Raw genomic sequence first — 72089 nt, 5'->3', positions numbered from 1 at the left:
GCTGATGCGCAGGACGTCTCTGTCGGTGGCAGTGAAGGTGACGGTGGCTCTCAACTTCTATGCCACCGTCTCCTTCCAATCCGCTGCTGGGGACATCGCTAACATCTCCCAGTTCGCCATGCATTGCTGCATCCTCCAGGTGACCGAAGCCCTTTTCAGAAGGAGACATCAATTCATCTCCTTCCCCATGACCCTGGACAAGCATCAGCAGCGTGCAGTGGGATTTGCAAGAATAGCGGGCTTCCCCATGGTGCAGGGCGCCATTGACTGCACGCATGTGGCTTTGCGGGCACCTCTGGAGCATGCCGAGGATTACCGCAACCGGAAGGGCTACCATTCCCTCAACGTACAGCTGGTGTGTGACCACAGGCAGCGCATCCTAGCTGTCAATGCCCGCTTTCTAGGCAGCAGCCACGATGCCTTTATCCTGCGACAGACAACTGTGGCTGACATGTTCCAGGTGCAGCCTCCCCCAAGAGGATGGCTTATCGGGGACAAAGGCTATCCTTTGTGTACCTAGCTCATGACCCCGCTCCGCGCGCCCACGACCCCTGCTGAAGAGGCATACAACGAGAGCCATCAAGCGACTAGGAACATCATAGAACAAACAATCGGCATCCTCAAGCAACGGTTCCGCTGTCTCGATCGCTCCGGGGGAGCCCTCCAGTATTCGCAGGACCGAGTCTCCCAATTCGTCGTCGTTTGCTGCATGCTGCACAACCTGGCTATCCGCAGGACTCAGGCACTGCCACCTCACGTTGGACCACCACCTCAGGAGGAGGAGCAGGAGGAGCATGAGGAGGAGGAGGACGAGGAGTACCAGCCCAGGAGGGAGGCACAAGGTCCAAGGGCCGCCCGTCGGCGGCTTATTGAACGTCACTTCTAGGCCCCCTGTCAGGGAATGGCTTGTGCCAATGAAAGAACATGATTGCAGCCGCTCCGCAAGCCCTCAGCCGGTTAAGGCAACAAACACTTCAAAGATCAAACATGGACAATGTTAATAAATAAAATGCTTTATTGTACAAACTCAGGGCCCTTCCCACATGAAAACCAAAAACAGACGGAACCCCCAAAAAACACTCAAACACATTACTCGCTCCCACAACCTGGAGAGGATTAACAAAACAGTGCAACTAAAATGGCCGTCATCCTCGGCCTTCGTAAAAAACAAACATCACATCCTCGGCCTTCAAAAAACAAACATCCAATTCTCGGCCTCAAAAAACAAACACAACTGGCCACACATTCGACTTTTTGGCCCGCTAGGGCGATGCCTTGGCCATCTTTGTGTGGCCCCTGCCCGCCCTGCTGCTCCTCCTCAAAGTAAGGCCATTGGCTGCTGCAAGGCTGGGGGCAGGCTCCAGAGGGGCACATGTCGTGACGGCAGATGCCCTTGGGGGTCGGCCTAGTCGAGGTCTGGCCGTCGAGCGGGCGGCTGTTGAATGCTGCAGCTGTGGCTGGCCAGCATCAGTCGCTGCAGCAGCTCCTGGCAGCTCCACTGGGGGAGTGGCAGTGGCGGCTGGAGGAATGGGGGCAAGCTGGCGGATGGCAGGCGCTCGCTGGTCGCCTGAGACACTGGCACTTGCCCGGGCCAGCACTGCAGCATGCGCACCAATCTGCCGAGGGACAGGGCTGCAGCGCGCCGGGTGCCCTGGCGATGCCTGGCTGACACAGCGAGTGTGGCAGCAGTGAGTGCCCGTGTTGACCTGTTCAGTGACCTCATCAGAGCACCCAGTGGCTGCACGGCACTACTGATCAGCTGCCCACTCGCTGCCTGAGCCGCCCCGAATGCCGCCCGACTCGCTGCCTGATCTGCCCCGAATGCCGCCCGACTCGCTGCCTGCTCTGCCCCGAATTCCGCCAAACTGATGGCCTGTGAGGCCCCGACATCGGTCACACTCCGATAGAGGGACTCGATGGCCTCAGGCAACCGTGCCACTACCCCCATGAGCTCCGTGTGCCGGCGCTCCGAGTCCGCGGACAAGTCCTCGAGGCGTTCCATCTCCTCGGCGAAGACCATCTCCGGACTGGAGGCCGGACTCTCCCTCTGGGGAGAAGGCCGCCGAGCTGGCCGACCCTTCCTGCGTTGCTGGACGCCGCTGGGCCCAGCAATTGGACTCCCCTCTGACCCTTCCCCCCTCTGGGGAGAAGGCCGCCGAGCTGGCACCCCCCTCCCGCATTTCTGCAGGCCGCAGGTCCCATGAGCTCCCCTCCCCTCCGACACTTCCGCGACGCTCCCCTCCAGGGAAGACATGTCCCCTACATTGGCATGGGTTGCCACGGCTGAGGGTTCCCCTGATGGGCCGCCTTCCTCTTGCTCCTCCTCCTCCTCCTCCTCTGAGGGGCTGTCATTGGCAAGTTCAGGGACCTCCTCCTCACCATCTGAAAGCAGGAAGGCACAAGAGTAGCTTTAGAGTGAGGAGAGGGCGTCAGCGAGGGATGCATGAGTGGTGGCATTCAGCGCATTGGTCGGGCAGTGGCAAAGGATGTAGATCTGATGCGCAAGTGGGACGAGAGAGGTCCAAACGTTGATGTCCTTACCATTGGTGCCCAGAACAGGGTCAGCATCTCCACATGCAACGGGGCCAATCACCCGGGCACCCATGATGCGCTCCACGCGATGTTGAAGCTCGGTGAGCGGCTGGATCTGGGGTCGGCGTCCCCCGGTCGCAGTCCGGCTCTTCCTATTATTAGCCAGCTTGGCCTGCAAGAGAAAGGACGGCCTCTAAGTACAGTGTGTCGCCCTGATCTTGTGTGCACTGCTTCCCATGGTGGAATAGCCTGGCCAGTGTGTCGCCCTGATCTTGTGTGCACTGCCTCCCATGGTGGAATAGCCTGGCCAGTGTGTCGCCCTGATCTTGTGTGCACTGCCTCCCATGGTGGAATAGCTTGGCCAGTGTGTTAAGTGCAGAATGTGCAATTGATGTTCATGCCTGTCCCATAGCTGCTGGCTGAGGGCTGGCCATTAGGGCTTTCAGGTCCCTTTGCCCATAATGTGAGGTGCACATGCAAGGATGAGGAGGTCACTGGAAAGGGTACTCACCCTGACAATCCACGTGAGGTCATTAAACTTTTTGCGGCATTGGACACCGGTCCTGGGGACCTCGCTGTTGGCTGACACCTTGCTGGCGACATGCCTCCAGGCTCTCCGGTAGGCGCGGACCGGCGCCTTCCTGCCATTGTCCGGGTACAAAATATGGTGCCTCTTCTCCACACCACCAACCAGCACACTCAGATCATGCTCTGAGAAGCGCTGCGCTCATTCACGGGCCCTCTGCATGGCTTCAGGCGCTATTTGGGTCCAGCAGCAGTGTTCAGGCCTAGCTGGAGGGCTCCACTATCCAGGGCGTGGCAGCAGACAAAGTCGACCCTTCCCCCTTAAGAGCTGGCCGGCGCCAGGGTGTCTGCTGTCAATCACGAGATGGCCGCACCTGCGCTGCGCCCGGCCTGGGCGCTCTCGCTCAGCACCTCCGGCTTAGCGCCTAAAGAGAGGCGTCCAGCACCTGTTTTAGCGCTCGAGCAAACTCTTAGGGCGAAGCTAATGAATATCGCAGTGGCCTCGATTTGGCAGCGGGCGCAAACTTTAGCGGCCGCCCGACTTTAACGCCCCAAAAGTGGCTACAATGAATTTCTAGGCCATAGAGTACAAAAGCAAGGAAGTTATGATGAACTTTTATAAAACACTGGTTCGGCCTCAACTGGAATATTGTGTCCAATTCTGGGCACCACACTTTAGGAAGGATGTGAAGGCCTTAGAGAGGGTGCAGAAAAGATTTGCAAGAATGGTTCCAGGGATGAGGAACTTCAGTTACGTGGATAGACTGGAAAAGCTGGGCTTGTTCTCCTTAGAGCAGAGAAGGTTGAGAGGAGATTTGATAGAGGTGTTCAAAATCATGAGGGATCTAGCCAGTAGATAGAGAGAAACTGTTCCCATTGGCAGAAGGGTCGAGAACCAGAGGACACAGATTTAAGGTGATTGGCAGAAGATCCAAAGGCGACATGAGGAAAAACTTTTTTACGCAGCGAGTGGTTATGATCTGGAACGCACTGCCTGAAAGGGTGGTGGAGGCAGATTCAATTGTGGCTTTCAAAAGGGAATTAGATAAGTTTCTGAAGGAAAACAAATTGCAGGGCTACAGGGAAAGGGTGGGGCAATGGGACTAGCTGAAGTGCTCTTGCAGAGAGCAGGCACAGGCTCGATGGGCTGAATGGCTTCCTTCTGTGCTGTAACCATTCTATGATTCTATGTTAGAAATATGGGGCTGCTAATATGCATTTTAAAAAATGTTTTCTGTTCCTTGTGTGTTCCTTCCCTGTCAGTCTTGAAAAATGCATGTTTTCTGGCTGAGGGAATGCAGTAAAACTTCATTTCCCTGATCGCTGAAAGGCATAATTAATCTCCCAAGTGTTGATAATGATGTTCCGCTCTAGTAATTTTTGTAATTATCTATACAACGGTGTTAATGAAATATGCATTCCAAATGCAACCCATGCAAAAGTTTTGCCATTTTGTATGTTAAAAGGACAAGGCCAAGTAGAGGAAAGACTGGATAGATTTCAACTCTCAATAGGTTAATATTAAACCATTACTGTCCACTTTAATTACATCAATGTAAACATCAGGTTGGTTGAGAGTTATTAATAACTGAAAACAATTATGATTAAAAAGTATTGTTGGCTGGAAGTATGCATTGCTAAACTAATGTTATTCACCCAACCTACACACTCAGAAGGTTGTGGGTTCAAGTCCTACCCCAGAGACTTGAGCACAAAATCTAGGTTGACACCCCAATGCAGTACTAAGGGAGCACTCCACTGTCGGAGGTACAGTCTTTCAAATGAGATATCAAACCAAAGCTCCTTCTGCCGTCTCAGGTGGATGCAAAAGATCCCATGGCACTCCTTCGAAGAAGAGCAAGGGAGTTCTCCCCAGTGTCCTGGCCAATATTTATCCCTCAACTAACATTACTAAAACATACTATTTGGTCATTATCTCATTGCTGTTTGTGGGAGCTTGCTGTGCGCAAATTGGCTGCCGCTTTTCCTGCGTTACAACAGTGGCTGTAAAGCACTTTGGGACATCCCGTGCTTGTGAAAGGTCTTATATAAATACACGTTTATTTATTCATTCAAAGTACATAATAGGCTGCAATTATACTGCTATCCATGGAGTGTGATGTGCAGCCGGCAGACCTAAGTTATATCATTGACTCGGAGAAGCCAGCCATGGAGGGTGCTGCACTAGACGTATGCAGAGTTCCATGTTACAAGTGGTTGATATTAGGGGATTGAGGGTGGGAGAGTCAGATTCCTCCTGTTATTGAAAATCTTGTCAGGTGCCCAGGAGCTCTAATGGATTTGCACTACACTGGAATTATACTGCACCTGTTGCTAACTCATAGCAGTGTGAGACAGCTTTCTGCAAGCACCTTGCATAACCCAATGCTACAGTGGCAAACACCAACACAGATATATCCACTGTGGGGAGATCTACTGGTGATTTGGAAAGAGCACTTGGTGAAGCACACAGCAAATGTGAGGAGGTGCAAATGCAGGTGGAAATGCAGGAGATGTAACCAGCTGAGTAGAGGGGCAAATCGCAGCCTTCTTCAGTTGTGAGCCTAGGAATTTGGATCTTTTGGATGTGATGTCTGTCTGTCTGTTCATGTGGATGTAAAGATCACATGGCACTATTCAAAGTGGTGTCCTGGCCAACATTTATCTTTTAACCAACACAATAAAACAACATATAAACTCAACACTTATCTTATTGTTGTTTGTACTCCACAATGCTGTTAGGGAGGGAGTTCCAGGATTTTGACTCAGCGACAATGAAGGAACAGGATGGCAAGGGGATATATGTACTTGATGTTGTCGAGTGTCTTAAGTATTGTTGCAGCTGCACCCATCCAAGCAAGTGGCGAGTATTCCATCACACTCCTGACTTGTGCCTTGTTGGCTTTAGGAAATCAGGAGGTGAGCCACTCACTGCATAATACCCAGCGTCTACTTTAGGAGTCATGGCATTTATATGGCTATTGCTGTTTGAGTTTCTGGTCAATGGCAATGCCTAGAATGTTGATGGTGGTGGATTCGGCGATTGCAATGCCACTAAATGTAAAGAGGAGGTGGTTAGACTCTCTCTTGTTGGATATGGTCATTGTCTGGCATTTGTGTGGCACGAATGTTATTTGCCACTTATCAGCCCAATTCTGAGGAATTGCGAATGGTTAGTCAGTACAGGAGGTATTTGGCACCCTCCCACTGTCACCATCCTCCCAAGATATACAGACCAAGATTCTCTTACTTCCACCTGACACAGAAGCAATGTTTGTGGAGACTGTGGTTCACAAGCCCATCATTGCGTTGTGTCATATGTTGGGTTAGGGTTAGGGTTATTAGGATCTGCAGACCATTGCAGTCCTCATACATTAACCCTGTTAGACCTGGTATCATTCTGAAGCCATACTTCACAAGGCTGGAGTAGTTGGAGCGAGCTCTACATGTCGAGGATTGTAGTGGTGTGCTGCATACTTTATAAGGCTGGAGCAGTTGGAGCGAGCTCTACATGCCAAGGATTGTAGTGGTGTGCTGCATACTTCACAAGGCTGGAGCAGTTGGAGCGAGCTCTACATGTCGAGGATTGTAGCGGTGTGCCGCATACTTTATAAGGCTGGAGCAGTTGGAGCGAGCTCTACATGTCGAGGATTGTAGTGGTGTGCTGAATACTTCACAAGGCTCGAGTAGTTGGAGCGAGCTCTACATGTCGAGGATTGTAGTGGTGTGCTGCATACTTCACAAGGCTGGAGCAGTTGGAGCAAGCTCTACATGTCGAGGATTGTAGTGGTGTGCTGCATGCTTCATAAGGCTGGAGTAGTTGGAGCGAGCTCTACATGTCGAGGATTGTAGTGGTGTGCTGAATACTTCACAAGGCTCGAGTAGTTGGAGCGAGCTCTACATGTCGAGGATTGTAGTGGTGTGCTGCATACTTCACAAGGCTGGAGCAGTTGGAGCAAGCTCTACATGTCGAGGATTGTAGTGGTGTGCTGCATACTTCACAAGGCTGGAGTAGTTGGAGCGAGCTCTACATGTCGAGGATTGTAGTGGTGTGCTGCATACTTCACAAGGCTGGAGCAGTTGGAGCGAGCTCTACATGCCAAGGATTGTAGCGGTGTGCTGCATGCTTCATAAGGCTGGAGTAGTTGGAGCGAGCTCTACATGCCAAGGATTGTAGTGGTGTGCTGCATACTTCACAAGGCTGGAGCAGTTGGAGCGAGCTCTACATGCCAAGGATTGTAGCGGTGTGCTGCATGCTTCATAAGGCTGGAGTAGTTGGAGCGAGCTCTACATGCCAAGGATTGTAGCGGTGTGCTGCATACTTCACAAGGCTGGAGTAGTTGGAGCGAGCTCTACATGTCAAGGATTGTAGTGGTGTGCTGCATGCTTCATAAGGCTGGAGTAGTTGGAGCGAGCTCTACATGCCAAGGATTGTAGTGGTGTGCTGCATACTTCACAAGGCTGGAGTAGTTGGAGCGAGCTCTACATGTCAAGGATTGTAGTGGTGTGCTGCATACTTCATAAGGCTGGAGTAGTTGGAGCGAGCTCTACATGTCAAGGATTGTAGTGGTGTGCTGCATGCTTCATAAGGCTGGAGTAGTTGGAGCGAGCTCTACATGTCAAGGATTGTAGCGGTGTGCTGCATACTTCATAAGGCTGGAGTAGTTGGAGCGAGCTCTACATGTCAAGGATTGTAGCGGTGTGCTGCATGCTTCATAAGGCTGGAGTAGTTGGAGCGAGCTCTACATGTCAAGGATTGTAGCGGTGTGCTGCATGCTTCATAAGGCTGGAGTAGTTGGAGCGAGCTCTACATGTCAAGGACTGTAGTGGTGTGCTGCATGCTTCATAAGGCTGGAGCAGTTGGAGCGAGCTCTACATGTCAAGGATTGTAGTGGTGTGCTGCATGCTTCACAAGGCTGGAGCAGTTGGAGCGAGCTCTACATGCCAAGGATTGTAGTGGTGTGCTGCATGCTTCATAAGGCTGGAGCAGTTGGAGCGAGCTCTACATGTCAAGGATTGTAGCGGTGTGCTGCATACTTCACAAGGCTGGAGCAGTTGGAGCGAGCTCTACATGTCGAGGATTGTAGTGGTGTGCTGCATACTTCACAAGGCTGGAGCAGTTGGAGCGAGCTCTACATGCCAAGGATTGTAGCGGTGTGCTGCATACTTCACAAGGCTGGAGCAGTTGGAGCGAGCTCTACATGCCAAGGATTGTAGCGGTGTGCTGCATGCTTCATAAGGCTGGAGTAGTTGGAGCGAGCTCTACATGCCAAGGATTGTAGTGGTGTGCTGCATACTTCACAAGGCTGGAGTAGTTGGAGCGAGCTCTACATGCCAAGGATTGTAGCGGTGTGCTGCATGCTTCATAAGGCTGGAGTAGTTGGAGCGAGCTCTCCATGTCGAGGATTGTAGTGGTGTGCTGCATACTTCACAAGGCTGGAGCAGTTGGAGCGAGCTCTACATGCCAAGGATTGTAGCGGTGTGCTGCATGCTTCATAAGGCTGGAGTAGTTGGAGCGAGCTCTACATGTCGAGGATTGTAGTGGTGTGCTGCATACTTCATAAGGCTGGAGTAGTTGGAGCAAGCTCTACATGTCAAGGATTGTAGTGGTGTGCTGCATACTTCATAAGGCTGGAGTAGTTGGAGCGAGCTCTACATGTCAAGGATTGTAGCGGTGTGCTGCATACTTCATAAGGCTGGAGTAGTTGGAGCGAGCTCTACATGTCAAGGATTGTAGCGGTGTGCTGCATGCTTCATAAGGCTGGAGTAGTTGGAGCGAGCTCTACATGTCAAGGACTGTAGTGGTGTGCTGCATGCTTCATAAGGCTGGAGCAGTTGGAGCGAGCTCTACATGTCAAGGATTGTAGTGGTGTGCTGCATACTTCATAAGGCTGGAGTAGTTGGAGCGAGCTCTACATGTCAAGGATTGTAGCGGTGTGCTGCATGCTTCACAAGGCTGGAGCAGTTGGAGCGAGCTCTACATGCCAAGGATTGTAGTGGTGTGCTGCATGCTTCATAAGGCTGGAGCAGTTGGAGCGAGCTCTACATGTCAAGGATTGTAGCGGTGTGCTGCATACTTCACAAGGCTGGAGCAGTTGGAGCGAGCTCTACATGCCAAGGATTGTAGTGGTGTGCTGCATACTTCACAAGGCTGGAGCAGTTGGAGCGAGCTCTACATGTCAAGGATTGTAGTGGTGTGCTGCATACTTCACAAGGCTGGAGCAGTTGGAGCGAGCTCTACATGTCAAGGATTGTAGTGGTGTGCTGCATACGTCACAAGGCTGGAGCAGTTGGAGCGAGCTCTACATGTCAAGGATTGTAGTGGTGTGCTGCATACTTCATAAGGCTGGAGCAGTTGGAGCGAGCTCTACATGTCAAGGATTGTAGTGGTGTGCTGCATACTTCACAAGGCTGGAGTAGTTGGAACGAGCTCTACATGCCAAGGATTGTAGTGGTGTGCTGCATACTTCACAAGGCTGGAGTAGTTGGAACGAGCTCTACATGCCAAGGATTGTAGTGGTGTGCTGCATGCTTCATAAGGCTGGAGTAGTTGGAGCGAGCTCTACATGTCAAGGATTGTAGTGGTGTGCTGCATACTTCACAAGGCTGGAGTAGTTGGAACGAGCTCTACATGCCAAGGATTGTAGTGGTGTGCTGCATACTTCACAAGGCTGGAGCAGTTGGAGCGAGCTCTACATGTCGAGGATTGTAGTGGTGTGCTGCATACTTCACAAGGCTGGAGCAGTTGGAGCAAGCTCTACATGTCGAGGATTGTAGTGGTGTGCTGCATACTTCACAAGGCTGGAGCAGTTGGAGCGAGCTCTACATGTCGAGGATTGTAGTGGTGTGCTGCATACTTCACAAGGCTGGAGTAGTTGGAGCGAGCTCTACATGTCAAGGATTGTAGTGGTGTGCTGCATACTTCACAAGGCTGGAGTAGTTGGAACGAGCTCTACATGCCAAGGATTGTAGTGGTGTGCTGCATACTTCACAAGGCTGGAGCAGTTGGAGCGAGCTCTACATGTCGAGGATTGTAGTGGTGTGCTGCATACTTCACAAGGCTGGAGCAGTTGGAGCGAGCTCTACATGTCAAGGATTGTAGTGGTGTGCTGCATACTTCACAAGGCTGGAGCAGTTGGAGCGAGCTCTACATGTCGAGGATTGTAGTGGTGTGCTGCATACTTCACAAGGCTGGAGCAGTTGGAGCGAGCTCTACATGTCGAGGATTGTAGTGGTGTGCTGCATACTTCACAAGGCTGGAGCAGTTGGAGCGAGCTCTACATGTCGAGGATTGTAGTGGTGTGCTGCATACTTCACAAGGCTGGAGCAGTTGGAGCGAGCTCTACATGCCAAGGATTGTAGTGGTGTGCTGCATACTTCACAAGGCTGGAGCAGTTGGAGCGAGCTCTACATGTCGAGGATTGTAGTGGTGTGCTGCATACTTCACAAGGCTGGAGCAGTTGGAGCGAGCTCTACATGTCGAGGATTGTAGTGGTGTGCTGCATGCTTCACAAGGCTGGAGTAGTTGGAGCGAGCTCTACATGTCGAGGATTGTAGCGGTGTGCTGCATACTTCACAAGGCTGGAGCATTTGGAGCGAGCTCTACATGCCAAGGATTGTAGTGGTGTGCTGCATACTTCACAAGGCTGGAGCAGTTGGAGCGAGCTCTACATGTCGAGGATTGTAGTGGTGTGCTGCATGCTTCATAAGGCTGGAGCAGTTGGAGCGAGCTCTACATGTCGAGGATTGTAGTGGTGTGCTGCATACTTCACAAGGCTGGAGCAGTTGGAGCGAGCTCTACATGTCGAGGATTGTAGTGGTGTGCTGCATACTTTACAATTTGCATTTCAAAGAGGCCTTCCCCTTGCCATCCTGCAGGCTGTCACCAACAAGGTAACTAATTTTTTTTTAGTTACCAGAATGTGGAGTCAGGAGGAGTAGGAGTGTTCCTCTTGGCACCACATTGAAATTGTGGGCCACAGCCAGCCAAGGCTCCCCCCCTCCCCCCACAACCCCCACAATCTGTCCCACTCCTCCTCCTTTCCAGACTTGCAGTAGGCCTGGTGCCAACGTCCCCACTGGCTGACATTTATCTTCTTTGTGACCAATACACTGCCTCTGCGCACCTCCAGAAAACTCATCGTGTCCTGCTGACCCAAAAGAAACAATTTTACGCGGCCCTCTTTCAGCATGGTGGTCATTGTTCCCACTGGTTTCAGGTCCACCAAAACGGTCCCACCCAGCCTCCAGTCCATGTCAGTCCTATTCCATGCTCTTTACCTGGAACTCTGTCCAAGACCCTGAAGAAATTTGGGTCCAACTTTTTCAGGGATAAACATTAAATAAACACCTCTGTAATTGAAACTCTCAGAAACCATCAGCTCATCTGAAGACATTTCTGCATTGAGCTCATCCGCAACTAACATCTAACTGATCACTTCTAATTGCTTTTTGCCTGACTCTCCAGCAAACAAACCAATTGGTTGATATTGACCATTTCTAATTCCAAATTGCAAATTTCTCTTATGAAAAGCTATCAAGCTGATACATGGGTTAACATGCTAATGTCAGCTCAAAAAGCTGATGTTTGGCATGTATGCAGACTGCCAGGGAGTATGGGCCATCACTACACTGCTAAAAATGAGTATTTTTCTACTAAGTTACAATGCATTAGATGGCCTGTTTGACTGGCTGCTGGGAATATGGACTTACATTTATGGGAAATGGGATTGAGAGACTTAATGGCCTTTTCTCATTCCATACTTTTCTTATGTTCCAACTACCTTCTGGCCCTACAAAAGTCTGCTGGTCTACTACTAGCCCATCCATGCCCCTGCCCATGATTGCTCCCCCTTTCCCCACCGCCCCCCACCCCCACCCCCAGTACCAACATGGCACATGCGGCTTGGCTTTGCAGATGCATCACTCAACTCCACCCCCTTGCACCCCCCCAACCAGCCTGTGAGCGCTTTTCCAGTGCTCACCATTTACCAGCATTATCCAAATGAGGCCGGCCATCAAAATGGTTTGGCCCTCTCAATAATATTAGGTGGGTGGCACAATTGCAGCACCTGCTGCATGCCCAGTGTCTGCCCTGAAGTCAAAATCGACCTCCAAACTTTTAGATTAAATACAAACTCCAGATTTATAGCTACTCAGCAGTGATGTGGTAATTTTTTTTTTAATTCTGAAATATATCATTAAGCCCAACCATTATTAACCAGCATTATAAAACAGTAAATAACAACCTGTAGGATAAAGTAGTACAATTAGGGGCTTTGGTGGACTAGTAAGATGCCATTAATCTAGTTGTATTGCTTTACATTAACCACATGGGTCTCCTTTTGTATCTGTTGTCAATATCAAATAATTGTGGTTGTAAAATATTGGCATAAGTGATATATAAATAAATATTTTGTTAATTTCCATCTGTTGTTCATTCTGAAGTTCTGCTGTGACAGCTGTTTTGGACTTGGTTGCAAAATTGTGAAGGTTACAATCTTTATCCGTTTTACTTCATCAGGCTGAATTCTGAATAAAGGGCCAACTTTGGGAAGACATGTTTTAACAGGAAAGAGACATGGCCGATCATGCAGTAGACCATAGGCATAACAGTTAATGTAGCTATTAGGATGCTACAACAGCCAAGGGAAGAGAGTGTACTAATTCAAAATTTGGGAGAAATTAAAGCTACGAGCTATTATTAAATCTGTAAAATAGTATAGTGGCTGCCAATATAAATGTGAATGCACTAAAGGCTATGAGAAGTGTGGGAGAAGAATCTTCTTGTTATACTGCCACCAGTGCGGTGCATCATAACAGCACGTCACATGCACTGGGCACGTTATCCAGCCTTACCGTAAATAAAGCCACCAGAAGAGAAATTAGTTGAAATAATTTAAATGTTCTCCTCTAACAACCAAAATTGAGACACTGACCTACGCAAATGATTGTAGCTTGCAGTGTCAGTGTGAGTTGATAAAGGACTTCCAATGACACTGAAATTAAAGCTACAGCACAACGCACATTTCACTGATTGTTTCTGGCAGTCTTCAGCAGGTGGGCATTGGACATGCGCCTGAAGGGGCGATTTCGTCCACCTGGCACATGCCAATGAGTTTCCACTGACACTGCAAATTTCAGCAGGGTCAGTGCTGAAGGCACAATTGGGCACAATCTGGAATAACCCTAGGAATTTTGAGGCCTCATTCTTTCATATTGTCGTATAAAATTTTCCATATTCTTTATGTACACAATCAGCATTTCAGAGATTGAAAAAAGGTGAATATAATAATGGCTGAATAATTTAAGCCATTAAAAATGACTGTTTAAGTAGACAGTCTGGTTTTGCCCAGACGTACAATCACATGACAATATTGCATTACTTGACTTGACTCAATAGGTAGATTACATTGGTTATATATTTAATTTGCTCACTATACTTGAAATAATTCTCCGAGCGGCTGCAGAACATCTTGGAAGGGGAGGGTGAACAGTCAGTTGTCGTGGTGCATATAGGCACCAACGATGTAGGTAAAAAGCTGGATGAGGTCCTAAAAGCGGAATATAGGGAGTTAGGAGGTAAATTAAAAAACAGGACCTCAAAGGTAGTAATCTCAGGATTGCTACCAGTGCCACGTGCTAGTCAGAGTAGAAATAGAAGGATACTTCAGATGAACACGTGGCTAGAGGAATGGTGCCACGGGGACGGATTCAAGTTCCTGGGACATTGGAAGCGGTTCTGGGGGAGGTGGGACCAGTTCAAACCGGACGGTCTGCACCTGGGCAGGGCTGGAACCGATGTCCCGGGGGTTTGTTTGCTAATGCTGTGGGGGAGGGTTTAAACTAAAATGGAAGGGGGTTGGGAACCTGAGCAGGGAGACAGAGGAAAGGGAAACAAGGATAAAAGCAAAAGATAGGAAGGAGAAAAACAAAAGTGGCAGCCAGAGAAATCAATGGTTTAAATCAAACGCGGCCACAGTAAATAATAATTCTAATAGGTCTAAGAGCGTTAAAAAAACAAGCCTGAAGGCTTTGGCCTAGAAATTGGGTTGGGGCGCCAAAGTGGCGCAAAAGTCACCTGAGCGCAGGATTTAGCGCAGCGTTCGAGTCTTCAGCGATCGTCCGATATTCAGTTTCATTGCCCCTCGAGGGAGACGGGGCACGGCTCAAGGCGCTCCGCGTCCCTCTTAGGGCGCTGAAACTGAATATCGCAGTGCAACGTGCCGCAGCGCCACACGCTGTGGCACGGCATGCTGCGGTACTGCAGGCCTTCCTCCCACTGTTAAGGGGGAGGTGCCTGCAACAGCACAATCCCCGCTCGCGAGTGCCGGCAAACGAGCCCGGCACCAAGGAGAAGTGCCGGGCTCTCGGGAAACAGCCGGCAATGCCGCGGGGGGGTGGGGGTTAGGAGGCCGGGGACGGAGGTGCTGGCAGGTGGCCACCGAAAAAGGCGATGCCCCGCACCTCCACCTTAACTTGCGCCGCTGCCGGCACAGTAAGGCCCTGTGAACCGGGCGCGGGTAGCGAACGGCGCAACTGCGCCGTTCGCTACCAAATATCGCGAACGGGGCACAAACGGGGCGCGAACCGGGCACGAACGGGTCGCGAATGGGGCGCTGCGCACACCGATGATGTCATCGGTGGTGGCGCAGCGCAAAAGGCTAGCGCCACCATTATCGCCCCAACTCAATATTGCGGGAGGCACAGCCAGTGGTGCTACAGCCACTGCCTGCCTCTTTAGGTGCTAACAAGTGGTGCTACTCACCCAATTTCTCCCCCTTTGTGTCTTAATGCGAGGAGCATTTGTAATAAGGTGGATGAATTGGCTGCGCAAATAGAGGTAAACGAATATGATTTGGTTGGGATTACGCAAACGTGGCTCAAGGATGGCCAAGACTGGGAACTCAACATCCAGGGGTATTCGATATTCAGGAAAGATGGGCAAAAAGGAAAGAGAGGTGGGGTAGCATTACTGGTTAAAGAAGGGATTAACACAATTGTAATGAAGGATATTAGCTCTGATGAGGTGGAATCTGTATGGGTAGAATTGAGAAATACTAAGGGGAAAAAAACATTAGAGGGAGTGGTATATAGACCTCCAAACAGTAAGGCGGAGGTTGGGGATGGCATTAAAAGGGAAATTAAAGAAGCGTGCAATAAGGGCACAGCAGTCATCATCTGAGTGTTGGTTACTTCCCTGATATCTGGAACAAATGACTCATAACGCCCATATACAAAAGTGGGGACAAAGTTGACCCAAATAACTATCGAGGCATCTGTGTAAACAGTAACCTGGGGAAGGTATTCTGTAGTATCATAAACAAAAGACTTATAAACTTCCTTGAGGAGCACAATGTCTTGAGTAAAAGCCAAATTGGATTCCTACCAAACTATAGAACATCAGATCATATCTTCACCCTACAGACCCTAATCGACAAACATGTTCATCAAAACAAAAGCAACATTTTTGCCTGCTTTATAGATTTCCAGAAGGCTTTTGATTCCATCTGGCATGACGGTCTATTCTTGAAACTTATTGAAAGTGGTGTAGGGGGAAAAACATATGATGTAATTAAATCAATGTATACAAACAATAAATGTGCAGTTAAAATTGGAGACAAACAAACAAAATACTTCCCACAGGGGCGTGGTGTGACGCAGGGCTCGCCCATCTCACCGACACTCTTTAATATTTACATAAATGAATTGGCAAAACTACTTGAACAATCTACAGCACCCGGCCTCACCCTATATGAATCCAAGGTTAAATTCCTCCTCTATGCAGATGACCTGGTTATACTGTCACCAACTAAGGAGAGTCTGCAGCAGAACCTGGATCTGCTACAGTCATTCTGTCAGACCTGGGCCCTGACAATAAACCCCCAAAATACCAAAGTCCTTGTGTTCCAGCAAAGATCCAGACATCAGGGACCCAAAATAAATTTCACACTAGGAACAACTAAAATTGAATAAACCACTAACTACACATACTTGGGCTTAAAAATCAGTTCTATGGGAAATTTTCATCTGGCTGTGAATGAACTGAAAGAGAAAGCAAGAAGGGCTTTCTATGCCATTAAAAAATCAATCCAAATAGAAATCCCATTTAGCATTTGGCTCAAAATTTTTAAATCAGTAATTGAACCAATTGCACTCTATGGCAGTGAGGTGTGGGGACCGCTAACACAACAAGAATTTGCAAAATGGGACAAACACCCAATTGAGATCCTACATGCAGAATTCTGTAAAAGTATCCTCCGGGCTCAAAGGAAAACCATAAACAATGCATGCAGGGCAGAACTAGGCCAATATCCATTAATAATTACGATCCAAAAAAGAGCCACCAAATTTTGGAAACACCTAAAAATGAGCAACCCCCACTGCTATCATTACAAAGCCCTGAAATGCCAAGAGAGGACCATAAAGAAGAATACCCTCAGTCAACTAGTCCTGGGACTCAGTGAAGTTACTACTAACACTACTAACAATAACCAGCCCCAGGACAGTGACATCGTAACACAGAGAATTCGACCCAACACAATCGTCACTAAGCAAAAGGAAAAATATCTGTCATATTGGGCAGAAACAACAAAAACCCAAAACAAACTCAATTGCTACTTGGCCCTAAACAGACAATACAACATGGCTGATTACCTGACCATGGTAAAGGATAGCAAACTGAGAAAAACCTTGACAATGTACAGACTTAGTGAACATAGCCTGGCCATCGAAAAAGGCAGACACAGGCAGACCTGGTTACCAAGAGAGGACAGGATATGCTCTCACTGCAGTCAGGGAGTGGTGGAGACAGAGATGCACTTCCTCACAGCTTGTAGAAAATATCAGGGCATAAGGGAGAATTTCTACCCAAAATTCACAAAAATATGCCCTGAATTCAGAAATTTGAATGATGACCAAAAACTCCCATACCTACTAGGGGAACAGAGAAATTGTGTAACCTTAGCGGCACACTATGTTACAGCTTGCCATAAACAGAGGGAGAACCATTACATCTAAGAAAAGAGTATATACAAATTTATATGAATGTATATTTATACACTCAGGGATATATCTGTTTATACACTGTATGGATAGACCTGCATTTATGTGTTCAACCATGATTGTTTTTCAATGCTTTGGCAACATAATATGTACCTTGTCATGCCAAAAAAGCGATTTGAATTGAATTGAATTGAATTGACTTTAATCTACATATAGATTGGGCTAACCAAATTAGTAATAATACTGTGGAGGAGCAATTTCTGGAGTGTTTACGGGATGGTTTTCTGGACCAATATGTCGAGGAACCAACCAGAGGTCAGGCCATCTTAGACTGGGTATTATGTAACGAGAAAGGATTAATTAGCAACCTTGTTGTACGAGGCCCCTTGGGTCGGAGCGATCATAATATGATCGAATTCTTCATTAAGATGGAGAATGAAGTAGTTGACTCAGAAACTGGGGTCCTCAATTTAAATAAAGGAAACTACAATGGTCTGAGGAGCGAGTTGGGTAGGATTGATTGGGGAATGGCACTCAAAGGGTTGACGGTGGATAGGCAATGGCAAACATTCAAAGACCAAATGGATGAACTACAGAAGTTGTTCATCCCAGTTTGGCATAAAAATAAAACAAAAAAGGTGACTCAACCATGGCTAACAAGGGAAATTAGGGATAGCATAAGATCCAAGGAGAGGACATACAAATTGGCCAGAAAAAGCAATAATCCTGAGGATTGGGAGCAGTTCAGGATTCAACAAAGGAGGACAAAGGGATTAATTAAGAAAGGGAAAATAGAATATGAGAGTAAGCTTGCAGGGAACATAAAAACTGACTGTAAAGGCTTTTATAGATATGTGAAGAGAAAAAGATTGGTGAAGTCAAGCATAGGTCCCTTGCAGTCAGAATCAGGGGAATTTATAATGGGGAACAAAGAAATGGCCGACCAACTAAATACATACTTTGGTTCTGTCTTCACAAAGGAGGACACAAATAACCTCCCAGAAATACCGGGGAACATAGGGTCTGATGAAAGGGTGGAACTGAAAGAAATCAGTATTTGTAGGGAAATGGTGTTAGGAAAATTGATGGGACTGAAGGCTGATAAATCCCCAGGGCCTGATAATCTACATCCCAGGGTACTTAAGGAAGTGGCCCTAGAAATAGTAGATGCATTGCTGGTCATCTTCCAGAACTCAATAGACTCTGGAACAGTACCCATGGATTGGAGGGTAGCTAATGTTACCCCACTATTCAAAAAAGGTGGCAGAGAAAAAGTGGGGAATTACAGACCGGTAAGCCTGACATCGGTAGTGGGGAAAATGCTAGAGTCCATTATAAAAGATGTAATAGCAGAGCACTTGGAAAACAGTGACAGGATCGGACAAAGTCAACATGGATTTACAAAAGGTAAATCATGCTTGACTAACCTACTGGAATTTTTTGAGGAGGTAACTGGTAAAATAGATAAGGGAGAACCAGTGGATGTGGTGTATTTGGACTTTCAGAAGGCTTTCGATAAGGTCCCGCATAAGAGATTAGCGTGCAAAATTAAGGCACATGGGATTGGGGCAAGGTATTGACTTGGATAGAGAACTGGTTGGTGGACCGAAAGCAAAGAGTTGGAATAAACGGGTTGTTTTCCGAGTGGCAGGCAGTGACTAGTGGGGTACCGCAAGGATCGGTCCCAGGGCCCCAGCTGTTCACAGGGTAAGCTGTGAGGAGGATGTCGTGAAACTCCAGTACGATTTGGACAGATTGGGTGATTGGGCAGAAACATGGCAAATGCACTATAATGTGGATAAATGTGAGGTTATCCACTTTGGTGGCAAAAACAGGAAGGCAGATTATTATTTGAATGGCAATAGATTGGGAGAAGGGGAAGTGCAAAGAGACCTGGGTGTTCTTGTGCACCAGTCGCTGAAGGTAAGCATGCAGGTGCAGCAGGCGGTTAAGAAGGCAAATGGTATGTTGGCCTTCGTAGCAAGAGGGTTCAAGTACAGGAACAAGGATGTCTTGCTACAGTTGTACAGGGCCTTGGTGAGACCGCACCTTGAGTATTGTGTGCAGTTTTGGTCGCCTTACCTGAGGAAGGACGTTCTTGCCATGGAAGGAGTGCAGCGAAGATTCACCAGGCTGATACCTGGGATGGCAGGAATGACGTATGAGGAGAGATTGTGTCGATTGGGCTTATACTCACTGGAGTTTAGAAGATTGAGAGGGGATCTCATCGAAACCTATAAAATTCTGTCAGGCCTGGACAGACTAGATGCAGGAAGGATGTTTATGATGGCCGGGGAGTCCAGAACCAGGGGTCATAGTCTAAGGATAAGGGGTAAGTCATTTAGGACTGAAATGAGGAGGAATTTCTTCACCCAGAGAGTGGTGAACCTGTGGAATTCTCTGCCACAGACGGCGGTGGAGGCCAGTTCATTAAATATATTCAAGAAAGAGTTGGATATATTTCTTAAGGCTAAAGGGATCAAGGGATATGGGGAGAAAGCAGGGACAGGGTACTGAATTTGGATGATCAGCCATGATCTCATTGAATGGCGGAGCAGGCTCGAAGGGCCGAATGGCCTACTCCTGCTCCTATCTTCTATGTTTCTATGTTTCTATGTTTCTATGTTATTTTAACACGCCTGATTTTTCTTACGCCTGAGTCAGGTAGGAGCCTCATACATTTTTGCAAATTGGGATCCTGTTGGGGTCAAAAAGATCCCAATGCCATTTCAACAGTTAGCAGAGCACTTGCTGTGGCCACCCCGACAGCTAAAACCTGACCAGAAGACCGAAGTGGCCTTTTCAAATAAGTTTAAAACTTTCCACTGTGGGGCCCGGAGGAGCAGGAGTGCTCCCCTGCCCAGACTTCTTTGCAAACCACTGACCGCTCCTGGAACCCCTGTCTCCCTGTCCACCTATCCCAGCCCCCTTACCCAGCCTATCCGTGCACTGATCTGAAGCCCGACGGGCAGCCTCCGAGCCTGAATTTCCGCCACTTCAACCAACTTGCCAGATGTTTGGGAAGTTGGCCAGCAGCATGTTAATGAGGTCCGGCATTAAAACTGGACGGACTGGATGCTCGCTGGGCTGCCTTGACATCCAAGGGTTAAAATACCCATTAGGAGAGAGGCCAACAAGAGACTGGAGAGAGGAGAGAGGAACTGGAGTGTTCAGCATGGGCAGGAGTGCGAGACTGAGTGAGGAGCAGGTGAGTGAGCTAGAGCGCCATCAATTGCAATGGCTTTCATATTAGACAGAGGTTCGGGGGCAGTCAGCGGTTTGCGAAAGAGTCCGGGCAGGGGAGGCCTACACTTTCCTTGTGAGGCCTGGAGGATACTCCTGCTCCTCCAGGCCCCATAAAGAAAAGTTTTAAAGTTACCTGGAAAGTACTTCCACCCCCACATGCAATAACCCAAGATTCTCATTCTGTACTCAAGTACAAATGTTAGATGGTGTTCCACTCTGGAAACTGAATATTCCCTTGCAGGACCTACTCTGAACACAAGAACTAGGATGAAAACCTCCTCACTTGCAAGACAGTTAAGAGTCATAAGCAAAATGACTCTCAATCCCAATTTAATAGACACAAGTCAAGGGGACAAATATAACCTATGGGGGGATTGTTTCAGCACTCCCAGAATAGGCTTGGGTGCATTTTGGGAAATTGGGCACTCCCTGCCTATGACTTTCTGTCCACCATTATTGGACAGAACATCACGAGCTGGGGTTGCACCATTTCCTGTTCTGCATTCCTGGTTAGGGTTGCCAACCCTGGTTGGACGTATTCCTGGAGCTTTCATCACATGACCTTCTGCCTCCTACCACCCTGTCCAGTCAAAACAGCCTTTTTTTAAATCTCCATATTTTAATTAAAATAGTAAATGAAAGTGTTCAAAGAAAATTTTTTTGAAACCTTTTTTTTAATGCCCCCATAATTTTTCTCGTGACTTGCTCGCAGCAGGTTCCAGGAGATTAATCTTTAATTCCTGGAGGCTCCTGGACAATCCTGGAGGGTTGGCAACCTTGTTACTGGCAGGCAGCAGAAGCACCAAAGTCCAGCAATATGACAGATTGACACTAGAGGTCGAAAGTGAAGCTGAATGAATTTTGAATGAACTGGCCTCAGCTTGACCTTTTAGTGCAATCTGCACCAACACATAGCCATGAAATTCAGTGCCTAAATTGAGCTGCCAAAATTTATATTCAATTTTAGGAAAAAGAATTGATGCTATTGTATCAACTGGTTAAAATAGCAAAGTATCATCGTTAGTTATACATGATACAACTTTGTAAGCAACTCTAGTGTATCCAAAATAACAACAGAAAACGCTGGAAAAACTCAGCAGGCCAGGGCAGCTTCCGTGGAGAGAGAAACAGAGTTAACGTTTCAGGTCGAAGACCTTTCGTCAGACCTTCGGATTATTCGGATTTCCAGCATCCGCAGTATTTTGCTATCGTCTAGTGTATCCTCTCTCATTTTCATCAGATTTCGACTGATGTATTTTAGGTGCCCTATTTCTGTCAGTTCAAAGCAATTTTTTCCCTTCTGCCTTATTTCTTAGTGGGGGCAAAAATGCTGGAATTGAATTGTAGCATTGTGGTGGCCTCTGCCAGTACATAAAGCTACAAGGTGCAGGCAGTTTGATCCCCTGCCTTTCCAATCTTAGCCATGATACTGTAGTAAGACACTGAATAAAGCTAAACGACTTCCCACACAGGCAGGGGGAGAAAAACGTCATCAGTGGAGTTGTAACCTGGGCCTTTTTTGCACATCTCCTGGTGGTGTTAGTAAAGGAGGCCTGGGAGGAAGTTTGGGCCAGAAATTAGGATCGGGTGCTTGTCGCGCGTGCAAGCCCCCGATGTGCACTCACCCTGCACGCCGACATCTGAAGCCTGGGCCTGCTTGCATTTCCTGTCACTGGCCCGGTTCAGCTGTCGGCGCGATGTGCTTGCCTGATCCAGCGGCGTAGTTAGTGCGATGTGCCGGCTGGGATCAGGTGAGCACTCTGCAGCCAATCAGGGGAGGGGAAACTCATTCATGAGTTTGATAGTAAAGACTGTCAAACTCATGAAAAGTACGGGCGCCCAAAAGACTAGTTTAACTTTAATTAAAATTAAAAAAAAATCCCAATAATTAAATAAACTATAAATAACTTAAAAAAACTATTTAAAACAATTAATAAAATTTTTGAAAAAATTTATTTTTTACGAATTCGGGTCTAAAAATAAACTTACCTTACTGTACAGTCCTTAAAAACAATGAAGCTGTGGAAAAAATGTAATAATTTTAAATAATAGGCCACTTACCTTCAAGAATCCACTCCTTACGTCTCCTTTTTACATTTCTAAAAAGTTCAGGCCCTTGCACACGTGCAAACCTGTCAAAAAGAAGGAAGTTCAACGCGTGCGCTCAGAGTCCTGCGCGCACGCGTTGGACCTCTTAACCCCTTGGTTCGATGGAGAGGAAATGCCGGTTTCCCGCGCATGCGCTGTGCATGCTGAAATCCGGCACTTCCAACGGGCCCACGTGTGAGTACACCGTCCGTACTCACGCGTTGGGACCGGAATTACTGGCCCATTATCTTGGCCAGAGGCAATGCATGACCTGAGGGAAAGTGAAGGGAACAAAACTTGGGAGAAAGAATACGGGAAATACATTAAAAAGAAAAAAAAAAGAATTCATTTGGCAGGGAATCCAAACACTCTGCATGATGATGTGGGAGGGTTTGTGTTTGTTACTAACATCCTTTATTCATTGAATCCCCATCTGAACTCTGCCACTGTGGGGAGGCCCCCAGCAGAATCCATGAAATTCCTCACTGGGAGGAAGAGAGAATCAAAGAAAGAGCCATGCATACTTTTGAATAGTGGCTCTCAGACTGACATTGGAGGAAATCTGTGATCTGCCCACACTGCTGGCACCAGATGGCACATGGGAGACAAGATCCAAGAAAGCAGAAAAGGAGATTTATTTTAAAGTAAATTCTGCACCTTAGAGGCTGCATGAAAATTCTCATTACAGAAACTATTATCAGCAGTGACAGTAATAAGTGTGGTATTTTCATTTTTATTGTGGGACTATGGGACTTTTAACTTTAGGGCAATCAACAATTAAAGTGCTTTTCCGTAGCAGGATATAACTGCTGGAGAGTTTTCAGAAAACATGATGCTGGGATTTCTTTTTCAAAAGCTCGCAATAAATAAATCTACTAAGTATAATCCGAAAAATCTGTACATCACGTCGCCCTGAGGCAAAGCCCTAGTTTTGTAGTTTGAAGTCCAAACAGTTAAATTTTTTCACTGAGTTAACTTATTGAGGTAGTGGTATCAGGTCATAATAAAATTAATTTCTTACAATATGCTCCAAGGCCTAGAAATTCGGTGGGCTGCGCCACCAGTTAGCACCTAAAGAGGGCACTCAGTGGCTTTAGCGCCACTGGCCATGCCTCCCGCGATATTTAGCTGGGGCGCTAATGGCAGCGTTAGCCTGTTGCGCTGCGCCACCACCGATGACGTCATCGGTGTGCACAGCGCCCCGCTACCGCCCCGATCTCGATATTCGGTAGTGCCCGCCTCTGTAGCGCCGTTCGCAACTCATGCCCGGTTCACGGGGCCTACCTGTAGCGGCAGTGGCGCAAATTAAGGTGGAGGTGCGGGGCGGCCATTTTTTTCGGCGGCCGCCTGCCAGCACCTCCGTCCCCGGCCTCCTGATCTCCCCCCGCGGCAGTGCCGGCTGTTTTCCGAGAGCCCGGCACTTCTCCTCGGTGCCGGGCTCTTTTGCCGGCACTCGCGATCTCCGATCGTGCTGGTGCAGGCCCCTCCCCCTTAAGAATGGGAGGAAGGCCTGCAGTACTGCGGCACGTTGTGCTGCGATATTCAGTTTCAGCGCCCTAAGAAGGACGCGGAGCGCCTCGAGCCTCGCCCCGTGTCCCTCTTGGGGCGTTCAAGCTGAATTTCCGGCGGTCGCAACTGCTCCGATCGCTGCGCTAATTCCGGCGCCCAGGCGAGTTTGCCGCCCTGTTTGCAGCTCCACCGAATTTCTCCCCCTTACAGTAAAGTTAAAGTAAGAAAGGCTTGCATTTACATGGCGCCTTTCATGACCTCAGGACGTTCAAAAGTGCCCTTGCCTCTGAGTCAGAAGGTTGTGTGTTCAAGCCCCACTCCAGAGTCATACTGAGTGCTGCACTGTTGGAGGTGCTGTCCTTCGGATGAGATGTTAAACCAGACATCTGCTCTGTTAGGTGGGCGTAAAAGAACCCATGGCACTATTTTGAAGAAGAGCAGGGGAGTTTGCTCCAGTGTCCTGGCCAATATTTCTTCTTCTTCTTTGGCAGTCCCTCGGAACCGAGGAGGACTTCCTTCCACACTAAAAATGAGTTCTCAGGTGACTGATGAGTCCAATGCGGGACCTACAGTCTCTGTCACAGGTGGGGCAGATGGTGGTTGAAGGGGTGGTTGGGTGGGATGCTTGGGCTGACGTGCGCTCCTTCCGCTGTTTGCGCTTGGCTTCCGCTTGCTCCCGGCGAAGATACTTGAGGTGTTCGGCTCCTTTCCGGATGCTTCTCCTCCACTTTCTGCGGTCTTGGGCCAGGGATTCCCAGGTGTCGGTGGGGATGTTGCACTTTTTCAAAGAGGCTTTGAGGGTGTCCTTGAAGCGTTTCCTCTGCCCACCTGGGGCTCTCTTGCCATGTCGGAGCTCCGAGTAGAGCGCTTGCATTGGGAGTCTCGTATTGGGTATGCGGATGATGTGGCCCATCCATCGGAGCTGATCTAGCATGGTCAAAGCTTCGATGCTGGGGATGTTGGCCTGAACGAGAACACTGACGTTGGTGCACCTATCCTGCCAATGGATTTGCAGGATCTTGCAGAGACAGCATTAGTGGTACCTCTCCAGTGCTTTGAAGTGACTGCTGTACATGGTCCATGCCTTTGAAGCATATATGAGGGCAGGTATCACTACTGCTCTGTAGGCCATGAGCTTGGTGCTGGATTTGAGGTCCTGGTCTTCAAACACTCTCTCTTCCTCAGGCGACCGAAGGCTGCATTGGCACACTGAAGGCAGTGTTGGACTTCGTCATCGACGTCTGCCCTTGTTAACAGTAAGCTCCCGAGGTATGGAAAGTGGTCCACGTTGTCCAAAGCCTCGTCATGGATTTTCATAATCGGGGAGCAGTACTGTGTGGCGGGGGCAGGTTGGTAGAGGACCTTTGTCTTACAGATGTTTAGTGTAAGGCCCATGCTCTCGTATGCTTCAGTGAAGGTGTTGATGATGGTTTGGAGTTCGACCTGAGAGTGTGCGCAGACGCAAGTGTCATCTGCGTACTGCAATTCGATGACAGAGGATGGGACGACCTTGGATCTGGACTGGAGGCGACGGAGGTTGAACAGTTTCCCGTTTGTTCTGTAGATTAGCTCCACTCCAGCAGGGAGCTTAATGAGGGTGAGATGGAGCATTGCAGCCAGGAAGATTGAGAAGAGCGTTGGTGCGATGACACAGCCTTGCTTGACCCCGGTCCATACGTGAATTGGGCCTGTGGTGGATCCGTTGGTCAGGATCATGGCTTGCATGTCGTCGTGAAGCAGGTGGAGGATGGTGACAAACTTTTTAGGGCAGCCGAATTTGAGGAGGACACTCCATAATCCCTCATGGTTGACAGTGTCGAAGGCCTTTGTGAGGTCAAAGAAGGCATTCTATTCGCCTTGAAACAGATCAGGTTAGAATGGGCCTCAATCAAGGCCAACGGGTTTCTGCATATTTAATCGGTAACAGCTCACAGAAGCCATCAAGTCAGGAAAACCCGATTAAGTTTCATACATAACCAACAGCCAGAACATTGAAACCATTAAAATATAGAGACAACCATTTCAGGAGTCGTTAAAGTAAATGGCTGTAATCAGTTTAAACGAGCCCGCCAAAAGTTAGACAAAGGACTGACCTGATTTGGCGCGCAGATAAGGAATGAAGAATCGGGTATAATTGTAGGCCCATCGGTAGTGATCTGCCTCTTAGCTCTCTTATCGTGCTTGCTCTTGGCTCTTAGCTCTTGCTCTTAGTTTTCTCATGCCCTGGCCTCGTGGCGGGCTCTCTTCTCGCTCCCCGCGCCGCTCAACACCAAGGACACCCATTACTACACCGAGGGCCCAACGCGGGAGGAGAATGAGACCCGAGTTCGAAACCACACAGGACACACAGGCCACAAATGGGCAGATGAGACGAAGAATACGGTAAACCGATAAGAGCAGAGAAGGGCAGCGAAAGACGTGTTGGGGAACAAACGCCTAGTTATAAGCTGGCGTTTGGTGAATAAGTTGGCGTTACATGCATGGACAGTAAAACCCCAATTTAAGAATATGCTGGTGTTCAAAGAATGGGTAGCAAAATCTAGACAAACGGCCTAGTTATAAGCTGGCGTTTGTCACATGGACAGTAATAGCCCAGTGGAAGAATAAGCTGGTGTTCGAAGCATGGATAGCAAAATCACTAGACGATAAAGACCGCCAACCGACCCCCGACCACAACAATACTGTCGGCGACCGCACGAAGGAGAAGAAGGCCTATCGCGACGAAGTACTCGACGAAGACGTTAATGGAGGAAAAGGGAGGGTGCCTCGCACAAACAACTTCAGCGCCGCGCCCTGTGACCACGTGGTGTCGGGATACCCCAAAGGACAGAAAAAGCGGACCTCAAACCCCACCATCTAAAGCAACAGATTTTGAATTGGTGAGCATGAATTCCTGGCCCCTCATAGCTTAATCTAGTTAGGTATAGGGGGTGGGATTAGGATAAGGGGATTTTTAATGTATTTGTTTCCCTCGATGTGCCGTGTGTTCCCCATTCCCATGTAAGCGTATTAACTGTTTTATGTCTGTAACCATACCAGTAATTCCCAGTAGTAGTGTGTTTTATTCAGCCTTTTTTTTAACAAAAATTTGGTTTTCTTGCACCAAACCACTTGTCTACTCGATTTTCCGTATCGCTGCCTGTACCTAAGTCCGGTGTCTAGAACCCAGGGGGTGTGCAGCGATTCAAACTGCTCAGAGGCAGTCAGGGGCAGAGCTGACTGGGCACACATGCCAAAACCCTCTACACTTTCCTGTGGCAGACAGCAAGGAGACTCCTCTGTAATTACTGAAATCGGACTTGTCACCTTTCTTGAAGATGGTCATGATTACGGCATCTCTGAGATCCCCTGGCATGCTCTCCTCCTTCCAAACAAGAAAAATCAGTTAATGTATTCGCGCCTAATAGTGCTTCTCCACCACGTTTTAGCGCCTTGGCGGGGATTCCATCTGCTCCTGAGGCCTTGTTGTTCTTCATTTGTCGGATAGCCTTTTCAGCCTCATGCCGGGCTGGGGTTGTGCTGAGGTGGTGGCGGGTAGCATGCTGTGGGATGGAGTTGAGGACACTCGCGTCGAAGACAGAGTTTCAGTTAAGAAGATCTTCGAAGTGCTCCTTCCAGCGGGCACTGGCTGCCTCTCTGTCCTTGATGAGTACCTCTCCATTCTTGGCCCGCAGTGGGTTAGGACCTTGAGTGTTTGGGCCGTAGGTGGTCTTGACTGCACTAAAGAATCCATGCATGTCGTGCTTGTCGGCTAGCTGCTGGATCTCCTGCGCTTTCTCCACCCACCATCTGTTCTTTAGGTCGCGAGTTTTTTGTTGGACCTCGGCCTTCAGGTGTCTGTAGAGCTGCTTTCTTGCTCTCGAGTTCTGTTGCTGTTTCCAGATCAGGAATGCCTTGCGCTTGCGACTTATAAGCTCCTGGATCTCCTGGTTATTCTCGTCGAACCAGTCTTGGTGTTTCCTGGTCGAGTGACCGAGCGTCTCTTCACAGGTGCTGATTATGGAGGCCTTGAATGCAGACCAGGCACTGTGGACACTCTGTGTCTCTGAATCACTGGGAGTCACCAGGTTGTTTGTGAGGCGCAGGCTGAATAGGGCTTTCTTAGCAGGGTCTTTGAGTGCTCCAGCGTTGATTTTCCTGCGGCATTGCTTCTGTTTCCGCCACTGTTTTGGGGCTACGTTGATGGAGATGACAGAGCAGATTAGGCGGTGGTCTGTCCAGCAGTCGTCAGCTCCTGTCATGGCGTGGGTGATGCGGACGTCCTTGTGGTCCCTCGCTCAGATGATGATGTAGCCCAGCAGATGCCAGTGCTTGGAACGAGGGTGTTGCCATGAAGCCTTGTACTTGTTTCTCTGACGGAACAAGGTGTTGGTTATGACAAGGCCATGTTCTAAGCATTTCGGCAGGAGGAGGGTAACGTTGGAGTTGGCTTTCCTTACCGCCTCTCTGCCGATCACACCTCTCCACCGATCACACCTCTCCAGAGGTCTGTGTTCTTTCCAACTCTGGCGTGTAAGTCGCCAAGGAGGATCAGCTTGTTGCCCGTTGGGATTCGGGACAGGGATTGCTCGAAGCTGGAGTAGAATTCCTCTTTGGTCTCGTCTGTGGCTTCCAGTGTTGGGGCGTACACACTGATGATGGTAGCGCACTGGTTCCGGGCTAGGGTGAGCCGTAGAGTCATGAGGCATTCATTTATTCCACAAGGGGAGTCTTTGAGATGTTCAACTAGCTCATTTTGTATGGCGAAGCCTACCCCATGGAGGCGGCGTTCTTCTTCAGGTTTGCCTTTCCAGAAGAAGGTGTAACCACCGCCTTACTCCTTGAGCTGGCCTTCCCCTGCCTGCTGGGTCTCGCTTAGGGCGGCGATGTCTATGTCGAAACGTCTGAGCTCCCGGGCAACAATAGCAGTATGGCTATTGGGGTTGTTGCTGTTGGGGTTGCCCATGAGGGTCCTGACGTTCCAAGTCCCGAATTTCATTTTAAAGGGTGGAAGATGCCTATGTGTGAATTATTTTAACGTGGGGTGGCCGTTGCACACCAGCTTTTTATTTATCCAATATTTATCCCTCAAGCAACATCACTACAACAAATTATCTAGTCATTATCACATTGCTGTTTGTGGGACCTTGCTGTGCACAAATTGGCTGCTGCATTTTCTACATTACAACAGTGACTATGCTTCAGTAAGTACTTCATTGGGACATCCTGAGGCCGTGAAAGGCGCTATATATTTCCAAGTTCTTTCTTTTGATAGCTTTGATGTCAAAATCTTATGGGAAAAGAGGTATGGAAGTTCCTCTTAGCATCCTGTTCAAGGTGACTTGAATTTTGTGCTCATTTTTTAGTGCACTCACAGGAATACCCAACTTTACTCGATATGCTTTCTGGAAGCATGGATGACTACTGTGGGCTAAAACATTTGAGTAGCCAATTTGAAATCACCCACAAAAGTGCTGTTACATTAGCTTAAAAAACACTTAAGCAATATACATGGTGCTGTGTCGGCCAGTGCAGCTGTGGAATTTCTGGGAGCCATACATGAAGGGACAAACAGGCAGTGGAAACCATAATTTACAGATGAAGATCTGCAGATTATAGTCAATCATGTGAAAGAAAGGATAACTTATTACTTTCTACATCTGTGTTGAAACACATAACTCCAAAAAAGATTCAGACATTGAGAGTGGGCTAATTGTCACTTAAATCTTTATCGGTAGTTCAGTAACAAACAATTGCAAGTCTGCTCAAGGTACTTATAAAAGGGATTCCTATTGGGGCTCTGAGAGACATTGTAACAGTGCACTTGATAATGCCACTCTACTAGGAATCTCTACACATGTGATTGCAAGGCTCCTTGGAAGACAGATCTCGTAGCCTCACAGGCACCCCTTATATTAATAATTAGTTCAGAAATGCATACATTAGCATTATTCATTATCTCTCATGACTGTTAGGACTTGTCCTTTGCCAAAACCAATCAATTCTATTTCTAAAGTTTGTTTTTTGCACAGAATTGGAGCTTATCTTGTTTTTCATATTCTTAACACTTTTTCATTGACTCAGACTTTCCATCCCTCGGTATGTGCTCATCCCCATTATAGATAAGAGTAAATGGTTTCTAGTCACTACTGTCTACCAGTACTCAGTATTTTTCCATCACGTGCCCAGCATGAGAACAGTGCAGGTGCCCTTTACAGCAAACCACACATTGATTTTAACTCAATTACAAATTTTATCCTTGCAATTGTGTTTTCAGCCGGTGTGAAGCAGCCAATATGGTGCTCTGCAAAATGTGTTCTGTATTGTCTGTGCAACAGCAGCATGGCAGAGTATGCATGTGTACTCACTGGCCTCGATGTTGTGAGACCCTGCCAACAGCACAGAACCTAGCTGGTGAAGAGCGTGAAATTGGGCATGTGACCCTGCACGTCTGATTCACTATCCACCTCATTTTGTGATATGGGGGGAGAAAATGAAAGCACAATTTAAGTAGTTAAATTATTCAAATCGTAGCCCATGCCGAATGTCACAACTTTAAGCAAGGCTCTGCCCACAATGTACACCTCACCCATACAGAATAGGCACATCAAGCGTCCTCCTAAAGTGGGCTTCTTAAAGGAAGGTGGCAGTTTCATTTGCTGGTATCTCATCTTTTGTTGTGTGTTTTCAATTAACATTTTGCTGTACAAAAACATTAGAACATAAGAATTAGGAGCAGGAGTAGGCCGTATGGTCCCTCGATCCTGCTCCGCCATTCAATAAGATCATGGCTGATCTTCAACGTCAACTCAACTTTCCCACCCAATCCACATATCCCTTGATTCCCAGAGAGACCAAAAATCAATCTATCTCAGACTTGAATATACTCAATGATTCAGCATCCACAGCCCTTTGGGGTAGAGAATTCCAAAGATTCACAACTCTCAGAGTGAAGAAATTCCTCCTCATCTCAGTCTTAAATGGCCGACCCCTTAACCTGAGACTATGCCCCCTATTTCTAGACACTCCAGCCAGGGGAAACAATCTCTCAGCATCTAAACTGTCAATCTCCCTCAGGATCTTATATATTTCAATGAAATCACCTCTCATTCTTCTGAACTCCAGAGAGTATAGGCCCATTCTACTCAATCTCTCATCAAAGGACAACCCTCTCATCCCAGGAATCAATCTAGTGAACCTTCATTGCACTGCCTCTAAGGCAAGTATATCCTTCCTTAGATAAGGAGACCAAAACTGTACACAGTACTCCAGGTGTGGTCTCAATTGTACAATTGTAGCAAGACTTCCTTCCTCTTATACTCCAACCCCTTTGCAATAAAGGCCAACATGCCATTTGCCTTCCTTATTGTTTGCTGTACCTGCATGATAGCCCTTATCTCTGACCAGCCTGCTGCAAGCTTGATGTGATGGCTGGAAGAGTGCTAGCACACTGGTCTGGCGCAGAATGAAAGCATCATGGCTGTTGCCAGGAAAGTGGGCATTCACATTCAGGATTCGCTGTCTGTGGTCGCACACCAACTGCACATTAAGTGAGTGGTAGCCCTTGCGGTTACGAAAGAGCTCAGGCATGTTATGCGGTGCTCGCAAAGCCATGTGGGTACAGTCAATGGCGTCCTACACCATGGGGAATCCCGCTATCCTGGCAAAGCCACATGCACATTCCTCCTGCTTCTCTCTGGTGATACGGAAGGAAATGTAATCCCTTCTCCTACTGTACAGACCCTCTGTGACCTGCTGGATACAGCGCTGGTCAGTGAACTGCAAGATGTTAGCTATATCTCCTGTAGCAAACTGGAAGGATCCGCTGGTGAAGAAATTGAGGGCGAAGGTGACCTTGACTGACAGTGGGAGAGCCGTGGTCGCCCTGATCTGAGGCTCGAGGTCCGGTTGCAGGAGGTGGCAGAGTTCTGTGACTACCTCCTTGCTGAAGTGGAGCTGTCTAATAGACAGCTCCTCGCTTAATTGGAGGTAGAAGAAGGGCTCTTGGAATACCCTCAGAGGGTAAGGCCTCCTGTTGAGAGCCCTGACGGCCCTCCTCCTCCCTCTGGCCACATGTTCCAAAAGGAAAAGTGATCCAACCATGGCTAACAAAAGAAATTAAAGCTAGTATTAAGTCAAAGAAGGAAGCTTATAAGGTTGTCAGAAAAAGCGGTCAGCCTGAGGATTGGGATCTTTTTAGAAATTAGCAAAGGGGGACCAAGAATTGATAAAGAAAGGGAAAATGGAATATGAGCACAAACTAGCAAAAAATATAAAAACGGATTGTAAAAGCTTCTATAGGTATGTGAAAAGGAAAAGACTGACAAAAGTAAATGTAGGCCCTTTACGGTCAGAGACGGGAGAATTTATAATGGGGAATGAGGAAATGGAAGAGAAATTAAATAAATACTTTAGGGGAAAATTTCAGTTGTTTGCGCCTCCCGTTAGTGTCTTAAGAGGGCATTAATGGGACGCAAAGCAACTAGCTCCCGGGTACGGCGATGTTTGCTCCGCTCACGAAATTAACTAGACATTTTGTGGCGGTACTAAACACTACCGCCACGATCTCCTGCGCCGGCAGATAGTGACATCAGTCGAGTGTGCAATGCCCCGGTAGTGCCTGGACCGGATATTGAGTGGCACCCCCTGCCTTATTGCCTGCCGCTAGCAACGACAGGTTGAGGGGAACATTTTGCAGTCAGGAAGGGACTAAGAGAGCGCTATTTAAAGGCGATCGCTTCCTGCCTTTTTTTGTTGGTGACATTTTTGCACCACGCATTCTGAGAGAGAGAGAGAGACTTCTGGAGAGATTCAACGCTGTGTGAAGGAGTTTTGGGTACTGAGCAGCACTTTGCAGGTTCATTTTGATTTGCCCTTCCTTGCTTCGCCAGCGCTCTGAGGTAGTGCCTCGCTCCTCGGCCTTTGCACCTTAAGACAGGTGTGAAGCGCCTGATTTAGCGCTCCAATCACCTCCAGGGGCGATAAAAGCCAAGTTTGCTGTCGGAGGCGATAATTAGTGGCAGGCGCTAAACTTTGCGCACGGCCGATAATGGCGCCACAAAAGGGGCGATACTGAATTTTCCCCCCTTTGTTTCTGTCTTCACGGAGGAAGACACAAAAAACCTCCCAGAAATACGAGAAAACCAAGGGTGTGGTGAGAATGAGGAACTTAAAGAAATTATTATTCGCAAAAAAAGGAACAACAAAATTAATCGGACTAAAAGTCGATAAATCTCAATGACCGGATGATCTACATCCTAGGGTTTTGAAAGAGTGGGATAGTGGACACATTGGTTGTCATCTTCCAAAATTCTATAGATTCTGGAACGATTCCTGCAGATTGGAGGATAGCAAATGTAACCCCGCTATTTAAGAAAGGATGGAGAGAGAAAAAGTGGAACTACAGGCCTGTTAGCCTCACATCAGTAGTTGGGAAAATGCTGGAAGCTATTATAAAGGATGGAATAACTGGGCACTTACAAACTAATAGTAAGATTGGGCAGAGTCAACATGGATTTATGAAAGGGAAGTCCTGTTTGACAAACCTATTGGAGTTCTTTAAGGATGTAACTAGTGGAGTAGACAAAGGGGAACCGGTAGATGTGGTGTATTTGGATTTTCAGAAGGCCCTCGATAAAGTCCCACACAAGAGGTTGGTGAACAAAATTAGGGAACATGGAATTGGAAGTAATATACTAGCATGAATTGAGAATTGGTTAACAGACAGAAAACAAAGAGTAGGGTTAAATGGGTCTTTTACAGGATGGCAGGTTGTGACTAGTGGGGTACCACAAGGATCGGTGCTTGGGCCTCAGCTATTCACAATCTATATCAATGATTTGGATGAGGGAACTAAATGTAACATTTCCAAATTTGCTGATGACACAAAGCTAGGTGGCAGTATCAGTTGCGAAGAGGATGTGAAGAGGCTTCAAGGGGATCTCGACAGGCTCAGTGAGTGGGCGATAACATGGCAGATGGATTATAATGTGGATAAATGTGAAGTTATCCACTTTGGTAGAAAAAACAGAAAGGCAGAGTATTTCCTAAATGGTGAAAGATTGGGGAATGCAGATGCTCAAAGGGACCTGGGTATCCTTGTACATGAGTCACTGGAAGTGAATGTGCAGGTGCAGCAAGTCATTAGGAAGGCAAATGGTCTTCATTACAAGAGGATTTGCGTACAGGAGTAAATAAGTCTTACTCTAATTATATAGGGCCTTGGTGAGACCACACCTGGAGTACTGTGTACAATTTTGGTCTCCTTACCTAAGGAAGGATATATTTGCCATAGAGGGAGTGCAATGAAGGTTCACGAGATTGCTTCCTGGGATGGCGGGACTGTTGTATGAGAAGAGATTGAGAAAACTAGGCCTGTATTCTCTTGAATTCAGAAGAATGAGAGGGGATCTCATTGAAGCATACAAAATTATTACAGGGCTTGATAGGATGGATACTGGGAGAATGTTTCCCTTGGCTGGGGAGTCTAGAGCCAGGGGCCACAGCCTCAGGATAAAAGGTAGGCCATTCAGGACTGAAATGAGAAGAAATTTCTTCACACAGAGGGTGGTGAATCTTTGGAATTCTCTACCCCAGAGGACTGTGGAGGCTCAGTCATTGGGTATATTCAAAACAGAAGTCGATAGATTTCTGACTAGTAAGGGCATCAAGGGATATGGCGATAAGGCTGGTGAATGGAGTTGAGGCAGAAGATCAGCCATCGTCTCATTGAATGGCGGAGCAGGCTCGAAGGGCCGAATGGCCTATGCCTGCTCCTATTTCTTATGTTCTTATGTTCCAGTCTTTCTCGCTGCCTCCGCTCCCTCTGCAGTAGATCCTGAAGGGCGAGGGCGACTGCCAGTACAGCCCCCATTAATGTAACCAGGTGTAGCACTTTGATATCTTGTCAGAATAAATGTCACTAATTTTGAAAACTTTAAATGACTCAATTAAACTGGTGCACAATCTCAAACTGACAGGAAGCAATGAAACAGCACTAACCTGAAAGCTGCAACTGATCCCTTTAAATAGCACCCCTGGAGCCGCCATCCACTTGCTTGACGCCTCCTCTTCCTGTCATTGTCAGGGCGAGGTGCTAAGGCAGGGGTGATAATCAATTTGGCAGATCACACTCACTGATGTCATGATCTGCCTGGTGCTAAAGCCCCAGGTGCTAACTCTTAGCAGCTGTGCTCAGGGCGACTAGATTTGGCGTGCGGCGCTGGATTCACCGCGCCCCGGCATTACTGCATTAGTGCCCCATTAGTGCTCCCACCAGGCACTAATGGGAGGCACTAACTGTAATGTATATACCTTTAAGGGGGAACTACTTTTTACAAATCATGTATACTGTAGTACCGGGAGTGACCACATCTGTATATAGCACTGAGTAGTAATCTGTACAATCAGTTCCAGAGTGAGCCATGTTGAGTAAACACCTGTTGTACCGTTCTCCTGCAGTCTGTGTCTTACTACTGATGGACACAACATTGGCGATGAGGCAAATTCGATCCTACCTGCAACTCTGCATCACCTCTCAGGGATTCGTTCCTGGAGACCAGTAGATTGGAGGTCAAGGCCAGAGACACGGGCGTCGACCACAGGCAACCGCCCAGTCATCCAGCAGAGACTCGAGAATTGCGGGGGAGGCCGTTGAGAGCCAGGCTTGGCTTTCCAGTCGCGGTGGTCCAGCGAAATGGGCTGGCAACAGGTAGTGTGCAGACCCTTCCCAGACAGCGGCGGGCTAGAGCCTGACCGAGCGGCACAGCAAAGGGCCGAGCAACGTCGACGGGAGAGAGAGAGAGCGGGCAGAGCGCACAGGGCGCAGCCGGTGTTCAGGGGCCGAGCAGCGTCGAGGAGAGGGAGAGAGACGCGCAGAAACCCGCGAGGCACCGCCATTGCCACGAAGACCACCGAGAGCGGTGTTGGCAGCAGCGCAGGAGAAGCGCGCAAAATCTACAGGGCGCCGCCATGCCACGAGGACCACCGAGAGCGGCGTTGGCAGCAGCGGGGGAGGAAGGAAAGCGCGGGAGACGCCATTTTAAGCCATTGCAAACCACACCCAAAATGCCGAAGAGTGGCAGTATCACCGCATTTGACAATGAAGTTGAAGATTGGACTACATATGTCGAACGAATAGAGGTATACTGCAAGGCAAATGAGGTGTCAGATGACAAGAAAGCACCGGTATTGTTAAATTTAATGGGTGCAAAGACGTATGGCTTATTATGAAATCTAGTAACCCCAGCGAAGCCAGTGGAAAAGAGTTTTGGAGACATAGTGACGGTGCTACAGGAACATTTAAACCCCACACCGCTGCTGATAGCAGAAAGATTCAAGTTTCACAAACGGAACCAGCATAAGGATGAAAGCAATGCTGAATATTTAACAGAACTGCGCAAACTATCGAAACACTGCCAGTTTGGAACGGGACTGGCAGATACCTTAAGGGACAAGTTTGTGTGTGGGCTTCAAAGTGAAGGAACCCAAAAACGGCTTTTACCTGAAAAGGACCTTACGCTGGACAAGGCTTTCAACATTGTGGTATCATATGAAGCAGCAGCACGGGGCGCTGCAGAAATACAACAGAGACCGCAAGAATATGGCACAAACAAAATGTCATACAGAACAGAGAAGTGCTATCGCTGCGGCAAAACAACACACGACCAGAATGATTGCTGGTTCAAAGACAAAGTGTGCAGACAGTGTGGAAAAGTAGGACACATAGCACGAGTCTGCAGGTCGGGAAAGAAAACCAGCAATAAGAAATCTCCAAAAGAAAAGTACAAGAAGGTACATAAGGTGATGGAGAATAGTTCAGACGAACAAAAGAGTGATACCGACTCCGAAAACAGGGAGCTGAGTTGTCTGAAACTACATAATGTGATCAAAACGGAGGATCACCGAACCATTTGGGTCACTCGCAAGATAGCAGGAGTCCAGGTAAAAATGGAATTGGACACAGGATCAGCCCTAACAGTCATAAACCGACGGGACTACGAGCGGCTATTTTCACACATACCCTTGAGAGACACAAAAATTATTTTGAAGACGTACAAGGGGCAAAAAGTCTACCCCAAAGGAAAAATAAGGGTGACCGTTATATATAACGGTAAGGAAACACCAAAACTAGACGTGTATGTATTGCAAGATGGAGGACCACCATTACTGAGACGTGAATGGATCCGGAAAATACAGCTGGATTGGCATTCCATACAAGCATTGACTGTGGCTGCCAAAAAGGATGACGACGTCACACCTGGGCGACTGTCAAAGATCCTAACCGATGCGCAAGAAGTGTTGCAGCAAGGACTCGGAACACTAAAAGGCATGACAGCAACAATTAAAATCGAAGAAAACGCAAGCCCAAAATTTTTTGAGGCCAGACCGGTACCTTATGCGATCCGCCCAGCCGTCGAAGCAGAGCTGGAGAGTTTGGAACGTTCAGGAGTACTGTCCAAGGTAGACTGGAGCGAGTGGGCTACACCCATCGTCCCTGTGATGAAAAAGTCGTTGAGCAGCACGCCTGGTGAACCAAGGAAGGTTCGCATCTGTGGGGACTTTAAGGTAACAGTGAACCCAGTCCTTCACACCGTGCAATATCCACTTCCGTGGATTGAAGATATTCTCGCCTCGCTATCTGGCCCAGGCGTATCTGCAAATGGAGGTAGAAGAAGCATCAAAAATTACCTCACAATCAACACCCACAAAGGTCTCTACCAATACAACCGGCTGGTATTCGGGGTAGCATCAGCTCTGGCTATTTGGCAGAGGGCAATGGAACAAGTCCTGCAAGGGATCCCAGGGACCCAGTGTTATTTGGACAACATCCTGGTCACAGGCGAAAATGACAGTGATCACCTCGCCAACCTGGAGCAGGTGCTCACCAGATTGAAGGAATATGGGCTCCGAGCTAACCGCCTCAAATGCGAGTTTAAAAAAAAACTGATCTTGTATTGTGGCCACGTTATCTATAAAGAGGGGTTACATAAGTCCCCAGAAAAGATTGAGGCAGTAGTCAAGGCTCCAGCACCGGAAAACGTGTCACAACTGAGGTCGTTCCTCAGGCTGGTAAACTACTACCATAAGCTCTTGCCAAATTTGTCTACAATACTACACCCACTGAACACCCTACTGCAAACTGGAGTGCCATGGAATTGGAGTGACGAATGTAAACGAGCTTTCCAGAAGAGCAAAACACTAATCACATCGAAAGAGGTATTGGCCCATTTCAACCCAGCACAACCAATTCGGTTGGCGTGTGATGTGTCACCCTCCGGCATTGGAGCGGTGCTGTCGCACAAATTCTCCGACGGCTCAGATAGGCCAGTAGCCTTTGCATCTCAATCACTAACCTCAGCCGAGCGTAACTACACCCAGATTGACAGGGAGGCCCTCAGCCTAGTGTGGGGAGTGAAAAAGTTCAATCACTATCTGCACGGGCAGAAATTCACCTTGCTGACTGACAACCAGCCTCTTGTCTCCATTTTTAATCCGAAGAAGGGCGCTCCGGTGATGACTGCGCAATGACTACAAAGATGGTCACTTTTTCTAGGGGCGCACCACTATGAGATTGAATATAAGGGCACGAAACAGCTTGGAAATGCTGATGGGCTATCACGCCTGCCACTGCCTACTGCGGAGGAAGCACCAGCAGTGGATCCTGTCGAAATATTTCATTCGACTATAGTTGAATACCTACCGGTAACTAACGCTCGTATAGAAAAGGAGACCCGAAATGACCCGACACTCTCTCGGGTATATGATTTGACGGTGAAGGGATGGCCAGCACATGGCGACTCACTGTTGCCAGCATTCTCGACAAGAAGAGAACAGCTGTCAGTGTGCCGGGGGACCTTGATGTGTGGATCCCGAGTGGTAATTCCACCCAAGTTAAGGGATAGAGTGCTCAATGAGCTTCATGAGGGTCATCTGGGAGGGGTAAAAATGAAAAGCCTTGCCAGGGCTTATGTGTGGTGGCCGGGAATCGATAAACAAATCGAGGACCTGACCAAGAGCTGCTCAGGATGCCAGAAAGTCCAAAAAGCACCACCACATGCCCCTCTACACCCATGGGAGTGGCCCTCATCTCCATGGCAATGGGTGCATATTGATTTTGCTGGTCCATTCATGGACTCAATGTTTTTAATAGCCATGGATGCGCACTCGAAATGGCCTGAGGTCGTCAAAATGTCCTCCACCACCACGGAGAAAACTATTGCAGTCCTACGGACCATTTTTGCCAGGAACGGCTTGCCAGAACAGATTTGCTCCGATAACGGACCACAGTTTGTGTCCAAAGAGTTCCGGACGTTTATGCAGAAGAATGGGATAAGGCATTACACATCCGCCCCGTATCATCCAGCTACAAATGGATTGGCTGAGAGGTTCGTACAAACCTTTAAGAAGGCAATAAAGGCTATGTGCAATGACAACATTCCGCTGCAGCATAAGGTGGACAAATTCCTGTTCGCCTACCGGAATGCGACACATACAGTCACCAACCAGGCCCCGGCCATGATGTTCTTTAACCGAAGGTTAAGATCTCACCTGGATTTGCTAAGACCAAACGTACGAAGAGATGTTGAGAGTAAGCAATTCCAGCACATCCATGAGAAGCCAACAAGGAGCTTCAATGTAGGGCAACCAGTCTTGGCCCGCGACTACCGAACAGAAAAATGGCAGCCAGGAACGATATGCACACGGCAGGGCCCACTAATGTACACAGTGGACATTGGGGAGAACATCGTGAGACGCCATGCTGACCAGATCCTAGAGTCACAGGAACAAGCCAACCCCATGCCTCGCCCATACGTAACATAAACTGTCTGTGTGGAGTTTGCACATTCCCCCCCGTGTTTGCGTGGGTTTCCTCCGGGTGCTCCGGTTTCCTCCCACAGTCCAAAGATGTGCGGGTTAGGTTGATTGGCCATGATAAAAAATAAATAAAAAAAATAAAAAATTGACCCTGAGTGTTAGGGGGGATTAAATACGTGGGGTTACGGGGTTACGGGGATAGGGCTTGGGTGGGATGGCTGTCGGTGTAGGGACCGGGTGCTAGGGTTTGGATGATCAGCCATGATCTCGTTGAATGGCGGAGCAGGCTCGAAGGGCCGAATGGCCTACTCCTGCTCCTATCTTCTATGTTTCTATGTTTCTATGTACCTGGTGAGGAACCCGATGTACAGGTCGCATCTACCCCAGAAACAGTAGCATCGGAAGCTGATGACCCAACCGACAACAGGGTGCCAGAATCGCCTCCGCACCAAGAGCGAGACACTCGGGAAAGGCGCTATCCAGAAAGGATCAGGAAGCCTCCCCAAAGACTGAATATATAAATGGACTATTTTCAGCTAACGTTGTATGTTAAAAGTGTTAATTGTAATTAGTTTGATATTTAATTGTTAAATGAGTGTTATGGTACTGTTAATCTAAAAGGGGAGGAATTGTAATGTATATACCTTTAAGGGGGGAACTACTTTTTATGGATCATGTATACTGTAGTACCGGCAGTGACCACACCTGTATATAGCACTGAGTAGTAATCTGTACAGTCAGTTTCAGAGTGAGCCACGTTGAGTAAACACCTGTTGTACCGTTCTCCTGCAGTCTGTGTCTTACTACTGATGGACACAACACTAACCAACTGAATTTCTCCCCCTTTATCAAGAAATATTTGGCAAACATTTACTTGTTTGAAGGCATACAAGAGCCATGTGGCATTTTTACGTTTTAAATGTGTTTTATGTCATCATGAAATGCATTCATAAAAATTAAAAAGTGGTTTGCACTTTCTTTTGGAGACAACATCCCTTTAATTAGCCAAAAAATGACTAAGTTCACTAGTTAGGCTCAGGATTTTGAGAGACAATTAATTAATTTTGACCAGACCTCTGTATGTCTGAAGACTTTATTATTTCTGAAATAACACAGGGTAATTTTTATACATGAGAGTTGAAGCATTCTGCAGCAGAATGTATAAACATTATGCAGTAAAGCTTCAAATCTGTCAAAAGAATATTCATGGATTCATCTTCAACATTTCCTGGAAGTTATTGTAGTAATTATAAACCAGGACGCTTTGCAAGAATCACATGGCAAATTAAGGGCGGGGGAAGTGTCATTTAAAATGAAAATAATTGTCTTTTTAAAAAGATCTGTTACCTCTGAAGTTAGCTTCTAGTTCTTGATAGTATACAAGAGGTAACAGCTCAGCAAAGATGAGATCACATTTCAATTGTTCTCATTTATCTTTGACACCACTGAAGGACAAATTGCAAGTCATTTAACCATCCACCTGTCTAAAAATCTGATACATTTTTTGGTCAGTGATGTTTTGAGTTAGGTTTGCCAGTATCCTTCCCAAAGGACATATCAACGACAGTCCATCATTTTCTTACTGATTCAGCAGCATACAATGATTTTCAGCATTTATGCTGTGATGGGTCAGCGGTCAAACTGACACCATTCCCAGGAAACTATCAATTAATGTCGTCTATGAACCTCGACATGCTAGTATAAATAATCGGGCAATAAAACTTGTCCTGAATAATACTATTAATAAAGCGATGTCTGTCTTTCAGCCAACAATACATTAACTGTAATTCCTTTAACTTAAAACTACAGATATATTAAATATTGATATTAATATTAATGGTGCCACTTTCCTTTCTATAATACTTTATTAAAAATATAATTTCTACATATTTTTATGCCTTAAAATAAACAAAACACTTAACTAAAATGAAAGTATATGAAAACCTGATGGTGGGGGAGCTTGAAGGGCCGGGGGGAGCTCTCCTGCTATAAACAGTGCTGTAAAGGCACTTATGTTCTCCCCAGACTGTCCTCACCTTCCTTCAGCTGCTGGGTTTTCGAGGCATGGGAAACCCAGCAGGCCAGGGTTAAACCAAAGGTTGCAGCCTCGTTAAAATATTGAATTAGCCAACCCACCTCCTGGGAGCGGGTTAGCTGGCCACCCCTCGTTCCACCTCCGTTAAACCAGGAAGTGTGCAGCTTGGTGGGAGGTTGGGGTCGGGTTTGAGATTTTTAAAGTTTTAACATCTCACTCGACCCCAACCCACTGTTTTGGGGGATTAAGATTCAGCCCAGCAACCCTGCTGATTCTAACATCCAGTTCAGTCCCAGTTAAAAAGCTCTGATGCACCATTGAAATCCCAGTCTGTAGCACTGTGCCTGAACATTCAGTCCACAGTCGTCACTAAGCTGCAGGTTATTACATTCATACAGGACATGTGTTGTAGGATTATTTTGCAGTCAGTAAAGCCAAATGGAATTGTCGTTGGAACAAAAAAAACTGGAATGTGGTGATAAAATGAAGCTATCTACAGTACAATCATCTGAAGATGGCTAAACCAATGATTCAAAAGAGATTTGCTTATGGTTAAAAATAATGAATGCATTTGCCCTTATACTAGACAAATTATACAAGCCATTATCAAGTCAAGGGGCTCAGTTCTATTATTAATCTGTTTAAAGAAAGACAGTCTTGAATATTTCCAAAATAGGTTCCAACTAATTTGTATGTATTACTGTCCCTTATAAGAACATATAAGAACATAAGAAGCCCCTCGAGCCTGCTGCGCCATTCAATAAGATCATGGCTGATCATCGAACTTAACTGCACTTTCCCGCCCAATCTCCATAGCCCTTGATTCCCCAATAATCTATTTATCTCAGCCTTGAATATACTCAAAGACTCAGCATATTGTAAATATCATTTTTTCTTTGTTCTGCTACTTAAACATATAATAATACTAGCCTGGAGTACCCGGCGTTGCCGAGGGAACTGAAGAACACTCTGCCATGTTTATAAAACTGTTTATAAAACTGTTGGGATTGAAGAACTCTTGCTAAGCACCCAAGAGGTGGTTCTTTAACTTTGTTTGTTGTTAATGGGGGTCGACAGTAGCCATATACTCCAGGTTTTACAGTTTTCCTTCTATGTGAATTTGGAGGTAGCAAGCAGAATTATAATTTTGCAATGCTATCATTGACATTAATGAGAGAGAGAGAGAGAGAGGGGGAAGGAGAGGGAGGGGGAAGGAGAGAGAGAGAGAGGGGGAAGGAGAGAGAGAGAGAGAGAGAGAGGGGGGAAGGAGAGAAAGAGAGAGAGAGAGAGAGGGAAGAAGAGAGAGAGAGAGAGGGAAAGAGAGAGAGAGGGAAAGAGAGAGAGAGGGAAGGAGAGAGAGGGGGAAGGAGAGAGAGAGAGAGGGGGGGAAGGAGAGAGAGAGAGGGGGGAAGGAGAGAGAGGGAAGGAGAGAGGGAGAGAGAGAGAGAGGGGGGAGGAGAGAGAGAGAGAGGGGGAAGGAGAGAGAGAGAGAGGGAAGGAGAGAGAGAGAGAGGGAAGGAGAGAGAGAGGGGGGAAGGAGAGAGAGAGGGGGAAGGAGAGAGAGGGAGAGTGAAGAAGAGAGAGAGAGAGAGTGAAGGAGAGAGAGAGAGGGAAGGAAAGAGAGAGAGAAAAAGAGAGAGAGAGAGGGGGGAAGGAGAGAGAGAGGGGGAAGGAGAGAGAGAGAGAGGGGGAAGGAGAGAGAGAGGGGGAAGGAGAGAGAGAGAGAGAGAGGGAAGGAGAGAGAGAGAGAGAGAGAGAGGGAAGGATAGAGTGGGGGAAGGAGATAGAGAAGAGAGGAAGACACCCCAGGGAAGGGGTTGGACTCAACGCCCGGCCGCAGTGACCCGGAGCCCCCGTGCATGGCCTAGCACCTCAGGCCTGGCCGGACTCACCTCAGCTCAGCTCCCGCTCTGGCCCGCCGCCGCCGCTCCATGGCAGAGGGTTCTTCAGTTCCCTCGGCAACGCCGGGTACTCAGAGCCCGGCCTCGGTGACCCGGAGCTCCCGTGCACGACCTAGCGCCTCAGGCCCGGCCCGATTCGCCTCAGCTCAGCTCCTGCTCCAGCTCCGGGCCGCCGCCACTGCTCCCCCGCTCGCTGTCTCTCGGGCTCTCGGGCCGCGTGGTTCTCGCTGTCTCTGTCTCTGTATCTCTTTTCCTGGTCCCGCACTCACGGCAGGCCGCAGGCTTAGGCCCCACCCACACACACCATGAAATGCCCCCCGTGACGCATCATACCGCGGTTCCCCCGTAGGATTGGTCAACCATCACGTCACTCAACGCTAATGAGCTGAAATGAGCGGATTTTGTCCTTTTTTTGTAAACTGTCCGAAAAAGTTTTGTCTGACCAAAAAATAAACATGCCTATGACACTCCCCTAATCATAAGCTTTCTTTTGATATAACATATGTGTAGGTGCACTCTATAACTTTTGAGTTTACCGCATGCATACACACAGACAGACAGACTCATTTATATATATACTTGCTGAAGTGCCCGGCGGTGCCGAGGCTTTTTCGAGGGCATGTTGTTGTTGGAAGAGAGAGAGAGAGCGACTGGGAGGAAGAGAGTGAGCGACTGGGGGGAAGAGAGAGAGCGACTGGGGGGAAGGCGGGGGAGGGGGAGGGGAGGGGAGAGAGGGCGGGGGGGCAGGCGGGGGAGAGAGACAGAGGGAAGGAGAGAGAGAGGGCGAGTGGCCCGCGGCCGCAAATGGAGCCAAGCCCCAAGAACAGGCGTGAGCCGGCTTGAGGCACGGCCACGCCCGGTTGCCGGGGTAACCCTTCCCCCCCTTCCAAGCCCCCGTCCTCCCGAGCACCGGCCGTGCCGCCCCGCCCCGCACTCCACTCCCGAGAGCCCCGCTCTCCGAGCCCCGCCCGCCCCGCAGTCCCGCTCTCCGAGCCCCACCCCGCCTCGCCCCACCCTCCCGAGACTGCACCGACACATATCCCACCCGATCCCCGTAACCCCTACATATCCCACCCTATCCCTGTAACCCCACATATTTAATCCCCCTAACACTAAGGGTCAATTTATCATAGCCAATCAACCTAACCCACACATCTTTGGACTGTGGGTGGAAACCGGAGCACCCGGAGAAAACCTACACAAACACGGGGAGAATGTGCAAACTCCACACAGACGGTCGCCCGAGGCCGGATTCGAACCCGGGTCTCTGGCGCTGTGCGGCAACAGTGCTAACCACTATGCCACCGTGCTGCCTTTCAAACCTTTCAAACCTTGCCGTTATATATAACGTTCACCCTTATTTTTCCTTGGGGTAGACTTTTTGCCCCGTGTACGTCTTCAAGACAATCTCTGTATCTCTCAAGGGTATATGTGAGAATAGCCCCTTGTAGTCCCTTCGGTTTATGACTGCTAGGGCTGATCCTGAGTCCAATTCCATTTTCACTTGGACTCCGTCTATCTTGAGCGTGACCCAGATAGTTTGGTGATCCTCCATTTTGATTACATTATGTAGTTTCAGACAACCCAGCTCCTTGCTTCCGGAGTCTGTATCACTTTTCTGTTCGTCTGAACTACTCTCCGTCACCTTATGTGCCTTCTTGTACTTCTCCTGTGGACATTTCTTGCTGCTGGTTTCCTTTCCCGACCTGCAGACTCTTGCTATGTGTCCTACTTTTCCACACTGTCTGCACACTTGGTCCTTGAACCAACAATCCTTATGGTTGTGTGTTGTTCTGCCGCAGCGATATCACTTCACTGCTCCATATGACATTTCATTTGTGCCATATTCTTGCGGTCTCTGTTGTATCTCTGCAGCGCCCCATGCAGTTGCTTCATGTGATACTGCCATGCTGAAAGCCTTGTCCAGCGTAAGATCCTTTTCTGATAGAAGCCGTTTCTGGGTTCCTTCACTTTGAAGCCCACACACAAACTTGTCCCTTAAAGTATCTGCTAGTCCCGTTCCAAACTGGCAGTGTTTCGATAGCTTGCACAGTTCCGTTAAATACTCAGCATTACTTTCATCTTTATGCTGGTTCCTTTTGTGAAACTTAAATCTTTCTGCTATCAGCAGCGGTGTGGGGTTTAAGTGGTCCTGTAGGATTGCCACTATGCTTTCAAAATCCTTTTCCACTGGCTTCTCTGGGGTTACTAGGTTTCGCAGTAAGCCATACGTTTTTGCACCCATGGAATTCAACAATACCAGTGCTTTCCTGGCATCTGGCACTTCATTCGCCTTGCAGTACACTTCTATGCGTTCTACATATGTCGCCCAATCTTCGACTTCATTGTCGAACGCTGTGACACTGCCACTCTTCGGCATCCCTGGGTGTGGTTAGACTGGCTAAAAATGGCGTCTCCCGTGCTCTCCCTTCTTCTCCGCTGCGACTCAAATGGCGTCTCCCGCGCTCTCCCTTCTTCACCGCTGCGGCTCAAATGGCATCTCCCGCGCTTTCCTTTCTTCCCCCGCGGACACTGCTCAGCCCTTGAACACCGGCCACGCTCTGCGCGTTTTCCTGCGCACCTCTCTCGTTGACGCCGCTCGGTCCTGAACCCCGGCTGCGCCCTGTGCGCTTTACCCTCTCTCTCTGCTCCCGTCGACGCTGCTCGGCCTTTTCCTGTGCCATCGGTTGGCTCTAGCCGCCGCTGTGCGGGAAGGGTCTGCGCCGTACCTGTTGCCAGCCCGCCTCGCTGGAGTCTCCGCCGGATGGTCGACGCCCGTGCCTCTGGAATCGGCCTTCCTCTGCAGAGTTGCAGGTAGGTTCGAATGGACTCGTCGCCAATGTTAAATCCGTGAATCTTGATGTATGGTTTCCTTCAAGAAATAGACAGAGACTGCAGAGTAACAATCAACAGGTGTTTACTGGATGAGGTTTACTCTAAAACTAACAGTACAGATCCCTATTCAGGGTTTATATACAGGTGTGGTCACTGCCGGTACTACAGTATACAGGAGCTGTAAAAAGTAGTTCTCCCCTTAAAAGTACATACACTACAACATGCATTCTCTTGTCTTCATGGAACGTGGACTGAAAAGCACTCTAGCGAGATGAGGCATAATTGTACACCAACAAACTGTTTTATTTTACCTGAAATAAATGAAAGAGCGGAACACAACTTTTACAGCAAGATTATTTACTTCCTATTGCTCCTTGTACCAAACATCATCAACAACAACAACAACAACAATGTATTTATAAAGCACCTTTAACATAGTAAAATGTCCCAAGGCGCTGCACAGGAGTATTATAAGACAAAAAAATTGACACCGAGCCACATAAGGAGAAAGTAGGGCCGGTGACCAAAAGCTTGTTCAAAGAGGTAGGTTTTAAGGAGCATCTTAAAGGAGGAAAGAGAGGTAGCAAGGCAGACAGGTTTAGGGAGGGAATTCCAGAGCTTAGGGCCTAGGCAACAGAAGGCACGGCCACCAATGGTTGAGCGATTATAATCAGGGATGCTCAAGAGGGCAGAAGTAGAGGAGCACAGATATCTCGGGGGGTTGTGGGGCTGAAAGGGAGTACAGAGATAGGGAGATAGGAAACAAATAAATAAAATACTGTAGCAGTACCACCGAGTGTCCCTTACTTATTATACATAATTCCCTTTAACTTTAACTATGTTTATGTGCAGTTTGCATGTACGGGGTGTTGCCCCTTTAAGAACGCGACCTAACGCAATGACGTCACGTCGCGCATCACATGACTCACCCAAACGCGGGCTAACGTGATGACGTCACGTCGCGCATCACGTGACTCGCCTAAAGGCGAGCGGCCCAGCTCGGCCTCCCGCTCCCGCGACAATCGCCAGCCTAGCTCGACCTCCCGCTCCTGCGGCAATCGCCGGCTCAGCTCGGCCTCCCGCTCCCGCGACTTCGGCCGCAACGGCCGGCTGCAGTGGTGGGTGCTGGGAGAATGCGATGACGTCATCGCGCCATTCACGTGACTGCCCAAGCGCGGGAAAACGCGATGACATCATCATGCAATCCACAGGACTCCTCGTGGCGTCCCCACTGGGGAAAGACCTGTTCCACGACTCTCCTGCATCGATCTACATTGTTTGCTGTATTTCATCTAATCCAACATTAAAATCCAGTTTGTTGTTCTTCTGAGTCAAGCTCCGTTATTTGTTAGGAATACACCTATTCCTACATTGGTGACCCAACGACATGAGGACGGGAATTCATCAAAACCTACATTGGCGACTCCGTCTCCGTGAACGTTTTTCACGGACGACGCGCACAGCCTGAACCCCGTCTCTGTGAATGGTTGCACAGAAGCAGAGCCCGACAAACAACAACCGACAAACAACAACTGACGAACACCAATTCCTACATTGGCGACCCCGTCTTTGCGAACGCATTCGCAAAGGAAGCACAGCCTGGAGGTGATCCCATTTTTCATGAACGAAACGCAGCTGGACCCCGATTTTTGTGAACGATTTTCACAAAAGAAGCACGCCATGGAAGCACCAGCTGTTTCGCTGTCGCTACCGCAATTCAGGGAGCAGCAACCGCCCTCGTGCTTCATTCAGGTAGAAGCCCCGTTCGCCAAGAACATTGATGCGACGCAGACCAACGAGGTCTCCGTATTCGTCAGCTCTACCGCCTTACGGATCGTCCGCCTCCACGACATCTCCCAACGCAACAGCAATATGCATCCCTCGAAGCGCGGGTTCCGTAGGTTTTCGGGCCCACAAGATCGGAGCGCACCCCGCGGTGATGCCACAAGGACTCGCTCCTCATCAACCACGAGGACGCACTCCTCACGAACCACGAGGACCCATCCCTCACGAATCACGAGGGCGCACTCCTCGCGACCCACGAGGACCCATCCCTCGTGAACCACGAGGACCCATCCCTCGCAAACCACGAGGACCCATCCCTCGTGAAACACGAAGACTCATTCCCCGCCGATGATGCACCAGCCCGTCAGCCTGCTGGTTGTGTTTTCTACCACGCTTTTCGGCACGAAAGCGAAGAGTTGCCGCCCTCCCGGCAGTTTTTCCCCTAAACCAACAACTAGAAGCGTTGCCGCCCTCTCTACAGTGTTCCCATCAACAAAAGTAAACATTACTGATGCTGCAAACATCATGGACGGGTCCAACGGGCGTCCCGCGGCCGCGATCGGCCACGCAAAAGTTGCTGTCATCACCGATCACTGATCAACGCAGCAACGGTTCACTCACTTCTGTGTTACTGTAGTAGCACTACGGCACGCACCGTTCCGTACGTTCCCAACTGCCGAAGAGTTCGCTCGCCTGTCGGTGAGTTCACCAACCTGCCAGGACCCACGTTATTTCCTCCTGGATCGCCCGTTCGGCGTTCCTGCAGATTTCGTCAGACTGAGGACCTTCTTCCAACAATGACGGAGCCATGGTCCGTGTCTGCCCAACCTGCCAGTGACTATGACGCGGCCAGCTGTTTCGCCCCGGCGCCCGCTTCGACCCATGGGCTGCAGAGGTCACACGACTCCACGGTCCTTCACATGGCTGAATACGTTTTATTCGCCATGACGCCACGGTCCTTCGCACGGCTGGATACGTATTATTCGCCACGACGCACGCAAGGATCTGCTCACGACCAGCACCTTTCGACCTCACCCGCCAAGTCCAGACAGCACGACCGCCGAGACCTTCGGACCTCCATCTTCGTTACGGCAGGCCAAGCACAATCGCCCACCAGACCGCCAGCCACCCAGCAGTCTCCGTCTCGAGACTGCAGGCATCGTTTGGACAGGCTCGTCAGACTACCTCACCTTTTGTCGTTCATTAAAGCGAATTCTGGGGGGGCGCATGTAGCGGTACCACCGAGTGTCCCTTACTTATTATACATAATTCCCTTTAACTTTAAGAACATAAGAACATAAGAAATAGGAGCAGGAGTAGGCCAATCGGCCCCTCGAGCCTGCTCCACAATTCAATAAGATCATGGCTGATCTGATCCTAACCTCAAATCTACTATCACTCTCCATCCCACCCGAACCCATGTGATCTCCCGGGAGAGGAGAAAAACCAGATAAAAAACACAATGGCCAATTTGGGAGAAAAAATCTGGGAAATTCCTCTCCTACCCATCTAGGCGATCGAAACTCTTCCAGGAGATCACTCTGTCCCTATATTTTCTACAGTACAGGTAGACTATCCTTTATCCGAAAACCTCGGGACCAGCCGAGTTTCGGATAAAGGAGAATTTCGGATTTCGGAAGGTGGGTCGGCGGGGGTCCGCGGGGGTGTCGGCGGGGGGTCGTGCGCACGACTTGCGCTGACGCTCAGCGTAAGTCAATCGGGGTCGGGGCCGGCGGGGTACGCGGGGGGGGGGTCGGCGGTTGTCAGGGCTGGCGGGGTCCGCGGGGGGGTCGGGGCTGGCGGTTGTCGGGGCTGGCGGGGTCCGCGGGGGGGTCGGCGGCTGGCGGGGTCCGCGGGGGGGGTCGGCGGTTGTCGGGGCCCGCGGGGGGGGTCGGCGGTTGTCGGGGCTGGCGGGGTCCGCGGGGGGGGTCGGCGGTTGTCGGGGTCCGCGGGGGGGGTCGGCGGTTGTCGGGGCTGGCGGGGTCCGCGGGGGGGGTCGGCGGTTGTCGGGGCTGGCGGGGTCCGCGGGGGGGTCGGGGCTGGCGGGGTCGGTGGTTGTCGGGGCCGGCGGGGTCCGCGGGGGGGTCGGCGGCTGGCGGGGTCGGCGGTTGTCGGGGCTGGCGTGGTCCGCGGGGGGGTCGGCGGTTGTCGGGGCTGGCGGGGTCGGCGACTGGCGGTTGTCGGGGCTGGCGGGGGGGTCGGCGGGGGGTCGTGCGCACGACTTACCCTTTATCTGAACTTCCGCAACCGGAACCCTCTAAAAACCGAAGGTTTTTTCGTTCAGCGTAAGTCGTACGCACGACTTACGCTGAACGAAAAAACCTTCGGTTTTTAGAGGGTTTCGGTTTTCGGAAGTCCGGATAAAGGGTAGTCTACCTGTACTTACCTTCTGTAAAGGCGATCTCCACCCCAGCCAGGAACAGGAATAAAACCATCTCCTGAAATCTAACACAGAATTAGAACACAAGAAGTAGGAGCAGAACCAGGCTACACGGCCCCTGGGCCCGCTCCACTACCCACAGGGCCATGACCATTCCGAACCTAGACTCATGTCCAATTTCCTGCCCGCTCCCCGTAACCCTTAATTCCCTTTACTTCTCGGAAACTATCTATTTCTGTTTTAAATTTATTTAATGATGTAGCTTCCGCAGCTTTCTGGGGCAGCAAATTCCACAAACCTACCACCCTCTGAGTGAAGAAGTTTCTCCTCATCTCAATTTTGAAAGAGCAGCCCCTTATTTTAAGATTATGCCCCCTAGTTCTAGTTTCACCCATCATCGGGAACATCCTCACCGCATCCACCCGATCAAGCCCCTTCACAATCTTATATGTTTCAATAAGATCGCCTCTCATTCTTCTGAACTCCAATGAGTAGAGTCCCAATCTACTCAACCTCTCTTCATATGACCACCCCCTCATCCCCGGGATTAACCGAGCGAACCTTCTTTGTACTGACTCGAGAGCAAGTATGTATTTTCTTAAGTATGGACACCAAAACTGTATGCAGTATTCCAGGTGCAGTCTCACCAATACCTTGTATAACTGCAGCAATACCTCCCTCTTTTTATATTCTATCCCCCTAGCAATAAAAGCCAACATTCCATTGGCCTTCTTGATCACTTGCTGCACCTGCATACCAACTTTTTGAGTTTCGTGCACCAGGACCCCCAGATCCCTTTGTACTACAATACTTTCCAGTTTCTTGCCATTAAGATAATAACTTGCTCTAATATTTTTCCTGCCAAAGTGCATAACCTCACACTTTTCAGTATTGTATTCCATCTGCCAAATCTCTGCCCACTTACTTAGCCTGCCTATGTCACTTTGCAGGTTTTTTATGTCCTCCTCACTCACTACTTTCCCTCCCATCGTTGTATCATCTGCAAACTTTGATATGTTACACTCGGTCCCCTCCTCCAAATTGTTAATATAGATTGTAAAGAGTTGGGGACCCAGCACTGACCCCTGCGGAACACCACTAGTTACTGATTGCCAGTCTGAGAATGAACCATTTATCCCAACTCTCTGCTTTCTGTTAGAGAGCCAATCCTCCACCCACGCCAGAATATTACCCCCAATTCCGTGATTTTTTATCTTGAGCAATAATCTTTTGTGTGGCACCTTGTCAAATGCCTTTTGGAAGTCTAAATACACTACGTCCACTGGTTCTCCTTTATCCACCCTGTATGTTACTTCCTCAAAGAACTGAAGCAAATTTGTCAAACATGACTTCCGCTTCATGAAACCATGCTGAGTTTGTCCTGTTAAATTATGTTTATCCAAATGTCCCGCTACTGTCTCCTTAATAATGGACTCTAACATTTTACCAACCACAGATGTTAGGCTAACAGGTCTATAGTTTCTAGCCTTCTGCCTACTACCCATTTTAAATAAGGGTGTTACATTAGCAGTTTTCCAATCTGCCGGGACCTTTGCTGAGTCCAGGGAGTTTTGGAAAATTATTACCAATGCATCCACAATCCCTACCGCCACTTCCCTCAAGACCCTAGGATGTAAGCCATCAGGTCCAGGGGATTTATCCGGCTTGAGTCCCATTATTTTACCAAGTACTACTTCCTTAGTGATTTTAATCGTATTTAGCTCCTCTCCCCCTTGAACCCCCTGTTTGTCCAGTGTTGGGATATTCTTAGTGTCCTCTACCATAAAGACTGATACAAAATATTTGTTCAGCGTTTTTGCCATCTCCATGTTTCCCACCATTAATTTCCCGGTCTCATCCTCTAAGGGACCAACATTTACTTTAGCCACCCTTTTTCTTTTAATATAACTATAGAAACCTTTGCTATCTGTTTTTATATTTTTTGCTAATTTACTTTCATAATCTATCTCCCCTTTCTTAATCAATCTTTTAGTTATTTTTTGCTGTCTTTTAAAGACTTCCCAATCTTCTATCCTCCCACTAGATTTGGCTACCTTATATGCCCTTGTTTTTAGTCGGATACTATCCTTAATTACTTTACTTAGCCACGGATGGCTATCTTTTCTTTTACACCCTTTTTTCCTCAGTAGAATATATTTTTTTTGGAAGTTGTAAAATAACTCCTTAAAAGTACACCACTGATCATGTACCATCAACCCTTTAATCTATTTTCCCAGTCCACTCTAATCAATTCTGCTCTCATACCTTCATAGTCTCCTTTATTCAAGCTCAGCACGCTTGTTTGAGATCCAACCTTCTCACCCTCTACTTGAATATGGAATTCAACCATGTTGTGGTCACTCATTCCAAGGGGATCCTTTACTAGGACATTTTTAATTAATCCTGTCTCATTACACAGGACCAAATCTAAGGTTGCTTGCCCCCTGGTCGGTTCAGTTACATACTGCTCAAGAAACCCATCCCTAATACACTCAATGAACTCATCCTCAAGTCTGCTCTGCCCAATTTGATTTGTCCTGTTAATATGATAGTTAAAATCCCCCATAATTATAGCTGTTCCCTTATTACAAGCCTCAACTATTTCCTGATTAATACTCCGTCCAACAGAGTTGCAGCTGTTCGGAGGCCTATAGACTACGCCCACTAGTGTTTTTTCCCCCTTATTATTCCTTATCTCTACCCAAACTGTTTCACTATCCTGCTCCTTTGACCCAATATCATTTCTCTGTATTATAGTGATTCCTTCCTTTATTAACATAGCCACCCCACCTCCCCTCCCTTCCTGCCTGTCCTTCCTGATTGTTAAATAACCTGGTATGTTTAATTCCCAGTCATGGTCACCCTGCAGCCATGTTTCTGTAATGGCCACAAGATCATAACCATATGTAGTTATTTGTGCCGTTAACTCATTCATTTTGTTACGAATGCTACGTGCATTCAGATAAAGAACTTTCAAATATGTTTTGTGACACTTAGTTCCTGTTTTTTCCCCTTTTACTACTTTACCTTTTACTCCATACCTTCTGTCCCTTCCTGACACATTCTGTTTTTTAATTTTCCCACTGCTACCTAAGTCTATGACCTTCTCCGTTGTCATTTCTGTTATTTGCTCTCTAGAAACCTCCCCCCCACTAATTAGTTTAAAACCCTCTCTACAGCCCTAGTTATATGATTCACCAGGACTCTAGTCCCAGCACTGGCCAGGTGGAGTCCATCCCAATGGAACAGCTCCCTCCTGTCCCAGTACTGGTGCCAATGTCCCAAGAAGCAAAACCCATTTCTCCCACACCAGTCTTTGAGCCACGCATTTAACTCTATAATTTTATTTATCCTAGCCAAATTCGCTCGTGGCTCAGGTAATAATCCAGAGATTATTACCCTTGAGGTTCTGTTTTTTAATTTGACCCCTAGCTGTTCATACTCCTTTAACAGAACCTTCTTCCTTGTCCTATCTACGTCGTTTGTACCAACATGGACCACGACAACTGGATCCTCCCCCTCCCACTCCAAGTTTCTTTCCAGCCCAGAAGAGATGTCCTTAACCCTGGCACCGGGCAGGCAACACAGCCTTCGGGATTCCCGCTCTTGACTGCAGAGAACCTTATCTATCCCCCTAATGATACTATCCCCTACCACTACAACATTTCTTTTTACTCCCTCCACTTGAATGGCCCCCTGTACCACGGTGCTGTGGCCAGGTTGCTCATCCTCCCTGCAGTCCCCGCTCCTGCCCTCACAGGGAGTAAGAACCTCGATCCTGCTTGACAAGAGCAAGGGCTGCGGCTCCTTCAACACTACATCCTGGATCCCTGTACCTTCCTCACTCATAGTCACACAGTCCTGTCCCTGACCACGGACTACATCTGCAGTAATTAATTTCATAGGTGTGACAACCTCCTGAAACATAGAGTCCAGGAACTTCTCCCCCTCCCTGATGTGTCGCAGTGTCTGAAGCTCGGTCTCAAGCTCTTTAACATGGAGCTTGAGTTCCTCTAGCAGCAAACACTTATCACAAATGTAATCACCATGAGCTTCAATGGGGTCCACCAGCTCCCACATTTCGCAACAGTGACACATCACCTGTTCACCCATATCTGTGTAATTAATTAAATTTCTTATTATTAGTGAAGACCCTCTGCCCCGATATAGATGATAATATTACACCACTATTTAATAGGACTTACCAACTTAAAGGTATAGAAGAGAAGGAAGAGAACCTACCAACCAGCTGATCACCAACCTCCCTCGTGGAAGCTGTCTGGGGGACCTGTCCGGTTGAATTGTCTCGCTGCTCCGCGTCCACAGTTTTGGATTAGCCTGAGGGAGGGAAGCAAAACAGAGCAACAAGCACCCCTTCACCTCCCACTTGCCCGAACTCTCCCACTTACCAAACTCTACTTACACTCAATGCGACCGCACTCAGCGCGACCGCACAAAGCCCGCCCCTTTTTATACCCGGATTCTACTTCCGGTTTAAACTCCCCAACAGCTTAAGTTACTCTAAAAAATTAAACTTACTTCAAATAATTTACTTTTTTACTCACTAAAATTCAGTAAATGCACTTAAAAGACTTTTTCTGCCACTTACCAAAGTCTGCTTAAACTCAATGCGATTGCACTCCAACTATGTTTACATACAGTTTGCATGTACGGGGCGTTGCCCCTTTAAGAATGCGACCTAACGCAATGACATCACGTCGCGCATCACGTGACTCACCCAAACGCGGGCTAAAGCGATGATGTCACATCGCGCATCACGTGACTCACCTAAACGCGAGCCTGCCCAGCTCGGCCTCCCGCTCCCGCGACAATCGCCGGCCTAGCTCGGCCTCCTGCTCCTGCGGCAATCGTCGGCTCAGCTCGGCCTCCCGCTCTCGCGACTTCGGCCACAACGGCCGGCTGCGGTGCCGGGTGCCAGGAGAACGCGATGACGTCATCGCGCCATTCACGTGACAGCCCAAGCGCAGGAAAACGCGATGACATCATCACGCAATCCACGGGACTACCAAGTCAGTCCTCGTGGCGTCCCCGCTGGGGAAAGACCTGTTCCACGATTCTCCTGCATCGACCTACGTTGTTTGCTGTATTTCATCTAATCCAGCATTAAAAACCAGTTTGTTGTTCTTCCGAGTCAAGCTCCGTTATTTGTTAGGAATACACCTATTCCTACAATACTACTCTGGCACCCTTTGTGGTGGGAACTAACTTTTGAGCTAATTAATCTCAAGTTATCCGCTAAACTGTGCTCTGTTACAGGCTGTACGCCACTTGGAGTCTCTGAATGTTTCTCTGATCCTGAATTATTATAAAGAATTAAAAGAGTTCCTTTATCCCACCTTCCATGCTGTGTGCTGCAGTTTGACCCACCGAGCTGTCAAGGTTACTATCTAAATGAAATACCATACCCTTGTAGGAACATAGGAACTGCAGTAGACCATTCAGCCCCTCCAGCCTGTTCTGCCATTCACTTAGATTATGGCTGATCTGTATCTTAACTCCATTTACCCACCTTGGATCCATATCTCTTAATATTCTTGCCTAACAAAAACATTTTTTAATCTCAGTCTTGAAATTTTTAATTGACCTAGCCTCAACAGCTTTATGGCGTGGTGGTGGTGGTGGTGGTGGGAGTTGGGGGGGGGGGGCGGGAGAGTTCCAGATTTCCACTACCCTTTGTGTAGCTTGCAGTGCATGTATGTCTTGTTCAGCCAAACCGCCTGCCAGCCGCATTGAATGAAAACCATTCTAGCTCAATGTCGAGAAATACTTATGCTCATACAAAAGCAAAATACTGAGGATGCTGGAAATCTGAAATAAAAACAGAATAAAAACAGAAAATGCTGGAAATACTCAGCAGGTCAGGCAGCATCTGTAGAGAGAGAAACAAAGTTAACATTTCAGGTCACTTGGCCCAGAAATTCAGAATTTGGGTCCCAACGCGTGAGTACACACTGGGTACTTACGCGTCAGCCCAACGAAAGTGCCGACTTCGTGCATGCACTGCACATGCACAGGAAACCGGCACTTCCATTCCCCTGAAAGAAGGGGTTGATAGATGGAACACGTGCGCCGGAGAGGCAGCGCGTGCGCAACGAACCTACGTTTTTTTCCAGGTTTTTCCGGGAGGGTAAGTCTCCAGCAGTTAGACTTTTAAAAAGCAGGTGCAAGCATTTTTTCCACAGGTTTATTATTTTTAAATATTTAAAGAAAGGTAAGTTTATTTTTAGCCCCGTTAGAAAATGTAATTAAATTTTTCAAAAATTTAAATTATTGTTTAAAATAGTTATTTCATGTAATTTTTAGTTATTTTAAAAATGTGATTTAAAAAAAAATTATTTGAAGTTTTAGTGATGTTTTGGGGCTTAAAGTATTTATAGGTTTGACAGCTCTTCCTTTATGAATGAAGCATTTCCTGCTACCATTGGCTCTCCATGGCCCATGTGATCCCAGGGGACGCATCAAACTAACTGCGCCCCTGGGATACGCAAGCACTGCGCGCCGGCAGTTGGAGGAGGCCCAGGATCGGAATCCCACGTGGGCCCACAGCTCAACGGCCGGCGCGCTAGGTAAGTGCAGGTCGGGGGCTTGCACCCGCGGGAAGCCACCGACCCGAATTTCTGGGCCATTGTCTCAAAGTTAACATAATATGCAAAAGTAACAGTCTGATATCACATTGCTGTTTGTGGGACCTTGCTATGCACAATGTGGCTGCCATTTTTTCTACATTACAACAGTTAATACACTTCAAAAGTACTTCATTGGTTGTGAAGTGCTTTGGAATATCCTGAGGTTGTGAAAGGCACAATATATTTTCAAGTTCTTTTTTTCTTTTGACTGGTGTCCCACCTGGGAACCATCATATCACCAGGGTATGAAATGTTCCAAACTGCTTCCTTATTAACATTCTAAAGGGTTGTGGCAATGCCAGCTGGCTACTGATAAATCAGCAAAGTGCTGCATTTAATATATAAGAAATATTATAAAATGACAAAATTCTACTTAGGCAATGCCAATAAATTCTCAAATGTTATAGTAGCTTACTGCACAGGAAACAAAATTACTTATTTCAATCAAGTTACCGCGATGAACTGAATGCAGAGTAAAACTTGCTGAAATAAGTTACGTGTACTGTTCAAATCATTCCCTTGGATTGGCCTGTGCCCGAGTTGCATTGGATGATCACTTGGTTTTCTTGTTTCTCGATAAAAAACATCTGATTTGATTTATCCAATTGTGCTCACCACCCCATTTGATCATGGTAACAAAAAGGGTGCCAGGATCATTCCCAGACCAAAGAGAGACAGAGACCCAATACCTTGTCAGAATAAATATCAACCTAAAGCTAATAGTTCTGGATAAGGCTTAAAATAAGACAGTTCAGCTAATGTGTTGTGCCTGGCAGGTGTCCTTGGATCATTTTCTTTTGTGCTTTCCTCACATCTTTGCTCTCTTAGACCCTTGTAAAATGTGTTTATTAGAACTCACAAGATCTTCAGAATCACTTAGGTTTGTTTGTGATTGCTTAGTGAAGATGTAGAATAGTGATAATGGTGTCTGAACATGAGGGACTGCATCTAGAGAGTACAATTAGAAAGGAGACTTTTAAATTCACTTCCTTTCCATTCTAGTTTAGCAGCCTTTTAATTATTCAGTCTTCGGACACTGTGACCAGGATGAAGACAATTTAACTTTGCCTCAATTTGTTTTCTCCAGTCAGTGCAATAGTCACATCAGAGGGTGGAGATTTTGAGTTCACATGTGCACGGATTGAATGCCAATGCTGTGAATCTTAAATCAGCTGCTTGAAAAGCGACTGGATCAATATTTACAGAGCTGAGCCTTTTCTTGTTAACTGTGATTTCATGGCCTTGTTTCCAACCTTGCCCTGTAGCTAATGTTCCATTCTGTAATGTCCTCTGTTGTTAAATCAACTGAGCTTTCATAAACAAAACATCTATTTAAATCTACAATTAATCTATCTATAATATATTAAACATTTCATGTATATGCACATTTCTTGTCCAGTTTGCTCTTATTCCATGCATCATGATTTTGCATCATACTTTTTGTCATACTATTTCCATGACTTTTCTGTCACACTTTTCTTTCATGCATCCATCTTCCCATTTCTTACTGAGCTGCGATTCAGTGCTGTTGTTCCTCCTAGCTGAGTCTCCAAGCTAAGAGACCTCGTGGCACTAATGTTTTCCTTGTAATTATCTATATGTAATAAACTCCAACAATAGTCCTCCCAACCATGACAGTCAATGACATTTTGAGGGTCAGCCTGTCCGTTTGTTCCCACTTCCACCTCTGCCAACTCCATTGATATTATGGGGCTCCAGCCACCTGCCCTAGATATCCCACCTCAGGACTCCAACCATCCACACCAGCCCCCCATCATCCCCGCTTGGGCATTTGGGCCACTCTTCAGCCCACTCAGTACTGGGAATCATCTGGAAACTTTGGAACTTGAGTGGGGAAAGGAAGAGGGGTCTGGGGGAGAAGAGGGCTGGGAGACTGGGGTGAGGAACTAAAAGGAGGAGAGATGGGCATAAAGTCTAGGAGTGATGGGGAAGTGTCTAGGTATGATTACGGTTAGAAGGCATTTGGAAGAAGTCTCCTTGCACCATTTGCAATCTGCTATGGTGTTTTATTTAACTCCCATTACAGCTGTCCATGTTTTTTTTGGTCCCATTCCTGTTATTTGTGTTTTTCCAGTCCCGCTGCTGGCATTTGTCCTTGTGTTTGTATTTATTTTTGTCCTGCACATGGTATTTGTGTTGGTTTTAGTTCTGTTCTGACCCTGGTAGTTTTTTAAAATAAAACTCTCATTCCTGGGTTGGATTTTAACCCTACCTGCCCAGTGGAAACCAGATGGGTAACCAGTTAAAATCCACCAGGTGATTTACAGCTGATTGGCGCCTGGATCCTAGTGTTTCCAATTTCTGAAGATGCTGAAGTTGTCCTCCCAAAGTATGCAGATCAGGGTCTGATGACATCATGGGGCACTTTCTTTTATGGGGCCAGGAGGAGCAGGAGTGCCAACGCCCCCGGGTATCACTCTCCTCACACTTACCTGAGTGCCGGCCTGGATTTTGTGCAGGCCAGCAGCCGCCTCCGACCAACTTCCCACCTGGAACGGGTTAAGTCAGCTGGTCGCATATTAATGATACCTGATGTTTAACATTGCCGGGGCCTCATTTTGCCATGGGCAGGCGGCAAAATTAAATCACCAACGCAAGTTAAAATTGTTATTTGTGTTTTTAAGTACAACTCTACTGTTACTTTGCAGTCCAGCTCCTGGGCTGGAATTTTGCCTGCCTGGGCAGTGTCCGTGGTGGGTCGCAACCCCGCTGCTGGCTCCAGCCCGCTGTTGAAAATGAACTTATCTTAATGGGACCTATTAAGCCCACCCAGTGCGTTACCCAGCCCAATGAGATGGAGCGGGTCTGGTGTTGTCATTCATGACGTGTTTTCAGCTGGGATCTTTAAAGGGACCCATGGCCACATTAGCTTTGAAGTTTAATCTAACATAGTGCTGTCAGTGTACTACAGCATTGAAGTGCTGCAAACACTGACAATGACTACACAGAGGTGCAGGACTGCACCCAGGTTCTCCCATGAATCCCTCCATATGCTTATGGAGGGAGTCACAGCATGCAGGGAAGTCGTCTTATTTCCGATGGGCGGAAGAGACCTCCCCAGGAGACCAAGACAGCCTGGTTGCAGATTGCAGAGGAGGTCACAAGCAGGGATGTGTTCAGGAGGACCTGGGTGCAGCCCTGTGCAAATGTTTCAATGATCTCATTAGATCAAGAAACGTTAGTACAAAGCCACACTCAATTGCATCCTGCTGTGCCTCTGAACACATCCCCATCACTCTGCCTTCCCTACCCTACTCCTGCACATCCTTACTCACACCAACATAACTTGCACCTTCACCCATCCCTCTCTCTATCTCTACATTATCACTTCCCCATCTCACTAGTCACCCCTCACATAGAAACATAGAAACATAGAAGATAGGAGCAGGAGTAGGCCATTCAGCCCCTCGAGCCTGCTCCGCCATTTAATGCGATCATGGCTGATCATCCAAATTCAGTACCCGGTCCCTGCTTTCTCCCCATACTCCTTGATCCCTTTAGCTTTAAGAAATATATCCAACTCCCTCTTGAATATATTTAATGACTTGGCCTCTACTGCCTTCTGTGGTAGAGAATTCCACAGGTTCACCACTCTCTGGGTGAAGAAATTCCTCCTCATTTCTGTCCTAAATGACCTACCCCTTATCCTTAGACTGTGACCCCTGGTTCTGGACTCCCCGACCATCGGGAACATCCTTCCTGCATCTAGTCTGTCCAGTCCTGTCAGAATTTTATAAGTTTCAATGAGATCCCCTCTCATTCTTCTAAACTCCAGCGAGTACAAGCCCAATCGACCCAATCTCTCCTCATACGTCATTCCTGCCATCCCAGGTATCAACCTGGTGAATCTTCGCTGAACTCCTTCCATGGCAAGAACATCCTTCCTCAGATAAGGCAACCAAAACTGCACACAATACTCAAGATGTGGTCTCACCAAGGCCCTGTACAACTGCAGCAAGACATCCTTGTTCCTGTACTCAAACCCTCTCACTACAAAGGCCAACATACCATTTGCCTTCTTAACCGCCTGCTGCACCTGCATGCTTACCTTCAGTGACTGGTGCACAAGGACACCCAGGTCTCGTTGCACTTCCCCTTCTCCCAATCTATTGCCATTCAGATAATAATCTGCCTTCCTGTTTTTGCCACCAAAGTGGATAACCTCACATTTATCCATGTTATATTGCATCTGCCATGCTTCTGCCCAATCACCCAACCTGTCCAAATCATCCTGGAGTTTCTCAGCATCCTCCTCACAGCACACACGCCCACCCAGCTTTGTGTCGTTTGCAAATTTTGAGATATTACATCTAGTTCCCTTGTCTAGATCATTAATATATATTGTGAATAGCTGGGGTCCAAGGATTGATCCCTGCGGTACCCCACTAGTCACTGCCTGCCACTCAGAAAAAGACCTGTTTAATCCAACTCTTTGCTTCCTTCAGCCAACCAGTTCTCTATCCAAGTCAATACCTTGCCCCCAATCCCATGTGCTTTAACTTTACATGCTAACCTCTTATGCGGGACCTTATCGAAAGCCTTTTGAAAGTCCAAATACAACACATCCACTGGTTCTCCCTTATCTATTTTACCAGTTACATCCTCAAAAAATTCCAGTAGATTAGTCAAGCACAATTTACCTTTTGTAAATCCATGTTGACTTTGTCCGATCCTGTCACTGTTTTCCAAGTGCTCTGCTATTACATCTTTCATAATGGACTCTAGCGTTTTCCCCACTCACCCTCATCCTAGTGCAATCATACCAACTAACAACACACAAGGTTAGCCACTTGGGTGTTATAACCAATGTTCATGTAAAGTTTCTATTAATGTACTGTCAAACATTGAAATCTTTATTTTCAACACTTTCCGGTCTTGGACAGATTTGTGTGCACCTTTGGAAGTGGCTTAGTGAGTTGCAGTGAATGGTGAGACATAACGCTACCCTCCACAATGGTGATGAGTGTGAAAGGAATGGCTTGGTCATTGTAGGGATGCTTTATGGTATTGGTGTGGGGTGGAGCCAACCTGGTACACCATGTGGCAGCCAGGATGTGCAGCGTAAAGCTAACTAAATCTGGCCATGGTGAGGCCATCCCTGGCCTCCTGGACAACAATATGGTCGGGTGCTGATGACCTGTGTCCTGCGTAGCATCAGGTGATTGTGGAGAGGTTGGTGTTGTTGTTGGTGCTGCTGGAATGCCTGGTGCTGCTGGTGTTGGGGCTCATCGTGGTCTGATTCTGAGAACCAAGGTGAGAGAGTATAAAGTGCACCCATGTTGATGGAATAGATGGCTGGTGAAGTACAGATGACAGAAGCATTCTGTCAATGGTGTTATGTTCATAAATAAATAGACGTTTTCATTATGAACAGCTAGCTTGAGCTAGTCATTTATTCAGCCATGTGGACTAGTGTACAGGCATCCATCTTGACTACTGCCTTGTGGGTAGCCCATTCTTAAACATGCAACTCCACCTAGTGTACCATTCTAGAATGACATGTTACTGATCATTACATCCCCCTTCCTTAGAGGTTATAGAGGTTAAACAAAATCAATATGAATCAATATCAATCAATCATGATGACATAAACATCTTCACAACAGTCAACATGTTTTCAAAGCTTTACTTTATGAACTCTAAGCTTTTCATTCTTTTATTATAGTTTTCTTTGCCTAGTCTATCAGGCTTTTTTACTTCACGTGTGGATCTTCTCAGCACAGGTAAGTCTGATGTGTTTTCATGAGAGCCTGTATGTGTGTTTGTGTTAGATTGTTCTGGTGGTGAGTGACAAGATTCAGTTGCGGCATTGTCATCAATTTGCTCTTGATAAGTTTCTTGTGTTTTGAGGAGGGAACGGCGGTTCCTCCTGAGAATCTGTCCTTCCTCAGTTCTAACAGTGTATGACCTTGGTCCTACTTCCTCAAGAACTGTAGCTTTCCTGTTCCATGTATCTGGATCCACAATCCTGACAACATCATCCCTTGTCAATGGTTTCAGAGTTTTGGATGACTTGTCATAGTATGATTTCTGTTTCAGCTTTAACAGTTGAAGTCTCTGTCTCAGTTCCTTACTCTGCTTTTCTTTTGCACAGCAGGGTAGTGTGGTAAGCAACTTGCGACCCATTAGGAGTTCAGCAGGTGAAGAACCACAGTCTAAAGGGGAGGCTCAGTAGCTCAGCAGGGCGAGATAAGGATCAGACTTGCTTTCTGTTGCTTTCTTCAGTAGCTGTTTGAGAACTTGAACACCTTTCTCTGCCTTACCATTTGACTGAGCATACAGAGGACTGGATGTGATGTGTTGAAAGTCATAATGTGCTGCAAACTGTTGCCACTCCTTACAGTTGAAGCACGGACCATTGTCGCTAATGGCAATCCTGTGAATTCCATGTCTGGCGAAGATGGATTTAACATGCATTATGACACTGCTTGCTGATGTGCTTGAGAGCAGCGCCATCTCAGGATAGTTAGAATAGTAGTCAATCACTATTAGATAGTCTTTACCATTCAAATGAAAAAGGTCCATACCAACCTTTTGCCATGGTGCTGTTGGTAAGTCAGCTCCTATCATTGGTTCCTTTGCTTGTTTGTTTTGGTGTTTCTGACATGTCTCACATTCGCCTATCATGTTCTCAATGTCCTTATTTATGCCAGGCCAATAAACAGTGTCTCTTGCTCTCCTTTTGCATTTTTCAATTCCGAGGTGTCCCTCGTGAATCCTTTTGAGCATGTCTCGACGTAAAGCCTGTGGAATGACTATTCTGTTCTGTTTTAGTAATAGTCCACTTGCGACACTCAACTCTGACCTGATGTGATAGTACTTTGGAAAGGAACCTTTTGGCCAACCATGATGAATGTTCTCTATTACTGTTTGAACACTGTGTCTTTTATTGTTTCTTCTGCTATTTGCTTTGATTTTGGGTCTGACACGGGCAGCGCAGCAGTGACCATACTCACATGAACATCCACGTCTTCTTCAGTAGAGCTCACATGACTCATTGTGGGTGCTCGGGATAGTGCATCTGCTAACACTCTGGCCTAGAAATTCACTATGGCCCCGCCAGCTGGCTAGCGCCCAAAAGTTAACGCTGGGCAGCCATTTGCGACCGTCAGATATTCACTTTTTGCACCCCAAGTCGGAACCGGGTGCTTTTCCAGGGTGTGCCCGCCCCCGCTTGGGGCACTGAAACTGAATTTCAGTGCTCTAGGTGCTGCTGCGCCACCCGATGCGGTGCGGCAGGCTGCGGTACTGCAGGCCTCCTCCTTCTCTTAAGGTGGAGGTGCCTGCAACGGGGAGATCGCCGCTGGATTGTGCCGGCAAATGAGCCCGGCACCACGGAGAAGTGCCGGGCTCGTGGAAAGCAGCCGGCAATGCCGCGGGGGGGTGGTGGAGGAGGCCGGGGAAGGAGGTGCGGGCAGGCGGCCGCCGAGAAAGCGGCCGGCCGCACCTCAGAATCACAGCATCACAGAAACCCCACCTTTATGCGCCCCACTAAGGCTGCAGTAAGGCCCTGGTCTCCGGATGTTAGTAGCGGCCACCACGGAGGAGGCGGCGGCAACTGAATATGGGCGTCGGGCCGGCATTGGGGCGGAAACGGGGCATTGCGCACACCAATGACGTCATCGGTGCCAGCGCAGCGCTACCAGCTACCGCCGCCATTACCGCCGAGCTCAATATCAGCGCAACCTCCTCTACTGGCGCAGAAGCCCTCTTTAGGCGGTAACTGGGAGCAAAGCTTGCAGTGCCTTACTGAATTTCTTGGCCTATGTGTTTGCCTGGTGTGTAGATCAGTTCAAAGTCATATCTTTGCAGCTTCATCATGAGTCGTTGAATCCTTGGCGACATCTCATTTAGATTTTTTTTTATGATGGCAACCAGTGGGCAGTGGTCTGTCTCAACTGTGAAGGTGGGAAGTCCATATATGTAGCCATGGAACTTTTCTAGTCCAACTACCAAGCCTAGACATTCCTTTTCAATCTGGGCGTATCGACACTCGGAGTCAGTCATAGACCTGGAGGCATAGGCAACAGGGCTTCCAATCTTCACCCTCTGCTTGTAGCAAGACCGCGCCTAGACCATCTTTTGATGCATCCGTTGACACTTTGATTCTCTTTGTTGGGTCAAAGAAGGTGAGTACAGGTGTGGTTGTCAGCACTGTTTTAAGGTTCTTCCACTCTTGTTCATGTCTTTCTGTCCATGTGAACTTATTTTATTTTATGTGGCAGGTCTCGCAGACAGGCTGTCTTGGCTGACAAGTTAGGAATGAACTTTCCAATGAAGTTTATCATCCCCATGATGCGTAGCACTCCTTTTTTTGTCAGTGGGTCGGGGCATGTTGAGTATGGCGTTTACTTTTTCGATATCTGGCTCTATTCCTTTGCCAGATAGATTATCTCCTAGGAAAGTGACTTCCTGGATGCCAAACTGACACTTGGCTTTGTTGAGCTTCAGTCCATTCCGGCGTATGCTCTGTAGCACTTTAGTCAGTCTCTCATTGTGTTCTTTCAGTGTGGAGCCCCAGATGATGATGTCATCAACATAGACCTGAACTCCTTCCAGACTTTCAATTATGTGTTCCATCGATCTATGAAAGATTTCAGATGCAGATATTTTCCCGAAAGGCATTCTGAAGAAACAATACCTGCCAAATGGTGTGCTAAAGGTACAATATTTGGTGCTCTCTTCATCCAGTTATAGTTGCCAAAATCCTTGTGAGGCACCGAGCTTTGTGAAGTATCTGGCACCTTACATTTCACTGGTGATTTCTTCTCGCTTGGGAATCTGGTAGTGTTCACGTTTTATGTTTGCATTTAAGTCCTTTGGATCCATGCATATTCTTAGATCATTGTTCTTTTTCTTTACACATACCATGGAGTTAACCCAGTCTGTTGGCTCTTCGGCTTTCCTGATGACTCCTAGTGTGGTCATTCTGTCCAGTTCTTTCTTGAGCTGGTCACGCAGGGGTGCTGGAACTCTCCGTGGAGCATGTACCACTGGCTGAGCATCCTCCTTTAGCTGGATCTTGTAAGTGAATGGTAGAACTCCAAATCCTTTGAACACATCCTGGAAATTACTCACTACAGAATCCACTGAGTCATCTGGTCTGCTTATGGCACAGTTTATACGGAAGACTCTCTTGACCAGTTCTAAGTCCTCAGAAGCTTTGTCACCTAGTAGTGAATCAAGTCCTTCAGCCACAACAGAAAACATGAGATGATGCACTTTGTCTTTGACTGTCACTTTAAGTCTGCATACACCTAAGCTATCTATTTTCTGTCCATTATAGTTCTTCAGTAGTACTGACTTTTTCTGTATTTTGGGCTTTTCTTTCATATTTTTAATGTCACTCATACTGATTAAGTTTGCTTTTGCCCCAACGTCTAGTTTCAATGTAACTAATGCTCCATTTACCTGCAGTGGCATTATCCATTTGTCCTCTTTTATTGCATTAACTTTATGTTCAGCATTGTCCATTCCTGAGGGCTGCACATTTTCTGTATCATTTTCGATATTATCATATGACACCATTCCTACAAAAAATGTCTCACTTAAATCAGTGTCCTCAATCACACTGACTTGTTGCCCTTTCTTTGTTTTTACTTTTGAAAAGCATTGTTTGGCAAAGTGATTCTTTCCATTACATTTTGTGCACATTTTTCCAAACGCTGGGCATTGTCTTGACTGCTGCTGGTAACCACAGCGTTTACAATTAAAAGTTCCATCCTCCGATTGCTTTGCATTTCTGTTCTGCCCATGTTTCTTCCCCTTGCAGAACACAGCGCCGACAGCAGCACAGTCACTCATTACATTCGCATTATTATTAATTTCACTTAAAGTCTTCACGTGCTTCTGAGCTAGCTCACTGGCATGGCGTATTTTCACAGCATCCTCCAATGTTAGTTCGGTTTCTCTCAACAAACATTCCCTGACCTTTTTATCATGAATACCAAACACAATCTGGTCACGAATCATGGATGGTTCCAGTTCAGAGAAATTACATGTCTGTGCTTTCAGTTTCAGATCGGTCACAAAGCTATCAAATGTCTCATTTTGCTGCTGTGTCCGTGAACGGATCACGTACCTCTCATAGGTCTCGTTCTTTTTGGGAGAACAATGTGTATCAAACTTCTTTAGCACATCGTCCATTTTTTTTCTGTCCTCCTCTTGATCAAATACAAACGTATTAAATACCTCTATCACCTGCGGGCCTGCAACCGTGAGCAAGAGCGCTATTTTCCTTGCGTCTGGCATCGTACCGAACCCGATGGCAGCAATGTAGAATTCGAATTGCTGTTTGAAAGTCCGCCAATTGCAGTTGACATTCCCCATGAGTTTCAAACCCGCCAGTGGCTTCAAATTCTCCATGTCATGTTTCACAATATTCAGCAGATATTACCACTCCTGGTACCATGTTATGTTCATAAATAAATAGACGTTTACATTATGAACAGCTAGCTTGAGCTAGTCATTTATTCAGCCATGTGGACTAGTGTACAGGCATCCATCTTGACTACTGCCTTGTGGGTAGCCCACTCTTAAACATACAGCTCCACCTAGTGTACCATTCTAGAATGACATGTCACTGATCATTACAAATGGTGAGAGAGTTCTTCCAATGAGGTGAGACTGGATGGAGACTTTGCTGGAAAAACTTGCAGCCTGCAGAATCTGTGCTGGAAATGGACTGAGCAACAGCTTCTGCCTGAGGAAAGTGATCATCTGTCAGGTGGGAGCTTTTACTGGAGCAATGGTCATGGAACTCCCGCCTCAGGTTGACAGACCCAAGCTGCATGAATCCCGTGGCCATGCAGGGAAATTAAAAAAGGAACTAACTAAAGGCTCTTAAGTGCCTTGTAAACTTCCTGATAATGATTTCAATTGGGCTGGCCGCCGCTGCCCGTCGGCTCGGCTCCGCGTTGACAGACACGCCTGGGGGAAAGGCACGTTCGAGTGAGATGACAGTGGGTTCCCAACCAGCTATCAAAAATAACAACTTTCTCACCCGACCCGCCACTGATTGCACGTGCTACCAACCCAGAAATTTCCGGCCCTAGTCTTTGTGTGTCTTTTAGTCACATTTCCATTCGGGTATATTTTAATTATATGATGCTCCTGGCACTTTTAGCCCTGCTCCTGCTGTTTATATTTTTTTACTTCCTCTTCCAATGGGGTCTAGTTTGACTTTTGGTGGAGCACGCTGACAGCGACACACAAATATGAAATTCTATAATATTTTAATTTTAGGTATCTATATACAATTAAATTGAATACATACATTACATTAAACACTTACTCTACATAGATTTTTTTATATTCTCCCATGGATCACGGTAAAGCATGATGTCTAAATTGTGATGGTTAAATTCTGACAGGAATTAAGTATGATGCTTACAAGATATGTGCTCTATGCCAAGTCTTGTAATATTATAGCTGTACACACTTTCTTTATACATTATATATATAGTGGTAATATAGTATTTCATATATTTCACTTTAATTTATTTTAACTTCTATTCCTTTTATTCATAAACCTCTGTAATTGTATAAACCTGCTGACATACAATTTGCACCATTTTTCAAGTACATTAATTTCAATTTCTATATTATTTCTTTCCATCATTTAATATAATTATATTAATTTCATGATTTTTAATAATAGTCTCTTTATTCCCAAAACACCTAAAATATACCGCCACAATAATACATTCTCCATCACAGCAAATAATCCTTTTCTCCTTTTCAGGCAAATCATCCAACTTTCAATGAACAATGTTATGTTAAATCAACCATATATTTGGCCATAATATAGTAAAAATCTTGTGTCTAGCCCATGTATCTTGTTCATCACAGTTACCTCCTTTGTCACACTTGGGTATTCATTCTAATGGTAAGGTATGTATACTTACCATTATACTTACCTTTAAGTCTTCCAAACACTAGGTGGTGCTGATGTTCCTCCATTTTTGTCTCCCAGGTCTGTTCCTCTGGGTGTATCTACAGGCAAGTTTTCTTTAATTTAAATATATTTTAAGTTCCCTGGGCCACTGTGCTTCTTGCTGGTAAGTTTTATTTTAAATTTAGAACCATAATTATAAATGAATTTAATTTTTATTAAGCTTTTCTTACCTTGTAAGACAAGTGGGTTGGAGTACAAGAGTAAGGAAGTCTTGCTACAAATGTACAAGGTTTTGGTGAGACCACACCTGGAGTACTGTGTATAGCTTTAGTCTCTTATCTGAGAAAGGACATACATGCCTTAGAGGTGGTGCAACAAAGGTTCAGTAGGTTAATCCCTGGGGTGAGAGGGTTGTCTTATGAGGAGTGATTGAGTAGATTGGGCCTTTACACACTGGAGTTTAGAAGAATGAGAGGTGATCTCATTGAAACATATAAGATTCAGAGGGGTATTGACAGGGTAGATGCTGAGAGGTTGCTCCCCCTGGCTGGAGAGTCTAGAACTAGGGGGCATAATCTCAGGATAAGCTGTTGGCCATTTAAGACTGAGATGAGGAGGAATTTCTGCATTCAGAGGGTTGTGAATCTTTGGAATTCTCTACCCCAAAGGGCTGTGGATGCTATGTCGTTGAGTATATTCAAGGCTGAGATAGATAGCTTTTTGGACTCTCGGGGAATCAAAGGCTATGGGGAACGGGCAGGAAAGTGGAGTTGAGGTCGAAGATCAGCCATGATCTTATTGAATGGAGGAGCAGGCTCGAAGGGCCATATGGCCTACTCCTGCTCCTAATTTTTATGTTCTTATGTTCTGTCACCTCCTTTGGAACTTTCTTGCTTGCCTCCCATCTTCACTGTCAAGGCCTGAGTGTTCAGGCCGCCTAGTCACCAGACAGCAATCAGGAGTAAGAGCCCTGGCCAATGTGCCCATTGCTAACCAAGGGCCACTGAACCCAATTGTAGCGCTCCACCACTGTCCTTCCTACCTGAGATCAGTTCACTCAGCATAGACCAAGGATTGCAAATGGGATCTTTCTGGTTTTTATGGTGCAGTTACGCATTGTCTTAACCAGCTCGGCCATTAGGGGAGTCCTTGCTTCGTCTTTTAATGAAAACCAGAAACAAGTGAAGCAATACAGCTGAAGTGCCGAAGCTCCAAGTCTTAATTGTCTTTCCTGTACCACCCTGGGTGCCAATTATTTAATGAGCTTTGTACTCTCCGCCACAAGTAACTATTGATAATATTGGCCATTGTTATCTTGCTCTGTTGCTTCTATGGATGCATTGCACGGTACAATGAAGAATTTTTGTAACGGTCAAATTGATCGGAACCTTCAAGTATAAATTTCAGCACTGTCTGTGAAAATTTTTCACTCACTCCAAAGGAATGTACAAAACTGAAGATGTTGACAGCTTTGAATTCCCCAATGCATGAAGGTGACATTCAAGAATGCCACCTAGCAATAATCATCCGTTTAATGGTCATGTGACTGATCTAGCAATAATGGTGAAGGGGAAAGAGAAGAAAAAGTCTTAGAAAATATATATGGTTGAGAACACAGGCAATTTTCCAGCATTGCTATTCTTGTTGTCCATTTTTCCCAGGAAAGACCAAAGTGAAATTCCCAAAAGACTTCAGTGTCTATAATTTAAGCCCTTTAGTGAAAATCTATTTGAGGACAAGTCTTGCAGTTGCAAGTGCACTCAATATCATAGTACAAATTGACCTCCAAGAAGGCATTGAAAGCTGCAGCAGTTATAAGGTCATATGGGTATAAGCTGTTTTCAATTTTTTGTTAAGTAGAAAATGTGCAATCTTAGTTTACTGAATGAGAGAAATCGTACATGGGAATGAATATATTTTCAGTGTTTTACAGAAAATATACCTGATCCTGTCAATTAATATCAGTACTTCACTTGGCATTAATAACAGATGGGCCTAAATCATGTACATGAAAGCAGCATTGGAATAGGGTTCAAAATTACAGGGGGTGAAATTGGTCTTCGGCTGTAGCACAAAAGGGACGATAGTGAATCGTAGATCATTTTGCGCCCTGCCTGGCTTTCTCTTCCGTGGGGTGTAAAATGGGCTGCTGATTCATTATCACTCATTTTCCACTACAGCCAAAGACCAATTTCACCCCTGTAATTTTGATCTAAGTCTCCATTACAAAGAACAGAAGACATTGAATAAAAACCCAAGCAATCAGATTTTGTACTCAAAATGTGTCAACAAGTTATGAGATAAATCTTCACCTTTGCTGCATGGGCAGTAATCTGGTGGAGCAAATTGTCTGCCCGTTATCGGACCCACCTGATTTTCATTCCATTGATTTCTATAATGAGCGAGTGATCCACTCTGCCAGATTACCACCCAAGCGATAAAGATGAAAATTTACTCTTAAAAGTCTGTCAGAAGTTTTTCAGCATCAGAAATCTAAATAATTAAATTGTCAAAAGACTCTTCAAATTTGTGATGTTGAAAAGTTTCTGGTAACCTTGTAGACTGCTCCCATGTTAACTGAAACCAGATTTTCCTAATTTCAGTTAGAGTTTTCTATTCTATTCTGATTGGTGGGATCATTCCCACTAGCACAAAGTGAGTGGAATTACAAGTGCAGTGGCTTTAAATGAACATCTCCATCTTAGTAGCTAAACAGCACAAGCATGCTCCAGGTCCACAAGCATCGCCACGAAGGATTAACTAGTATACGATCTAACATCATTCAACCTTAACATTTGAAAACATGAACTGTGTAACAGTAATCCATATTAATAAAAGTCTTGCATCTCACCAGTGTCCATCATATTTCCAAGTGTCACACTGTCACACT

This window comes from Somniosus microcephalus, chromosome 9, assembly GCF_052327205.1.
Source record: "Somniosus microcephalus isolate GS21.2 chromosome 9, FLI_Smic_1.0, whole genome shotgun sequence".
Lineage (NCBI taxonomy): Eukaryota > Metazoa > Chordata > Chondrichthyes > Squaliformes > Somniosidae > Somniosus > Somniosus microcephalus.
This window is presented reverse-complemented; position numbering follows the sequence as displayed.